We start from the raw sequence: 72,089 nt of genomic DNA, 5'->3' as shown, positions 1-72,089 counted from the left end.
GTGGGAGGTTAGATAGATACTGGTCACAATAGTTATGTACTGCGCTTGCAAGTTGCTAGTTCTACTGTGACACAACTTTCTGCTGAATCATTTTGTGTTAATCTTAAAGAGCATTGGTTACAGACTATGTCTTTCTTTCTTCAAATAGATGCTCCTTCCAAACCAACACGGAAGGAGCTGGCTAAAAGGGCCCGGCAACGGAGGCTGGAGGCCACTGTTGCCGAATATTGGCGGCTGGTGGCCCAGGAGGAGGAGGACACGCAGAGTACGTCAACAACATCCATGGCGACACCTGCATCCTCCTCTGCGCTCCCTGGGTCAGCCAGTCAGCGCAGCAGGTCTCCAGCGGTACGGAGCCGGGGTACCGCAGCCACCCGCCACCGCCGAGCAGCAAAGAAATCAGCTGCCCCCCACAGTAGTTGCAAAAAAAGGATGCACCGCCTTTCCCAGACGGTTTCCTACCTCGAGCAGGAGCTCCTCAACACCAAAACCCTGCTCGAGACCCTCCACAAGGAGCATGCCGACCTGGCCCGAAAAGTCAACAGCAGCCAGCAGTAGGAGGAGACTGTCCCTTGCGCCTTTTTTAAAGACTTCTGGGGGGTTGGAATTGGGAGTTGGGTTTTCTACTTTTTTGGACTTAGTTTTCAGGGACATTCGTTGGGGTTCGGGAGGGGGGGTGGGTTGGGTCTTGCGGGAGATTATTTATGTTAGGAATATATAAAAATACTTTAAACTTTATCTTAGCATACGTGTTTTTTACTGCTTTTGAGGCTGGTGGGTGGGGGTTTAACAGTCCAGAAACTTAAGTGGCATCTTGATTCAAGTTGTGTAAGTACTAATGTCCCAAATGTTTTCAAAACTAAGTGCCTCTCCCAGAGTAAGTGAATTCAATAGTCCTAGGAACGTCAGTCTCTCGTCTCTCCTAATACTCCATTATACTACCTCCCCCCAAATGCTTATCTTACCTGTAATTTGTGTTTGGAAATAGGGCTAGGCACAGGGCTGGCTGCAAGCAAAATGGCGATTTAGGTTGGCAATCCTGGGCGGATGAAATGTCATCCTTGCGGTGGTACTTGTGGTGTTACACAGTGGCAGTTGCAGCATCTGAAAAAAAAAAAATGAAACCTTGTTTGTCCTTACCGTAGCATTAGAATGGTACGATAGAGAATAAAGCAGGTGACAGTACACTAGAACAGTGCCACAATGTAGCCTAACAAATGGTAAAGTATTGAAAGTATAACTAGCACTTGCTTTAAATTTCTTTGACATTGGCTACTACTACAAGAAATAGTACTGAAGGTGAAGGACACAGCAGCGTAATAATTTGCCACGTCTAGGAGGAGGATGTTCTTGATGACCAATCAAGTTGATGGCGCACATGAAAATCTGCTTTCATTTGCCAATAGTGACTGAGTGTCAAGCTGAGTAAGAATAGAATATATCCTCGGATTCCTTCACCAGCCTGTTGCTATGGCCTTATCCTCCCCAGCAAGTGTGTGGAATTATTGCTGTCATTTAGTCACACATCAATCAAAACCACACAGCCCGGGGGAAGAGGGTTAGGGTTTGGAAAATGGATGGGAATGGGGGTTTTTGGGAAAGTTTTGTTGAGAGAAGAAAAAAAAAGCACAGCATGGACAAACAATAGTTGAAGATAAAGAAATCTTTGGGTACAAAGCTAACCATAAATCTTTTAAGTGAAATAAAGGAAGTGCATGCACTACTGCATGCATGGTTACTGAAAAGTAAGTAGTACTTTAGACAACCGTGAATGAAAGAATGTGACAGTACAGAGCTGTAGTAATAATTATGCGTTTTCACTTGCCTATCTCTGCACTCAGAGAAACACTTTGTACATTAAATTAGGTTTGAAAAATAGCGGAAGTAAAACCTATACAATGGCTGTAGGGATGAATTTAGAAGCAGAGATCAAAGAAATGCAGAGTCACACCCATAGAAGTTCACAGCAATAACATTACTTAAAAGATAATTAGAAAAGAACGGATACTGTATCTGTATGTGGTTGTAGTTGTCCTGTTGAATTTGGGAAGTTGTAAGATGCATCCAACCATTCCTCTTATTAGTGTGACTCCTCCATTCCATCTGATGCTCCGTCCATCAATGTTGGTGACCAGAAGACACCCTATCCACTGCCTGCCTGGCGGATGCTGAATTGCGGCTCGCTAATTTGAAGCCTGACTTCATCCTTTTCCCATTGCACAGGGTGAAACGCGGCCTGTAATTATTGATGGAAAAACAGGAAGTGATATTAGAACACCACTGACAAATAAATATAAGGTATGTACGCTGTGTAGTGCAAAAGGTCACACTTTGAGTTTCCTAATAGACAGTACAATATTTTTGAAAGTGCGTACTCTGTCTGAGTCTCCTTTTGAAGGATAAATAAGTATGGCCGAATTAATTTAGCGGATCTTCCCCTCAAGCTAGGTGTACTGTAAACTGTGTTTTAGAACAAAATTAGACCTTCCCAGCAGTGCTCCCAGACCCTTACTAAACCCAGTCGCAAAAATGTAGAAGACCCCCAATCAGATCTCAAAAAACGAGGCCTAGTAGAAAATGGTGACAAAACGTACTTTGAAAGTAAAGTAGGCCCAAATCCCCCCTTACCCACCGTGGATTGTATTCAAACCACTTGCAAGCAAGCAAAAGTATCCATATCCAGCATCGCTCCAAGACTCGCAAACCCCCCCACAAACAGCCCCCCGCCCAAACACATGCAATACAATACTGCTAACCCTAACGAGCCCTAAGTTAAGAATAGTTGCAAACGCTTTCTTTAACTAGGCCAAATCCCCCCTTTCCCACCATGGATTTTCTTCAAACCACTTGCAAACAAAATTACACATTCCCACGAGTGCTCTAAGACCCCAGAACTCAGTTGCGAAAATCTAGAACACCCCGAAACACATGCAATCCTGCTGCTAGTGCTAACCCTAACGAGCCCTCAGTTAATGTGCCAAAACGCTTTTCAACATGGATTTTCTCCAAACCACTTTTATCCGGTATTAGACCTTCCCAGCAATGCCCCAAGACCTGCCAACCCACCCACAAAAAAGCAGAACACCCCCATACAGGCAAAAAGCAAAAATGAGAAATCTCATACTTAGAATATTTTCGGCCTTCTTTCAATTCTGTCCAAACGCGCTGTGCAGATAGGCCCTAACTCCCCATTTCCACAATGGATTTCCTGAAAAACAAATGCAATCCACATTAGACTGTGCCAGCAGTGCTCCCAGACCCCAAAACCCACCCACAACATCCTAAAAGCCCGCCAAACAGCACTCCAAAGACAGGCAAGCGATCAAAAGCGCAAAATCTTTTTCTGCTCCAAATTTGTCCAAACCACTTTTATCCGGTATTAGACCTTCCCAGCAATGGCCCCAGAGCCGCCAACCCAGGCGAAAACAAGTAGAAGACCCCCAAACAGCCAAAAAGCAAAACTACAAAAATGGGGACTTTGAAATTTTCAGGCAAATTTCCAATATCACTCCGCGCGCGCTCTGCAGCTAGGCCCTAACTCCCCTTTGCAGCATGGATTTGCTTCAAACCTCTTGCAATCAAAAGTATCCATACCCAGCAGTGCTCCCAGACCCCAACACCCACCCCCAAACACCAGGAACCCCCCCAAACAGGCCCCCGAAAACATGATAGTGAGCAAAAAGGCAAACACTTTTTCAACTGATTTTCTCCAAACCACTTTTATCCGGTATTAGACCTTCCCAGCTATGCCCCAAGATCCGCCAACCCCCCTCAGAAAAGCACAACACCCCCAAACAGGCAAAAAGCAAAAATGGAAAATTTCATACTTACAATATTTTTCGGCCTTCTTTCAATTCTGTCCAAATGCTCTGTGCAGCTAGGTCATAACTCCACTTTTCCACCATGGATGTCCTGGAAAACAAATGCAATCAACATTAGACTATGCCAGCAGTGCTCCCAGACCCAAAACCCATCCCCAAACACCAGGAACCCACCCAAACAGGCCCCAGAAAAGATGATAGTGAGCAAAAAGGCAAAAACTTTTTCAACTCTGATTTTCTCCAAAACACTTTTATCCGGTATTAGACCTTCCCAGCAATGGCCCCAGAGCCGTCCGACCAGGCGGAAACAAGTAGAAGACCCCCAAACAGCCAAAAAGCAAAACTACAAAAATGGGGACTTAGTAATTTTCAGGCAAATTTCCAACATCACTCCACGCGCGCTCTGCAGCTAGGCCCTAACTCCCCTTTGCCACCATAGATTTTCTTCAAACCACTTGCAATCAAAAGTATCCAAACCCAGTGTTGCTCCAAGACCCCAAAACCCACCCACAAACACCAGGAAGCCCCCCAAACAGGCCCCCGAAAACACTAAAGTGAGCGAAATGTCAGAAAATGCGAAAACTTTTACCTCATGGATTTTCTCCAAACCACTTTTATCCGGTATTAGACCTTCCCAGCAATGGCCCCAGAGCCGCCAACCCAGGCGGAAACAAGTAGAAGACCCCCAAACAGCCAAAAAGCAAAACTACAAAAATGGGGACTTTGAAATTCTATGGCAGGACCGGAGGCTTCGGATTATGCCTTACTTCCTTCGCTTTATTGCCAACACAGCAGCAAGAAAAAACCACAAACTACTACATTTCCAATGAACATAAGGGAAAGAAAAAGAGACATAATGGCAGTCCTTTGTCGCTCTCCGCACTCCGGCAACTCCCATCATGCTCCGCAGCTGCTCCCTCCTCCTCTTTCTTCGCTGCTCAGCAGCAAGTTAAGCAGTGTTTTTTGCTTCTCTCTGATTTCTGGAACTGTGTGGGTAGCGTTTTGGGTTCTAAGGCAAGCGCTGACCTTTTTTCAATTTTCAGAGTCCCTTGATGATTGCGGGACGCTTTTAGCGCTCCTCACGCGATCTGGCCCTAGTGCGTTGTGCGGTGTGTGCTTTCCACCGCTAGGGGGCGAGTCCCGTCGTGCCTTGTGAGTGCCCGTGGGACGTTTTGTGAGCGTTCAATGTGAGCTCCAGTGCCCCTGCCCCCCGGCTTGACACCCTGCGGGGTTGTAATTTAGGTTTTTCCCCTGTTTGAACGCCCGGGAAGGGTTGTATTGTTCTGTATGGTGAACACCCTACGGGGTCGTAATTCGCGCCAGCGTGCTGGTGCGGGGAACGCTTAGCCGGGTGGGCGCCCTGTGATCTAGAGGGCTGTAGCGTTCCCTGGGCTCTGTCCCGTAAATTGTGCGCCTTGGTGCCACCCTCATTGTCTGGGCTCCCTCCCAGATTACATTGGGCGCCCGTTAGGGCCCGACTTTATTGGCTCTACTGCTGATCCGCCTTTGCCAGAACTAGATTTGATTATGGAAGGAGATCAAGAGCAGTATATGGAGGGTGACCCCCTCAGCTACGTACCGTGGGACGACGATTTCTATCAGGCCGTAGATGACTCCATTTATTGGGCGGTGGACCGGGCCATGGTGCCCTTGGAGCAACTTCTCACGGCGCGCCTGGATGAAGCCTATTTTAAGTTGGCGGCTCTGATTCCCGCTCCGGGCCCAGTCCCAGACCGCGCGTCCTCTCCCACTCCTCCCCCCCCCAAGAAGCCCTGCACAGAGGGGGTCGACGCAGAAGCTTTCGCCCGCATCAAGAACGCTTTCAAAGCGCTCGAAGAGTCCCAACCCGACCCCAAGCCCCCCGAGTTTCCTCACCCCCTGACTCCACGCACTATGTCCCCAGTTCCTAGGGACGATGACGACTCGCCGGATATGGATGAGGAGGCTTGTTCATCGAGGTCCTGGCTCCCGTCACAGTCCGCTTCCTCGGAGGGACCTTCGGATATGTTGGACCCAGACGACATCGTCCATCCTCGGTCCTCGGACTGGGTCCCGGGTGACAAGGTGGCCAAATACATGGCCGGTCGCTTGCGCAAGCCTGTGGAGAAAGACACGCGCAACCGCCTGCGAGCGGAATGCCCGAGGCCTACCCTGGAGGGCAAGGTGGCTTTGACGACGGACATCGATCCGAAAATGGCGACGGTCCGAACGAAGTTCGTGCGAGATCCCCGCAAGGGGGTCGACACATCCTGGCGCACTTGCCAGGACAAGTTGCTGGACGCGGTGGGCCCTCTGACTCAAATACTGGACATGGCAGGGGAGGCAAAGGTCACAGGCGACCACATTTCCCCGGAGGTCCTGTCCAACTGGGCCCAACGGGCCATCGTCTTCCTGGGGAATGCAAATTGTGCCCTCTCAACGGAGAGGAGGAGGTCCCTGCTAATCAAGATCGACCCTAAGTTGGGTGACCTCGCTTCGTCAGAGGCTGGACCTGTGGCTCAAGGGGGTCTGTTCGGGGACCCTTTCATTAAGGAGCTCGGAAAGTTAGTCGCAACCTTCACCTCGTTGGACCGGGCGCAGTCCAATATTAAGAAAGTGTTTGCCCCTCAGGTTTTTGAGGGGGCCGGACGTGGCAGGGGCCGCTCGTTCGGCTGCGGCAACCCCTCTGATCGGGGTCAAGGCTCCGGCCGCGGGCGCGCCCAAGACAATGCCCGTTTTAACAACTTCTACCCCACCCGGGGCCAGCAGTTTCGAGGCCGTGGAGGAGGCCAGAGGAGACAGCAACAGAGTGTTGGTATAGGTGAGTGTACTGCCTTCAGCGGGTTTGCGGGTTGGGGGGGCGCTTGGTGCAGTCTCTCCCTGCATGGGCATCCCTGACCAGCAACGCTTGGGTGCTGCAGACGGTCCAGGGCTTCCAGTTGGAGTTTCATGGCCGTCCTCATCAGCCTCAGCGTCCCATTGTCTTTTCGCAGCACGATGCAGAGTTAGTGCGCAACGAGGTGTCCGCCCTCCTCCAAAAAGGGGCGATTTGTTGCACGCGAGAGCACCCAGGGGGTTTTCTCAGCAATCTGTTTTTGGTCGACAAGGTCGATGGGGGCCGTCGCCCAGTCATCAACTTGAAGGAATTCAACGAATGGCTGGTCTACCGCCATTTTAAGATGGAGGGAATCCACCTTCTGAGGGACGTTTTGCGACCATCAGATTGGATGGTCAGGCTCGACTTGAAAGACGCCTATTTGACGGTGCCCGTTTTTCCTCCTCACCGTCATTTCCTTCAGTTCGCATGGGCAAGTCAGGTTTACGAGTTTACCACGCTACCTTTCGGGCTCTCCTCGGCGCCGTGGTGCTTCACAAAAGTGTTGCACCCGGTCGTCGAGGCCTGGCGAGCTCGGGGTATTCGGATGATCGTTTACCTGGATGACATGCTCTTCATGGACCAGTGTCCAGAGCACCTCTCGTCCCAGCTTCAGATGTCGGTCAACCTTCTCCAGAGTCTGGGTTTCGTTATCAACGAGAAGAAGTCGCTTCTTGTTCCCACCCAGTGCGCCACCTTCTTGGGGTTCACGGTCAATTCAGTGGACGCCACACTGAGCCTTCCCGCTCGGAAGATGGCGAGGATCAGGCACGAGTTGCGTCAGACGCTGGCGAAGTCTCACACCTCGCTGCGCCATTTGGCGCGGGTGGTGGGTCTCCTCTCCTCGTCGATTCAAGCCATCTTCCCAGGTCCCCTTCATTATCGGGCTATGCAACGCCTGAAGGTGTATCACCTCCGGAGGGGGGGTGACCTTCTCACAAATGATTCCGTTGTTGGAGGAAGTGCGGGACGAGATGCAGTGGTGGCTTATGCACATGGAGGCCTGGAATGGCCGTGCGATCTTCGGCTCCGCTCCGGACATCGATATCGAGTCTGACGCCAGTCGCTCTGGCTGGGGTGCAAGGTGTGGAGATTTTTCCACAGGGGGAGCCTGGTCGGCGCTCGAGCAGTCGTTGCATATTAACTGTTTGGAGTTACTAGCAGGCTCTTTTGCGGTCCAGTGCTGGACGAAGGACAGAGTTCAGTCTTGTGTCCTACTTCGGATGGACGACATATCGGCGGTCCGTTATATCAACCACCTGGGAGGCACCAGGTCCAAAGTCCTAGCGGTCCTTGCCAAAGATTTTTGGAACTTTTGCCTGGACCGTCAGGTGTCGGTCACGGCGGAATACTTGCCGGGTCGACAGAACGAAGTGGCCAATTGGAACTCCCGGCACCTGCTAGACGCCAGGGTGTGGAAGTTGGATCCTCTGGTGTTCTCTTGGCTGGCGGATAGGTGGGCCCCTTTTTGATGGACTGGACTACCAGCTTCCAAGGTACTTCAGTTGGCGACCGGACCCTCTGGCAGAGGCGACGGATGCTTTCCTTCAGGATTGGTCGAAGGAGCAGGGGTATGCGTTTCCCCCGTTTTCAATGATAACGCGTGTAACAGCGTTGCTCCGCCGTCAGTTGGCGGAGGTGGTTCTGATCACCCCTTGGTGGAGGTCTCAAGTGTGGTTTCCAGTTCTTCTGGAACTTTCGTGGGATTCTCCAATCCTACTCCCCCACTCTCCACATGTTCTGCTCAGTCCGGAGGGGCTTCCCCACAGGTTAGTACAGGAGGGGTCTCTGCGTCTGATGGCTTGGCGGATCTCCGGCGTCGCTGGACGCTCCCGGGACTTTCGGGAACAGCAGAAGACTTACTCTCCAAAGCATGGGCCGATAGCACGACCAGGCGATACCGGTCTGCTTGGCATCGATGGTGCCGCTGGTGTATGCGACGGGTCTTGATCCCGTGGGGGCAGATGTAGTGCAAGTGTTGAACTTCTTGGCGGGATTAGCGGAGGACGGCTTGGCCTACCGGTCAGTGAATACTTTCCGTTCAGCTATCTCGGCCGGTCATGACCTGGTTCAGGGTTCCCCAGTTGGAGAACATCCCTTGGTGTGTCGGCTTTTGAGAGGAATTTGCCTCTCATTCCCTCCGGAACCACGTTATTCCGTGATCTGGGACGTGAACAGGGTTCTGAACCTGTTTTTATCCTGGCAGCCGAATCGGTTTTTGTCTTGTAAAGAACTCACGGCTAAACTGGCTATGCTGCTGTGTTTGGTGTCTTGCAGGCGAGTCTCTGATGTGCTTGAAGGGGATGATGAGTGTGTTAGGCATTCCATCTTAGTGTCCTTAGGCTCAATCCTTTATTGTTTAAATGTAATCAATGGAGTCCTTGTTTTATAGAAAAGTTGCTTTATTAGTGTGGATAAAAGCGTGAACAGCCGACACGTGTTTCGCCCCTGTGGCGAATTGCGCCAGGGCTTTTTCAAGGCTATTTACAAAGTTATCAGTTCTGTAAATTTCTTCATTTTGTACACATTAAATTTCAACATTTGATCCGGTTGGTAAATTTGATAGGGTTGAATCCCTGGCGTGCTCCTGAGAGTCTCCCGTTTCTCCTACCGCTTTCACGGAGTCTCTGATGTGCGAGCATTAGACATCACGGCTAGAGTTTTCTCCCCTGACGGGGTGTCTTTTACTGTCAGCAGGCGGACCAAAGCCCTTTCGAGAGTGATCTCGTACCCGGCCTTTCAGGACTCCCCTAAACTGTGTGTGGGGCAGTGCCTCCGTGCTTATGAGAGCTCGACTGAAGATACTCGCCCTCCGGGCGAGAGACAATTACTTATTGCCCTACGTAAACCGTACAAGGCAGTTTCTTCCCCGACTTTCGCCAGGTGGGTGCGTTGGGTGATGCAGGAGGCGGGGATTGATACCAAACAGTTTGGTGCCCATTCAGCGAGAGGGGCGATGGCCTGTAAATCGTTTGCCCTTGGGGCTCGATTGGAGGATCTGATGAGGGCGGCCGATTGGTCCTCAGATTCCACTTTCAAGAGGTTTTATTTTAAGCCAGTGTTGGATGTTGCCCGGTTGGTGGTCGACAAGCTTTGAACTGGCATAATCCGAAGCCTCTGGTCCTGCCATAGAATGAGAATTTGCCTAGCCTTGGTGCTGGTAAGTTTCAATTCTATTAAGGACTCGGAGGCGAGGATTATCCCCCCCAGTGACTTCAGGGAAGTGGACCCTCCCCGTACGGAATGTAAGTAATGCATTTTAAAGTTATTTTCCGTTATACTGCTTGTACCTGCAAATCTCTTTGCATGTATTTTACACTTGTTAGTGGCTGCTCGATGTCTGACACTGCGTATTTTGCAGGGAATGACGGTAATAAACAAGATTCGTGAGTTGGATGGAGCATGAGCTTCGCGCGAAGAAAGAGGAGGAGGGAGCAGCTGCGGAGCATGATGGGAGTTGCCGGAGTGCGGAGAGCGACAAAGGACTGCCATTATGTCTATTTTTTTTTCCCTTATGTTCATGGGAAATGTAGTTGTTTGTGGTTTTTTCTTGCTGCTGTGTTGGCAATAAAGCGAAGGAAGTAAGGCATAATCCTCGCCTCCAAGTCCTTAATAGAATTGGAACTTACCAGCACCAAGGCTAGGCAAATTCTCATTTTCAGGCAAATTTCCAAAATCACTCCACTCGCGCTCTGCAGCTAGGCCCTAACTCCCCTTTGCCAGCATGGATTTGCTTCAAACCTCTTGCAATCAAAAGTATCCATACCCAGCAGTGCTCCCAGACCCCAAAACCCACCCCCAAACACCAGGAACCCCCCCAAACAGGCCCCCGAAAACATGATAGTGAGCAAAAAACTTTTTCAACTCTGATTTTCTCCAAACCACTTTTATCCGGTATTAGACCTTCCCAGCAATGCCCCAAGACCCGCCAACCCACCCGCAAAAAAGCACAACACCCCCAAACAGGCAAAAAGCAAAAATGGTTAATCTCATACTTTCAATATTTTTCGGCCTTCTTTCAATTCTGTCCAAACGCGCTGTGCAGCTAGGTCATAACTCCACTTTTCCACCATGGATGACCTGGAAAACAAATGCAATCAACATTAGACTGTGCCAGCAGTGCTTCCAGACCCCAAAACTCACCTCAAACACTGGGAACCCCCCAAACAGGCCCCCGAAAAGATGATAGTGAGCAAAAAGACAAACACTTTTTCAACTCTGATTTTCTCCAAAACACTTTTATCCGGTATTAGACCTTCCCAGCAATGGCCCCAGAGCCGCCAACCCAGGCGGAAACAAGTAGAAGACCCCGAAACAGCCAAAAAGCAAAACTACAAAAATGGGGACTTAGTCATTTTCAGGCAAATTTCCAACATCACTCCACGCACGCTCTGCAGCTAGACCCTAACTCCCCTTTGCCACCATGGATTTTCTTCAACCCACTTGCAATCAAAAGTATCCATACCCAGCGTTGCTGCAAGACCCCAAAACCCACCCACAAACACCAGGAAGCCCCCAAACAGCACATCAAAGACAAGCAAGTCAGCAAAAACGCGAAAAAAATGTCACCTCCGATTTTGTCCAAACCACTTTGATCCGGTATTAGACATTCCCAGCAATGGCCCCAGACCCCTGCAGCCACCCGCAAAAAAGCAGAACACCCCCAAACTGGCAAAAAGCAAAAATGGGCCTACTACCTGGAATTCTGTCCAAACGCGCTGTGCAGCTAGGCCCTAACTCCCCTTTTCCACCATGGATTTCCTGAAAAACAAATGCAATCCACATTAGACCATGCCAGCAGTGCTCCCAGACCACAAAACCCACCCACAACAACCTAAAAGCGCACCAAACAGCACCCCAAAGACAGGCAAGTGATCAAAAGCGCAAAATCTTTTTCTGCTCCGATTTCCTCCAAACCACTTTCATCCGGTATTAGACCTTCCCAACAATGGCCCCAGACCCGTCAACTCACCAGCAAAGAAGTAGAACACCCCCAGAAGTGTAGAGTCTTTCCTCATTGGCCGTAATCCAGCCATCTGCTTTGAGGGAAATAGGAGTCTGGAGGAGGAGGATAGAGGAGCATGTTCTTGTGAACTTGTGAACCTGAGGAATGGAGACTGCGGCACCTTCAAATCAATAAGCAAATAAGTGAAGACAGTTCTGCTGATGGGCTTGTTTTTGTGATTAGGTGATTAAAGTTTTTTATATAGATTTTGCAAAACAAAGAAAGACAGACACACAGGAATAAAAGTGAATAAGAACGAAAAAGAAAAATAGTGATTCATTGGCTCATTTTCAGGGCTCGGTGTCAGGGAAGAAGAGTTCGTCCTCATACTCTGCGAATTCAGGCGGGTGTAGGTCACCTAACAGAGAAAAACTCCCCTCATCTAAGTTGGTGTCCTCCTCGTTTTCTTCCTGCGTGTATTCTCGTATTTTGTAATCTGGTGGTGTGAGGTGCTGATTCATCTTGATCATTGTTAACCTCTCCACATTTCTGGGCGAGAGGCGGGTCCTTTTGCAAGTTACAATGCCACCAGCAGCACTGAAAACACGTTCAGAAGACACACTTGCGAGTGGGCAAGACAAGTAATTTATAGCCAGGTTGGAGATCTCTGGCCACAATTCTTTTTTCCCATGCCAATACGCCAATGGGTCATCATGAACATAGACCTCTGTTGAGTCATTCAGATAGTCCTGCACCATCGACTCAAGGTTCTCCACGGTTCCTCCACTTTGCTTACTTTTTGCTGGGACCTTTTGAGAAGCAAACCCAAGCTGAGTTAGCCAATCCACAATGTTACTGTTGTGTCTGGTGCAGATGATCCGGTTGCTGGTGTCTTTAATGGCTGAGAGGGAAAATCATTCACTTCTGCCACAGCCACAGGTGCAGAAGTGGATTCTTTTGACTCCGGATGGCCTGCTGATGCTGATGTACTGCCTTTTCTTTCAATTTCCTGCCGTTCTCTTTCAAACTGAGTGGCTGACACAGCTAGCCAACGTTTGTACTTTGTAACTTCTGCGTCATCAAAAGGAAAGAATACTCTGCCTGCCAGTGCTTTTTTGTACCCTGGATCCAGAATAGTAGCACAAATGTAATGCTGTTCTGTGTGGATCTTTTGAAGAAGTTCATCGCAAAGTAGGCGCTCTAATAATTTCTCCGCCAAATCAAAAGCTTCTTGCTTTTTTTCATCTTTTTGAAACGTAGAAGACACCACCTTCAGTTGGTGCTCTAGCATGCGCAACAATGGGATAGCTTTTCCCAAATTACAGTCCTCCCTGCTGACTGCACGCGTGAAGACCTCAAAAGGACGAAGCATGTCTGTCAGGCTTTGAACTAGCTTCCATTGCTCTGCCTGTATCCTCATGTCCTTCATAGCTGCACCCTGTGTAAAGAAATACTGATCGACTACCGCATACTGCTCATACAGACGCTCAAGCATGTAGAAGGTTGAGTTCCAACGTGTTGCCACCTCCTGGATGAGTGCTTTCTTTGGCAGTTTACGTTGATGTAGCAAGCCCGTCAGATGCTTCCGGGCCTTAAAAGAATGGTTGAAATGTGTGCACATTCTTCGGCAGGTGATCAGTAACTCGCACACTGGACTTTCTTCACTCAAGAATTTTTTAACAACCAGGTTTACACAGTGCGCCAAACACGGCACTCTGAAATAGTTACCCATATCCATGGCCTTAACTACATTGGCGCCATTATCCGTGGAAACATAACCAATCATGCGTTTTCTTGGGGACAGCCATTGAAAGACCTTTGTGTTAAACTCCTGCAAAAGGTTTTCTCCAGTACGACTTTTCTCCATGCCAAACATGGCTAGTGTTGCATGTTTCCGAGCAGCTTTAAAAACGTTGTCCGGGTCAACACCTGCCCTTAGCTTTGCTGTAACCCCTGAAAAAGAGACCCAGTATGCAGTGATGCACATGTAATCAGTGGCTGCGCAACTGGTCCACATGTCTGTTGTCAGATGTATAGTGTGAACAGCACTCTTCTGCAAAGCTGCCCCAATAACCCCCAGCACATCTACATGTAGTGCTGGAACCGCAACTCTGGCAAAATAGAACCGGCTAGGAACCTTCCATTTAGGGCAGAGTGTTGCCACTAATTCAAGAAAACCAACCCCTTGCACAAAAGAAAAAGGGAGAAGGTCCAGAGCTAGCATTTTAGCCAGCTTAGTGTTATACAGACGCGTCATTGGGTGGTTGCGTTCAAATGGTGCATCTGAAAACAACATGCTTCTAATGGTGGGCTGGACCATTTTACGGGATGATGATGATGATGACTTCTTCGACCCAGTTACGCTCGGTGATGATGAACTTTTTCGCATTGGTGTCTCACTCTCTCCCACACTCTTAGTGTGGCTCATATATCTTGCAGGGGGTGTGCTGCTGACAGGGGTACTGGGTGTAAGTGAAGAAATGTTTGACGCTTCTTCCTCCTCGTCATCATCAGATGAAACATCAATGGATACAGTTTCTTGACTTGCAATTCGGGCTTCCTTGATCTCCTTTAGGTGTGCATGCCATTTGACAGTGTGTTGTCTTTCAAGATGACCTCTCTGGCCTCCGGTACCATAGTTGGTACCAAGCTTACCACGACTAACTTCAAGCTTACAAATGGTACAAATGGCTATGTTTTCCCTTGTTGTGCTAACACTAAAGAAGTCCCAAACTGCGGACTTCAAATTTCTGTGGGGGGCGGAGGAGGCGATACTGGTCATGTTAATGCCAGATGAAGTGGAGGATGTGTGTTGCCGAACTTTACTACGTTGTGCACTTGCAGCACCACTAATTGAGGAAATGGAGGTCGAGGTGGCTGGAGGTCCCTTCTGGCGAGAAAATATGGAAGTGGTAGGTGGTGGTGTACTAGTTAACTGCAATGGTGGTGGTCCCATTGCCTCGTCAACATCATCATGCTCAGCAGGTTTTCGGGCTAGGGTCAAAATGTCTGTTTGCTGCATGCCCGCTGGGGCTGCAGTGACGTTTATGATGACTGCGTCGTCGTCATGAGAGTCTTCATCAGCAGTAGTATACGCCACTTCTTGTTCAGCGTCATCATCACACTCCATAAGTACGCTTAGCTACCTTTGTCAGATCATGGTGTGCCTCACTCTCAGACGGCTGTGGTGGTTCCCAATTTAGATCCATATCATCAGAAGGAAGGGGGCTTGAAGAAGATGTAGACACCATCCTTGATCTTTTCTTTGCTAGGGATCTGGAAGACAATGAATGATCAGGAGGAGTGACTTCCTCAAATGATACCTCGGCTTGAATGTCGATTTCCTGATGTGCCCCTACCTCGGGAGGAGCAACTATTGTGGGCACTTGTGCCGCTCCATGCACCTCTGCTTGCACATCTCCTTGCGCTGCCTCTCCTTCCACATGTACTTGGGCTTGTACTTGCACATGTGGTTGTTGTTGCGGCTGTGGTTGTTGAACACTCGTCAGATGAGTTACAACAACCTGTGTTGATTGAGGGATGCTGCTACTTTCTTGCGATGAGCCAACATCCCTGGTCGATGGTGATTGAACAACTATACTGGCTGCCTCTAAAGCACTCAAGGGCTTGGACTTAAGCTGGCAAGGTGGTGGTGGCACTGAGCCCAATGGAGCGGGGGTGCTGCTCCCAGCTTGGTTCCCAGCAGATCCTGCTGCTGCAGGCGTACTTTTTTTTTTATTCCCCAAAAATGTGGCAGGCGGCAGACCAGTCTCCTTGGTAAGTGGCGCCACTTGCTTCTTCTGCTACTTACTGGCAACTTTCTTGCTAGAGGAGCTACGGGGAACTTTTTTGGGGGCCATCTTCTTCAGATGTCAGAACAGCAGGCCGCAGTTGCACTAGTTGCAGAGTTGTCTTGTCTGTGGCCGCACACGTGACGTCGCGTGACGTTATGCTGCACACACCGCTGCAGGACTTCTTCCTGCAACTGGTGGTTCTCTTGTGCACGTAAAAGCAACGGAAGACAGAGGAACAGCAGTTATACACCCCAAAAAGTCGAAAAACACTCAAAAATCCGCACAATCCCATGCCATCCATGCCCTCCATGATGTTTACATTAAAGAGACCCCACAGAAAGACTCAGTCCATGCACCACTCACTACCCTTGGGCAAAAGGCCCCAACAGCAGCCAAAAAAATAAAAAAACACACAAAAAACAGCACAATCCCATGCCATCAATGCCCTCAATGATGTTTAAATTCAAGACACCCCACAGAAAGACTAGACCCATGCACCACTCACTACCCCTGGACATAATGGATGAAAGCTAGGCAAAATGGGTGCAGGCCTGAGAACACTGCCTGCCTTCAAAATGGCCCCTTGCCCCCCAGCACATGGCCAGGGCCTGCCTGTACCAGCACTCAAAATGGCCCCCACCCACATGGCCAGTCCCCATCAACACCCCAAAAAATCGAAAAACACACAAAAATCACCACAATCCCATGCCATCCATGCCCTCCATGATGTTTACGTTAAAGAGACCCCACAGAAAGACTCAGTCCATGCACCACTCACTACCCCTGGGCAAAAGGCCTGAAAAGCAGCCAAAACATCGAAAAACACACTAAAATCAGCACAATCCCATGCCATCCATGCCCTCAATGATGTTTAAATTCAAGACACCCCACAGAAAGATTAGGCCCATGCACCACTCACTACCCCTGGGCATAATGGATGAAAGCTAGGCAAAATGGGTGCCGGCCTGAGAACACTGCCTGCATTCAAAATGGCCCCTTGCCCCCCAGCACATGGCCAGGGCCTGCCTGTACCAGCACTCAAAATGGCCCCCACCCACATGGCCAGTCCCCATCACCACCCCGAAAAAAATCGAAAAACACACAAAAATCAGCACAATCCCATGCCATCCATGCCCTCCATGATGTTTACATTAAAGAGACCCCACAGAAAGACTCAGTCCATCCACCACTGAGTACCCCTGGGCAAAAGGCCCCAACAACAGCCCAAAAATCGAAAATTCCAAAATTGTAGTTGCAGCAACTGTAATGCCCCAAACAAACTTACTTGTGAAATTTCTAATCCAAAAGTGATCCAAAGAAAGTCAAAAAGGCCTCAAATCCAAATATCCAGCAGCATCCACAAAAAGTAATCCTTCCAGGTCAAGATCCAAATGAAAGTGACCAGCACATGAAGAAAGCACTGGGAGGAGCCTGCTGGACAGGAACAGGAAGTTGGAGACTGTGGGGCACTTCCTTGCTCCCCCCCCCCCCCCAAAAATGGACTCCTTGCAAACAAAAGTGCAGCCAAATGTCAACCTGAGGAGTTATTTTGATAAAAATCATCATTTTCAGAAGGTTTATGCTGCTTGCTGGATTTCTTGTGCAGAATGGCAAATTTTGCAATTTCGCGAGTGCGAGACTGTTGCTGCCCGCCGCATCTACGTGTTCGCAATTGCGAGCTCTCGCGATGCGTGCTGTGCAAGGTGGCAAGCCGCGATGACGTAATCGCGGTCGCCAAACTCCCGTGGGATCCCGCAGCAAGATCCAAAATGGCATAGCACACGCAAAATATGGAGAAAAACAACTCTGCAAACCCTGAATGACAGTAAGTGAACGCCGCGCGCCGCAATATTGTATCACCAAGCAAAAAAATCCGTTGCGTGCGAATTTGCTAATTTTTGGCAAAGAAATCTGTGATTCTTAGATGTTGGGGTCATCATCAGTTCTTCATCCAGTGGAAAGGTTAACCATCTGGTGAATGCTCTTGGGAAGATGCTTCTTATATTCTTGTTCTTATGCTGTTTTATCATTTTTATCAGAGGCACCCTGATACAACCAGTGTTTCATGAGGGAGGCCTATAGGTAAATCCATGCTTGAAGCTTACATGCGGTGGGGAGCATGAAGAAGATGGTGCACTTATTACACAATCAGTCAACTATTGCATCTCTGGACTCCAAGCTTGAATGGCTTCCTTCCTCTCCTGGCTCAGACCACGCCAGTGCATTCATGTTTGTAATCATACAGATGAGTGTTTGTCAAATTGAATGAATCAACTGCAAGAAAGTGTGGTAGATGGGTTGCAGAATCCTACATCAGAGGATAGAGCTCAAATCTGTGTTTTGTCTTCACATGCCAAGAGTTAGAACAAAGGGGATGGTCCTTACATTAATTATTTTCCTGTCATGTCAGTTTCTGTTTGAATCTTAAATTTAATGAGGCATTAACAAGTGATGAATTCACCGCAACACATGAACGAATGAATGTTGGATTTATATATTTGTTATTGCAGTCAGGTCTCATTTGCTTCTATTTTTTTGTCCATGAATTTTGTTCCTTGGAATCAAATTCACCCTTGCATTTTCTTTTGAAAAGACCTTGTGTGACTCTTTTCTGATGGAAGGGACAGTATGGAACCTTGCTTTCTTCTTCTACAAAAAAGTAATCTTCAATCTAGAGCTACAGGATTGCCAAAGAGGTTAATAGCCCATGTTGCTTTTCCATCCTTGATGAAACCCTATAAAAGAGACAGTTGCCACCTTTCACATATACTATTGAAGCACCATGGCACATTGGATATTGAGAGAAGTTGCCCTTCCTTGAGAAATTAAGAAAGAAACTTGCCAATCCTAGTGTCCAGTCCTTGACACAGAGGCAGATGCTGACTGGAACTTTTCCTAGGCTAGAAATAATCTAAACCACCTCTGGATCCATGTTGGGCATCCTCTGTTTTCATTCAGGGGCACAGACATGTGTCCCACAGAAACGAATCCAGTGCTGTGTGGAATTTTTTGAAGGCTAAGAAAAAACCCACATTTGGTCTGGCTACTTGCATAGTGTGTGTATGTGTGTGTGTGTGTGCATGTGCCCCAGAAAGGAGTAAAACACTGTTTGAATTTTAAGCTAAACAAATTCCAAATACTGTCTGGCTCCGTGCTGGGCCATAGACATTCAACTCATTCTTCCCACAATGCCTTCACTCAACCAAGAAGTACAGATTGGCAGGGAAGAGACTAAGAATAATTCTAGCCCCTCACCATCCCAACCCTACATCCCTGCCTCATGAGTCATTTCTTCTGCTGAATGGATGGGAGGGGTGATAGAAAGGAGGAAGATAGGAGCTGGTCTTCACATGCACTCTTGTCCACCATTTCTCTCACACAAACAGAAAAAAGTTGATTGTGCCAAGGCCATAAGTATGGAGGAGCTAGAGGCAGTAAGAGCCCCTCCTTGAGACCTGACCTGGTGGCCAATCCTTTGCTGGACCTGAGAAGGTCTAGGGAATCCCTCTCAGGTCCATCCGATATGTGTGTGACGTACTACTGACGTCAGGTGCACATTAAGGATGTGGCCCAGAGCATCAAACTGCCTCATTTGGGAGCCCATAAGGGATAAGGTCTTGGTAAGCTCCTTAGCATCACTCCCAGTAGCAGGAGTCGCTCTACAATCATAACAGATGAGTATAGCCAATAGAAGAATTTGCGAGATACCTGTAGTTTTTCGCAGCTATGCAAGCATAACTGACCATACTCTTGACTTCTGGAAGCTGCAAGAAATCAATGTACTTTCAAACATTTTTAGATCTGCAACAAACTGCTTATTGCCCTTTTATGATATATTTGTAAGTGATAGTGTGACCATGGGCAAACAATTAGAACATTAAAGCATAGATGCATAAATGTTAAGATGAGCATGTACGCCAATGAAAAATACTAAAATTTAAAGGATAAATGTCTCATTTTTTCCACTAGAAGCATGTCACAGACCTACACTAATCACTAACATAGCCACCAACAGTTATTCCCTCCTATACCTTGAATCTAATCTTTTTTCCCCTTACATTACATTGTGCCTCTGCCATTATCTTTTGGGGGTAAAGAAACCACCATCTATGCCACCCTTCTTTTGAAACGTCTTCTTATACCATTCCTTCTACATCACTTACAGCTTCTAGTACTCTAGCTCTAACCCAGCCTAGTCCTAGCATAATCTTCTTAAAGACAATCCTTGTCTTAGCTCTAGCTTAACGCTTAACGCTTACCCATACCCCAACTCTAATTCTTACTCCAACTATAATCATGTATCACCTTCCTTTATATCATCTCTTACTCTAATCTTAACTCATGCCTCTTTGTTAGAGAACCAACATGGGCCTTGCACTTCACAATTATGTTTTTACTGCAGAGGGTAATACAGTGCCTTTTTCATTCCCAAACTTAGAGAGCTATGAAAACTTGTGGGATGATAGCTGGCCATTGCAAAGCAGCTATGCCTCAAACTATGAAAGCAAATACCATGTCCTACTACTGGCTAATGGAAGGAGGCAAAACCATATATCAGCACTGCACACAAGCCATCAGCAACTGACAGCCATTGTTAATGCTGCAGCCAACACAGCAGTAGCACCCCAGCACGTCATAAATCATATAGCTTTGTACGACCCCTGCATTAGGAATCATTGATAATATTTATATGTCAAATTGGACAAAGACTGGAGAGACTGAAACAACATCTCTAAGCAAAAAGCTGGCTTTCATTTGTAAATACTTTTTGTTGGGGGGAAAGGTTGGGCTCATGATTGATATTCTTGTAGAAGGAATTGTTGCATTTTGACATGGGGTGAATGTGTTCAGTAGCACATTTTATTCTTTTGCATTTTATTGTATCGATTGCAAAGCACTTTCCTAACTCTTATGAGTGGGCCCCGGACTGCTTCTTTTTCCCCCCAGACATTTACCCAGTGGGCTGGAGCTATTGGAGAATGTGTTTGTTAAGGCACAGGGCCGCTGCAGGTGTTCCTGCCACTTCCTCCAGCTTTACATTGGACACAGTGGGTGCTTTAGATGAGGGAGAGGGAAAAGAGAGAGGAGAGGGAAAAGGAGAGAGTGAAATAAGAGGAGCAAGGGAGCGGGGCTGGTTTGAACATTTTGAACATTTTTGCCAGGGTTGCTTTTTGTTATCAGTCCAGCCCTGCTGATCAGGCTCTGCAGACAATTAAGTAGCTACTCAGATGTATTGTAGTCTGTGTATGCTGAGGCATGCATAAGTTATCTCGCTCATAGGAAATTTGTTGCTGCACTTAAGCATGACGGGAAGAAGAGAGAGAGAGAGAGAGAGAAAGAGAGAGAGAGAGAGAAAGTGTCCTGAGAGCTTATATTCACTGTGCTTGCATTACAATAACTACCATTTTCTGATTGCTCATGATAGAGCGCTTACAGCACTCTAAATTGGATGGGTGCACTATATTCATGGTTTAAGCGCACTCACATGTATTTTATCGTTTGCAGTGTTTCATGTTTATCAAGATGCATTTATGCAAAGTTTCTTTAATTTTGGAAAAGGTGATGGACAGAGTTTCTGAATGATGCAGAATACTCCTACCCAGTCAAGAGATCAGGGCTTGATCCATCACCGTTTTTTAGCTCACTGCACCATCCCAGCTCAGAACCTGGCTATATGCAAATTAGTCTGTTCCTGTCCCAGTGCATGATGGGAACAGGGCAAACCAAACTACCAAGCCAATTCTTCTACTGGGAAGGAAACAAGCTACCGGGGACCGGTTTCTGGCATTTCAGCCGTCTTCGACCCGGCTTGCTTGAATCCTGATGGTGCAATGAGCTAGGGACTCACGTCTGAGTATACCCTCCCACACTTAGTGTGGATAAAATCAATTTTGGAAAAGGTGATGGACAGAGTTTCTGAATGATGCAGAATACTCCTACCCAGTCAAGAGATCAGGGCTTGATCCATCACCGTTTTTTAGCTCACTGCACCATCCCAGCTCAGAACCTGGCTATATGCAAATTAGTCTGTTCCTGTCCCAGTGCATGATGGGAACAGGGCAAACCAAACTACCAAGCCAATTCTTATACTGGGAAGGAGACAAGCTACCGGGGACCGGTTTCTGGCATTTCAGCCGTCTTCGGCCCGGCTTGCTTGAATCCTGATGGTGCAATGAGCTAGGGACTCACGTCTGAGTATACCCTCCCCCACTTAGTGTGGATAAAATCAATTTTGGAAAAGGTGATGGACAGAGTTTCTGAATGATGCAGAATACTCCTACCCAGTCAAGAGATCAGGGCTTGATCCATCACCGTTTTTTAGCTCACTGCACCATCCCAGCTCAGAACCCGGCTATATGCAAATTAGTCTGTTCCTGTCCCAGTGCATGATGGGAACAGGGCAAACCAAACTACCAAGCCAATTCTTATACTGGGAAGGAGACAAGCTACCGGGGACCGGTTTCTGGCATTTCAGCCGTCTTCGGCCCGGCTTGCTTGAATCCTGATGGTGCAATGAGCTAGGGACTCACGTCTGAGTATACCCTCCCACACTTAGTGTGGATAAAATCAATTTTGGAAAAGGTGATGGACAGAGTTTCTGAATGATGCAGAATACTCCTACCCAGTCAAGAGATCAGGGCTTGATCCATCACTGTTTTTTAGCTCACTGCACCATCCCAGCTCAGAACCTGGCTATATGCAAATTAGTCTGTTCCTGTCCCAGTGCATGATGGGAACAGGGCAAACCAAACTACCAAGCCAATTCTTATACTGGGAAGGAGACAAGCTACCGGGGACCAGTTTCTGGCATTTCAGCCGTCTTCGGCCCGGCTTGCTTGAATCCTGATGGTGCAATGAGCTAGGGACTCACGTCTGAGTATACCCTCCCACACTTAGTGTGGATAAAATCAATTTTGGAAAAGGTGATGGACAGAGTTTCTGAATGATGCAGAATACTCCTACCCAGTCAAGAGATCAGGGCTTGATCCATCACCGTTTTTTAGCTCACTGCACCATCCCAGCTCAGAACCTGGCTATATGCAAATTAGTCTGTTCCTGTCCCAGTGCATGATGGGAACAGGGCAAACCAAACTACCAAGCCAATTCTTATACTGGGAAGGAGACAAGCTACCGGGGACCGGTTTCTGGCATTTCAGCCGTCTTCGGCCCGGCTTGCTTGAATCCTGATGGTGCAATGAGCTAGGGACTCACGTCTGAGTATACCCTCCCACACTTAGTGTGGATAAAATCAATTTTGGAAAAGGTGATGGACAGAGTTTCTGAATGATGCAGAATACTCCTACCCAGTCAAGAGATCCGGGCTTGATCCATCACCTGATCTCTTGACTGGGTAGGAGTATTCTGCATCATTCAGAAACTCTGTCCATCACCTTTTCCAAAATTGATTTTATCCACACTGTGTGGGAGGGTATACTCAGACGTGAGTCCCTAGCTCATTGCACCATCAGGATTCAAGCAAGCCGGGCCGACGACGGCTGAAAAGCCAGAAACCGGTCCCCGGTAGCTTGTCTCCTTCCCAGTATAAGAACTGGCTTGTGTAGTTTGGTTTGCCCTGTTCCCATCATGCACTGGGACAGGAACAGACTAATTTGCATATAGCCAGGTTCTGAAGCGGGGATGGTGCAGTGAGCTAAAAAACGGTGATGGATCAAGCCCTGATCTCTTGACTGGGTAGGAGTATTCTGCATCATTCAGAAACTCTGTCCATCACCTTTTCCAAAATGGATTTTATCCACACTAAGTGTGGGAGGGTATACTCAGACGTGAGTCCCTAGCTCATTGCACCATCAGGATTCAAGCAAGCCGGGCCGACGACGGCTGAAATGCCAGAAACCGGTCCCCGGTAGCTTGTCTCCTTCCCAGTATAAGAATTGGCTTGTTTAGTTTGGTTTGCCCTGTTCCCATCATGCACTGGGACAGGAACAGACTAATTTGCATATAGCCAGGTTCTGAAGCTGGGATGGTGCAGTGAGCTAAAAAACGGTGATGGATCAAGCCCTGATCTCTTGACTGGGTAGGAGTATTCTGCATCATTCAGAAACTCTGTCCATCACCTTTTCCAAAATTGATTTTATCCACACTAAGTGTGGGAGGGTATACTCAGACGTGAGTCCCTAGCTCATTGCACCATCAGGATTCAAGCAAGCCGGGCCGACGACGGCTGAAATGCCAGAAACCGGTCCCCGGTAGCTTGTCTCCTTCCCAGTATAAGAATTGGCTTGTGTAGTTTGGTTTGCCCTGTTCCCATCATGCACTGGGACAGGAACAGACTAATTTGCATATAGCCAGGTTCTGAAGCTGGGATGGTGCAGTGAGCTAAAAAACGGTGATGGATCAAGCCCTGATCTCTTGACTGGGTAGGAGTATTCTGCATCATTCAGAAACTCTGTCCATCACCTTTTCCAAAATTGCAAAGTTCCTTTAGCAATAAAATGCAGTGTGCACATTTAAGTAGGCCTTTGTATGTATTAAAGAAATGTATAATTCCTGTATGTATAATATGCAGGATGAAATATTATTAGTGCAAAAGTAATTTGTGTTTAGTTTAAGTTGCCTGAATTGTAGGCCCAAACTGCAGGTTGTTTTGAGTTTAGTTTCTCCTTGGTTGCTCAAGAATTATAATTAAATGAATGCTTTTTGTGTTCGAAGACAGTATGTTCTCATCCTACTGCAGGTTCAGAAATTCGACCAAGTTATTCTTAGATCTAAGGAGATACCCAGAATATCTTTAAAGAAGGCTGGAAGGCAAAAGGGAGGACACGTGTAGCCTATCTGAGAACCAAGGCTACTGGAAGAAAAGAATAATTAAATAATGCTTCTGTGGAAATGTACTGAAGGATGTTCAAATGGAAAAGTTTACCATGTGACGTACTGTGGGTTGAACATTATCTTTTTATAATGCGCAGGGACAGATTTGGGAAACTTCTGCTTATTTTGGAGGAGAAGGAGCATCTTAGAGGTAGCTCCATAGCTTTATGCTATCAGACCCATATGACGTGAGTACTTCTTAGGAAGTCAACACGTGCTGACACCTTTGGGATAGATATCGGGAAATAGGTACGATTTCCATTTAGAGCAGAGTAGGGAAAGATACGTTCAACTTTCCTTCAAATGAAAAGAGAATTGGACTCAGCTTCTATCCTTTGTTGCATTTTGATTTTGGAGTTCATCATATTATGCCTCTTATGCCGAATGAATTATATTTGAAGATTCGGCTCTGTATTAATTTTTATGTATCTATATACTCTGATATTGAGGTGGGTTTATATTCAATTATTTTTGGCCTTATAATAAATCCACATAATTGAAATTCGGAGTCTGTGATCCTTTGAAGCATGACTAAAGTGAAAGTATAATCTTGAATTGTTTTACTCCCCTCCACCACTTTTAGCAGGCTATAAAAAGACCATCTATTTTGAATTTAGTAGGGATTGCAAGGAGTAACATTTTGCGTAATCACTCAATAATAAAAATACTTTTAAAGTACATTGTGGGTTTGTGGCCTGGTTTAAAGCTTCAAAGTGTGTAGTGTGAATCTCTAGTATTCCATGGATGGAATAGGGATGGTAGGGAGCAAAGCAATCCAGGCTGCTAAAATAAGACCATCCAAGTGCAAATATATGAGCTTATCGAAGATTAGGTTGGTATAATTTAAGTTGTTATTTACTATGAACTGCTGCGATCTAATATCCAGTTCTAAGAATACTCTAAAATTGTTGATCTCCCTTGGAAGACCCAGCTTACCACCACCAGGTACAGAGTATAGACTAGAGACCAATTCTGGGATAGGAGGCGACCACATGAAAACATTATGGTGTTCACCCAACAGTAGAGATGTGGGAGCCCCAGGAATGGAAATTACAAGTTAAACTGAAATAAGTTGCCATAGTCAGTAGTCCTGTGGAAAATAATTAATGTATATTTAGAAAGATAAGAAGGGGGTGGTGGAACGAGGAAACTAATGATACAAGATGAATGTTCATTCTTTCTTTTGATAATTGTACTAACAGGGCCCTGAAGAGGCCCAAAAAGGGAAGAGCCACACCTTTTACCGTGGATACCACCTGAAGGAGATATCATGTAGGTTAGAGTAGTGAAAGATTGTAAGAGAGAAAGGCGATTGCTTCTAGGTCACAGGTGACTGATGCTACAGACTGAGTCTAGGTGTTCTGTTAAGCAAATATAGGTTTTTCAAGTTAGCAGCCTGCGATAAGGTTCCTTTCAACAATGTGAATCAGCAAAAATGTGATTCAATTACATAAAAGAAGACAAAGTCAGTGGCAAATTCAAATGAGAAAAGCACAGACTGCCTAGCATACCTCTGATGATTTCCAACTACTCAGTGTCCCATGCTCAGGATATTTCAGCTGGGGACGGCGTAGGCGACTTTGCTTTTTGTCCTCCACTTGAGTAGATTTACTTTTTCTTATACCACATTTACCTCCCCAACTAAGAGATCAGTTCATGGTGGAAATAGATTACCCCTCATTGGGGGTTGGGGGAAATTTTGGAAAAGTGTGAGAGAGTGACAGGGATGATCGCTGCCCACATGGGGTAGGCATATATGTCATGAATGGAAAGTGACTGTTAAAACAATAGAAATATTATCTTAAATAGTCATCCGTGTTTATTTCTTTAATTACTGCAGACTCCTAAGTGCAGAGTGTTAACAACCTGAAACTGCAAACTAGGTATGAAAAGGGTATGGCGATATATATTTAGGACAATTACTGGCTCCCAACATGTTGCATTCTCTCATTAGCTCTCAGAAGTTCAAGCAATCGCCTAAATGTAAGTTGAAGTCGCCAAGAAAATGTGTTTGGATGAAGATTATTGTTCAATAAGCAGTTCAATGTTCTGTTCGACAAAGTTTTCGTTGCGAATTGGAGGGTAACAGATAATATGGAATTTGATGAAAATTACTTCCAATTTTAATTCACAGTGTAACCCAATTGGTTACACAATATGGACCCGGAATCAGTAAACATGGTTAAGAAGTTTATTACAAATTGAGAATCAAGTTAAGATATATGACTATTAACACCATGCTCTAAAGACACAGAATAACAATGGGAAAGCCCAACCGTCGGAAGAAATTGAGGTGGACTAATATTAGGCAAAAAAGAAGTTGTGTCACAGCAATTCAAAAGATTAGCAGTAACATTTGATGCTCAGAGAATCAGGGAAAACATGGCGGCCAGCTCGTGTGCAGTTCGCGGGAGCCCGGAACCCGGAGGAAATAATGTTTGTAGTTTAGGGGAATATTTGGAATAGAAAAAGGGGAGAAAGCAGGAAGGTGATGTGCGATGTGCGATAATCGAATTTATTGAATATTTCCCTCAGAGCCCTTTCTTTGCAGCAGTACTTGGATCGGCAGCATAGTCTGCTCATTAGCGATGTTAACGCTAGTGTACAGGACCCAGGAGCCGGGAGCCCGGAAAGAAGGAGATGTGCAGTTCGGGACAGTGCACGGAGTAGATACAATAATAACTGGGGGAAAAGTTGTAACCAAGTCAGAATTAGCCCTGGATTGCCGCCTCCCGAATTTCCTTCCCGGGAAGGGGAGTTGGAGACGGGCAGAGCACCACTAGTCCCTCGAAGCTCTTCCATTGGATACACGCTGAAGGAACAGAAGCTGCAGAAAAGGCTGCCAGCACTTTCCATGTATCGGTGCTTACTTTAAAGCAGAATAAGCTCTTGAACAAGGTTGGGGTTTTGGATTATATTTCACCTTGTGCTTCCTTTGAACCCTCTCGGCCCCCTCTCCCTGTTTTGAATCTTATGGGCACCAATCCACGTAGAGGTAGGAGAAAGGGGTTGGAGAGTGTCAAGAAGGGCCCAGAACTGTCCAGGTACACTCTGAGAAGTGCTCAGGTGGCCAATCTCGGGTTATAGCAGCGGTGGCAACCCCAAGTAAAGCTGGCTCTATAATTAAGGCAGCAGGGGAGCAGGCGACAAGTGTTACCCAAAAGTCTGCTAGAACAATAAAAGAGTGTGTGGTCAAGGAGACAGTGGCACGTAATAAACCAGTTAAAAATAGATCAGTTTCCGAACTCAAAATTAAGGTCACTCCCTCACTTAGGACTTACTTTAAAATTCTACCAAAGACCATCAACCTGAGTAATAGCCTTCCGACAGTCAGTGCTAAGATGGATGCAAGGATTGATCAGTGTCCAATCGAGAGCAGCGATAAGCTGTTGTCTTCTGCTTCCACCTCTAAACAGACCCCAAGTATGGGGGATTGGGCAAATATTGTCTCTCCAAACCATTATCAGGTCCTGGCCACAATAGCTGCTCCCATCTTAGTTCTCGTATGCTCAGCTGAAGATCCTTTAGGCCCTCTAAGTCATGTGGAAGATGATATAATTAATGATGCGACTAGTAAGGTGCTGGGCTCCCCCCCTGAAAACATTTGCTAAAGAAGATACGTCTATTGCCAGTCTTCTCACAACTCTCACGACGGAAATAAAAAATCATTTCGAAATCTCTGAGTGTAATCAGAAAGACATTAGAGGTGTCTGTGATAATTTGGAGAAGAAATTTGATGATTTAATCTCAAGAACTGCGATTCTTGAAGGGGAAGTAAAAACTCTCAAAGAACCACTAGAGGGTAACGCAGCGGAATTAGAGGTCCTAAAGAGGAGGGATAGAGAACAACAGGAGAGGCTAGAAAGGTTAGAGTACTAACAGAGGAGAAATAACTTGAAGTTTTCGAAAATACCAGAGGGCAAAGAAGGGGAGGACATTAATCCTTTAAAGTTCAATTTATTAAAAAAGAGCTACCCATTGAGGAGTCAGAGGAAGAGATTAGCAAGGACATCCAGAGGATACACACGGATCCTTATAGACCTAATTCAAACAGAGCCATATCTAGGAGAATCCATGGTAATTTTTTGACATTTTCCCTTATGGAGAAAATGTTATCGCGTGCCCTATCAAAAAAGGGGATGGAGATAAATAGAGTAAAGTTTGAAGTTAGATCAGATGTTCGACAGAAACCTCCAATAGGCAATGGGAGTTGGGCAAGAGAATTGACCCTCTCAGGAAGTTGTAGTTTGACAGTGATTAGATTAAGCATTAGCAGAAGACATCTCAGTTTTAGCTATTATCGTGACATTTGACGGACTCCATTTTGTATTTATGGCAGCCATTTTGTTTGCTACATGCTGCCACGTGTCACCCATGTGCTTTTGTCCTATCTTCCTGTTAACTGCGCTTGAAATCTGCCCGGCAACAAGCTATATTTAGCATCCCCCACTTTCGTGCATGCCCAGTAGGGTCTGCAGCTGTTACTGATTAGTACCAGACAGGAATGTGCGGTTAGCTCCTCCCACTTATCGATTGTGCTTTTCTATATTACCTTATATGTACATAAAACTTGCTTCTGTGTTTGTACCGCCTTGTTTGGACCATGCTCTTTTTTAGTTCGTGGTGCTACTTCTTGCAATACCGAAGGGTACTATCTAAACCGTAGCACCACCTCATGAGGTATAAGAAACGCTATATTTTCTATTCCAGTTTCTGTGCCAACTTTTTCCTATATGGTCTGAGGACTTTGTGCAGAGAAGGGTGAACCCCTTGCACTGGTGGGCCTTGCTGAGGCTTGCTACTACAAGGAAGCTTGGTGCATTGGTGCAATAAAAATTTCCAGCGATGCTAAAGGTGATGCTCAACAATAAGATGCCCTCCTTCTGTTTTGTTGAAGAAGTGGATAGGTTTATCGAGGGTTTACAGTCAGGGTCCCTATAAAGAGAATACCAAGAATCAGTCTGTATATAAGCTCTAAAGAATGCTCTAAAGATTGATTGTTTGAGCAGGTCTTCTTTCCACCTGTTTTTCTTTCCTTTTTTTTCTCTTTTAGTTATAGTGTAGTTTAAGGTAACTCTGGGCGAGGGGCACCCATAGGGCTTCCTAGTGTGATATGTCAGGGACGGGTTTTCCTGGGAGGTGGGAGGGTTTGTTGTTGTTTGTTGTTGGGCACAGGGTGGGGAGCATGAAGGGAAGAAAACTAAAAATATCCTCATTTGCCATATTGATGTTTTAATTTTTAGTCATTGCTTGATTCATAATGGAGTTTGTAAATTATGTCCAAGAAAGTAGCTAATGAAATGAGAATACTCTCTTGGAATGTGAATGGTCTACGGGTCAGAGCTAGACGAGAGAGAATATTGCAATACCTGAGAGATTGCCGGGCACAAATTATTATTTTGCAGGAGACCCACTTGACAGAGGCTGAGAGCCAAGAGTTTTTTAAAGTTAAAAAATGGATCTCTTGTGCACTTGCAACAAAGCAGTTGGCGGTAACCAAGGGTGTTGCAATTTTGATAAAAAAGGAATGGATATTACTGTAGAAGGCATTGTTTCAACTATCTTGGGTAGGCGTTTGGTAGAGAAGCTAAAGATCTACAGCCATAAATACACTCTAGTGGGCTATTACGGCCCAAATCAAGATGACACAGGTTCCCTTAATGCATTATATGCCGAGTTATTACATTTTCCCGATCCAATTATTATGGCGGGGGATTTTAATGCTGTGATCGACCATACGTTGGATAGGTCATCAAACAGTAGAGCAGCAGTCAACCCAAAAATGTCGGCATTGGTACATCACCTGATTAGGCAATTGGGCCTATGTGATATTTGGCGGCAGAGAGCTGGCCCTTATATAAGTTTTACATTTCATAATAAGAAATATAGGCACCACTCCAGGATCGATTACTTCCTAATTGATAACAGGCTAAGGGACTCGGTATTAGATATCCAACATATACGTGCACACCTTTCTGATCACTCAGCTGTAGTACTTTGTATAGATTTGGGCCAGGCAAGGCCTCAAACCAGATGGACATTAGATCTTTCCCTTTTGCTGGACCCACAGTCTCTCGACATATTGAAACATGAGACAGTAGAGTTCTTTGAAAATAATGTGGGCTCTTCTTCGTTTGAAATAGTTTGGGACTCTTACAAGGCATATCTCACAGGTAGACTAGGTACCCTTGCAGCAGCTAGGAGAAGACTATATCTCCAGAAGATTTTAAACTTAGAGGAGTGAATCTGACTGCTCGAGAATGTTTTGACTGCTTTAAATAACCAGGAACTACAGGATACCAGGCTGACTGAAATCGAGCTATTAAAGGCAACTTTGTCAGCCACTATTCAAGAAAAGGTCAGGGAAAGATGGGAAAAAAGTCACTTGGCACACTTTGAATATGGGGAGGGATCTAGTAAGTTGTTAGCCTGGAAAGTTAGGAGCGATCAAGACAAAAACATAATTAAGGAGATTAGATGTGAACAAACGGGGGTTTTACTCTCGGATGACCAGGCTATTAAATCAGCCTTTCACAAATATTATGCAGAAGTTTATCAGGAGGACTTAACTGTTACTTCAGAAGAGGCTGCTAGTTGGTTGACTCAAGACTTCTTTGAACAATTATCAGCAGAGAAGAGTCAGTGTTTGAATGAAGAAATTAGCATATGAGAATTACAGAAAGTTTTAAGTAGGGGCAAGAAAGGAAAGGCCCGGGGCCTGATGGTCTTCCTCATGAGGTCTATGGGGCCCTGGCTGAAATATTGACAACAATTCTGCTACATATGTTTAATGAAATGTTTATGACTAGAATGGGTTTTCCAGACTCATGGAAACAGGCTACCATCACTTTAATTTTGAAACCTGGTAAATCCCAAAAAACTGTGATTCATATAGACCAATATCACTTTTAAACTGTGATTATAAGTTATTTGCAGAAATCATAGCAGAAAGGCTTAATGGGGTTATTCCTTTAACTGCGCATGAGGATCAAAGGGGTTTTATTTGCAGTAGAATGCTTAAAGAATTGACATTTAACCTCATTGGGGTGATAGACCTGGCCACCACCTATGAGATCCTTTTGGGAGTCATGGCACTTGATGCCGTTAAAAAGTTCGAAGGGGTTAATTGTTTTTTTTTAAAAGTGGTAGTTATTTCTCTCAACCTTGGTTCGAATATATATATTTTTTTTCTTTCACCTCAGCCGAGGTGGAGCACGGTTTTATATCAACACAAGTCAGGATTAACCTTGGTCCAAATATATGTAGAATTTTGGAGGGCATTTATGCTGCACCGATTGCTAGAGTTTTAGTTAATGGGACCCTGACAGATCAGGTTCAGATTTTAAGGGGAACAAGACAGGGCTGTCCTCTGTCTCCTCTTTTATTTGATATATATATCGAGCCATTAGCTAGAAGACTCAGGGCTTCTTCAGAAATTCTAGCATTCCAATATAATGGATGTAGTAAAAAGATTGGACTATATGCACATGATATCTTGGTCTTCACTAGGGATCTTCAGAGTGCACTTGGCTCCGTTTTAACAATGACCACTGATTTTGGTAAAATCTCAGGGTACAAGATTAATAAGCAAAAAACTGAGGTTATGGCTTGGAATTTAGCTGCGGATGGAATAAGATGCACTAAGGACATGAGATATTTAGGGGTTAAGATTACCCAGGACATTGCTAGCCTCACGGAAGAAAATTTTGAGATAGTCAAGAAAGAAGAGATTACCCTGTTGAAGAACTGGGCGCATCTTCCTCTGACTCTTTTCGGTCGGATTTACCTCATAAAAATGGTAATTTTACCGAAGTTTACTTTTCTTTTTGAGGCCATTCCTCTCCTTTTTTGTAAAGTTTGCTTTTTAAAACTTCAGAGTCAGATTTGCCTCTTTATCTGGGCCTTCAAGGGGCTAAAAATGTCTTGGAAGAAGTTGAGGAGGCTGGAAAAAGAAGGCCTAGCGCTACCCGGTCTGCTTTTATATTCCTGGTCTTTTTTGTTAAAAAATGGAAGAATGCTTTTTGTTACACCCTCAAACTCAGGTGGGTAGACTTTTTGAGGTCCAGTTGAGAAGCCATAATCTGATGGAAGGAGGTTTTATGTTTAAGTATGCAGACCCAAAATTCTTTAAGAAAGTTAGATTTAAGATTTTACGAGGTATGGCTGAGACATGGTATAGAGCGAGGAGAACTGTGAAATTGCCAGACTTCCGTCATTTTGGTCCCATCAGGGATTCTCCGGGTTTCCCCGAATGGGCTAAAGATGCGCTGGCTGCACCATTGAGGGAAGCGGGTATACTGGTCTGGAATCATCTTTTAGACGTAGACCAGTTGATCTCTTGGGAGTATTGTAACCAGAAATTGGATCAAAGAATATCAAGATTTAAATACCTCCAACTTCTAAGATGGTTTCAGGCATCTACCACAAAAGGAGAAATTGACTTCTAGCCGGTCTCCAATTAGGGAGATCGCTCTGTGGAACTGGTGCATGATGGAAATGGAGGATGGGAACTTCAGCCTCCCAGGAGATCTATGGGGCAGATGCTTGCCGACAGCTATGCTTGAAGACCAATGGCAAATATTTATGCGTACTTTATATAAAATAGTAAAACCTGCATACCTGAGAAGGAACTATCTTTTCACCGTTCACAGGGCCCATTGGTCTCCCCAGAAGTTATCGAAGTTTGGGAGAGACGGAGATGTGGCATGTAATGTAATGTGTCTTGTAAAGCGCACTGCTGCCCTGAGGCGCCGTGGCGCTGTAGACCGCTGGGGAACCCGTCCTGGCTATCCCTGTGAGATGGTCCCTACTGGGTATCTCCAAGGTGAAACCAGGCATCCCCGGCGAATGTGGGTGGCCGTTGTAGAGATGTGACAAGCTAATGCCCAGAGTTGCCGAGTGTGATCCCTGGTTAGAGTAGGCACCGAGGCGAGAATTATCGAGTCAGCTGACCCTGGTCCACGACCCTGCCGCGTCGGGAATTGAACCCTGGTCCCGGGCCGTTCTCTGCTTCCGGGTCTGCCGCCTCTAACCAGTGAGCCACACCACTCCACTCCAAACTGTGGCAGTATGAAGGAAGACGATCTCCATATGTTTTTACTCTGTCCAAAGATCCAGTCCTTTTGGTCGGCCGTAAGTAAAGCGATATCTGATTCGTTGAAGATTCAAGTCAAGGTAAGTGCCTTATTAGTTATGTTTGGGCTGTTGGACTCTCAAATTGTAAGCAATAAGAACCATGCAAATTTTATATTTTATATGATTTTACTGGTCCGCAGAGAGATTTGTAAATGTGGGTATCTCAGACCCCACCAAGGTATGAAGACTGGATATTAACTGTAAAGAAGGTGGCAAACTTAGATATGTCAATCAAGGGTCATCGTAGGCAGGAATTTTGGGCACCCCTCTTGAGTTGATCGACGTATTTCCATTTAATTTATTAGATCAAGCCCTTCTCCGCACCGGCTGATAGCACCTCTTTCCACTGTGGCAGGTTTTCCTGCATTTGGTATTGGTGTGTACTGGGTCATGGATGGTGTGAGTTACTATTCCAGGGCGCCGCCATGCGACTCCACCTCTGGTTACTCATGTCACCATATGAGATTATGGACATTTTGGCTGGTAAAAAAAACGAAATGGTGTGATAGTGGCAAATAAGGAGAAAGAAAAATCAGTGGCGTCTGCTCTAATCTAAAAGTGGTGGGGCAACGCGAACACGGGGATGGGAAGGGGGAAATGATAAATTAAATCACTTACATATCACTGCAGTCACTGCCTCAGGGCCTATCCACTACTATTTACCAGCATGAGAGCAATGCCGTGATTGGCCTGAGTGGGCTGACTTGATGCCCGCTAAGGCACAGGGAGTCTGTGCCTGTTCTCTACCTGGCTGTGCAACACAGCTCGGGTTCGAGAGATATAATTGTGCATGCCGGTTTGGCAGCCCTAAAATGGCTGCCCAAACCGACATGCCCACTTACAGTGCCTACCACTTCTCCTTCCTTCTGCTGACATGTTGCTCCATCAAGGTGACCCTGCCCTCGCTGTCAGGTTCGGCTGATAATAGTATGTATTTGTGCTTACTGGTCAGTAAGAAAAATAAAATGATAATAAAATCGTTTTATTATCATTTTCTTTTTCAGTAGGATAATGCTCCTACAGAGGAGCAGCCACTACAGAGAAGAGTCTCAGCTTTTCAAATCTATACATGGGTAAATTTAAATCACCTAAAGTAATGTCCAAACTAACAGGATGGTTCTAGAGCTCTAAAGGATCTCAAAAATCAAGAAAGTTCATAAAGGAAAATAGAACAGAGCAGGAAATTAAGCAGGAAGGTGTCATCATTTCAGAAGCTCCGTCAAGAGGCTTCTTGGGTCAGGGAATACGTTTTAGCCTAAACCCCACTCAGCAAAGAATCAACGGATATCCCACCCACCCGGGGCTGGACTGGGAACCAAAACCAGCCCTGCGGGGGCGGGAGGTTGGGGTGCCGCCGAGCTCTTTGACAGTGCCGGTTTTCTGGCGATTTTGTTACAGGGACGATTTTGCAAAAACGGCCCTGTAACAAAAACGGCCCCCAGGGGCCCAAAACCGGCCCCCACCCATGCGGCGCCCCGGGGGATTGCCCGGTGCCCGCTATGGCCTGTCCGGGCCTGAATCCACCAAAATATAAATCCCATAATATCCTATGGGATTTATATTTCAGTGGACAGGATATTTTTTACCGTTGTGACGGAGTAACCCATGTGCCAAAATCTAAACAGGCCTTAAGTTATAACACACAAGAGTCTCCTGGGTAAAACACCCCTTTGCGCACGCATCAGGGGCCTATTGTCTTTCTCCATTTTTCACGTTGAAGACTGCAAAATTTGCAAGGTATCCCACACTGGACATGGGAACGACATTGTCTTCTCAGTCCCACCGGCCAGGTTGTAACATTGCTGAATATGCCTTTCAGCTAATTCTCTTGCTCTCCATGTTCTGTCATCAAGGTCTTCTTCTCAGGCTCTCTCTCTATCACAAATACGATAATGTATCTATTCTTCAACTAACAATGCACATGAATACCTGTAAGAAATTTCATTTTAGCAGAAAATGGAAAACATTATTTTATGCAGCAAGTTAATCAATAGTACTAAAGACAAATTAGGGGCATATTCTCAAGGACTTATCGCCGATTTAGCTGTACTTTATCGCAGCCAAAGTGGCGATAAATTTATCGTCCTATTTACAAGCTGGTGCTAACACCCGATATCAACTGTTTTCCTGTGAAAGCAGCCGCAAAATACATCGCCACAGATGACACCGGCAACTAACGCTAATGATATGCAGAGTAGGCGTTCCTGTGCAAATAGCAACGACAACACCACTTTGCAACATTCTCAACGACCAGCCAGATCGGTTTTAAGATCCCAAACATCGACACAGATGACACCGGCAACTAACGCTGATGATATACAGAGTAAGCATTCCTGTGCAAAAAGCAACGACAACACCACTTTGCAACATTCTCAACGACCAGCCAGATCGGCGATAAGATCCCAAAACAGACGATAAGGCGCGTTAGCAGCAGGGATTTAACACCTGCACTTACCTGGTGTAAAGTTGGACGACAACCTGCACCATAAAAGGGGGCCCAGCCCAGAACCACACCTGAAGAACAACTGATGCCATGGAGCTACTGATCATGCAGCTCGGACACCCAAGAGGGCCAAACCACCCACCGCCACCACCCCAAGGACCCCCCCTCCTCTCTGTGCCCTACCCCCGGACAAAGATATTTGACATCCACTTTACGAACTCATGGACAAAATAATTTGCCTGATGTCGCACAATTAACATTTATGTGTGGTTAGAAAAAGGAGAATCATTCATTCATCTTTGAATTTCCAAACAAATGATTTTATTCAATTTAAACTCAAAACAACTATTTGGAAGAGTCATGGCGGGTCTTCTCTGGACAATCTGTAAGCCACAGCCTGCAAGACAAAATTCATGATAAGAAGGAGTGTCATGCGCTCATCAAAGGAGAGAGAGAGAGAGAGAGGGAAAGAAAGAAAGAAAGGGAGAGAGAGAGAGTGAAAGGAAGAGAGAAAGAGAGAGAGAGGGAGAAAGAGTGAGTAAGAGAGAGCGAGAGAAAGAGAGAGAAAGAGAGAGAGAGAAAGAGAGAGAAAGAGAGAGAGAAAGACTAAGAGAGAGAGAAAGAGAGAAAAAGAGAGAAAGAGAGAGAAAGAGAGGGAAAGAGAGAGAAGGAGAGGGAGAGAGAGGGAAAGGAAGTGGGGGAGAAAGAGAGAGAAAGATAGAGAAAGAGAGAGAGAAAGAAAGAGAGAGAGAGAAAAAAAGAAAGAGAAAGATAGAGAGAGAGAAAGAGAGGGTGAGAGAGAGTTAAAGGAAGAGAGGGAAAGAGAAAGAAAGAGAGAGGAAGCGAGAGAGAGAAAGAGAGAGAGCGAGAGAGTAAGAGAGAGAGAGAAAGAGAGAGAAAGAGAGGGAGCGAGAGAGACAGTGGAAGGAAGAGAGGGAGAGAGAGTGCTGACACTGCAGACCCAGGCCTCACTGCTCACCCGCTGCCACCGTTGTGTCTCCAACCACGTGCCGGAATAAACTGCAGTCCCCCAGGTCCCTAATCTACAACAGAGTCCAGATTTATGAATGGCAGAGTTCATATAATTACACACGCCATCATCGCTTATCCGCCCCTGCGCACACAGGCTGCTGCACCCCAGCCCCTCCTGCCGCCCAACGGTGATTGCCGGCCACTGCGCACCCAGGCCTCACTGCACACCTTCCGCCACTGGCATGTCTCCAAGAGGGCCCACCACGTGCCGGTGCAAGCTCCAAGCCCGTGGCCCGTGACCTTGGCAGCCTCCACATCATGCAGCCTCGCACCGTGAGCCACCAGGTCACACACAAGATTCTCGGTCTTGATTTTGCAATGGCAGAGATCATATCAGTGCACACGGCATCATCGCAGGCTGCACACCTGCTCAGCTCTTTAGGTGCCACTAACTCTGTGAACCGCGAGGCAACGCCACGTGGCGGTAGGCCCGCACTGCCCGCTGGCTTAGGCCTACACTGCGGTCCAGCAGGGCTCACACAAATCCTTACCAGTCCGGACCGTCAGGATGGTGCATCATCGCAGGCTGCACACCAGCTCAGCACTTAAGGTGCCCCTACCTCAGTGCACCAAAAGTCACTGTCTTGTTTTGGAAGGCCCGTGCCAGCTGCAGTGTATCAGGTGTCACCAACTCTGTTCAACACAAGTCATGGACCCTATATGATTGAGTATTGTGGTGCGGATGCCATCATGTCACCTCCGGCAGTGAGGAATGTGATGTGGTAGGGTTCTAGGCCCTCATGCATAAATAATAACCACACTGATACATCCAGATAGAGAGTGGAAATGGCTTTGAGCACATGCGCCCGGCCCTTTTTATTGACAGGGTCACATATCCTGTGACACGTGTGCTGGATGGGTGTGGTGTGGCTGTAAACCAGCCGTGAGGGAGTGGCTGTGGCATGCTGACAACTGGACCTGTGATCAGCAGATTGCTACAGGGAAGACCTGGGACATGTAGCATTGTCATACCCCCCTGTAAGCGTAAGCTGAGTGGGCTGAGTAGGGGTGTGAACAATGACCCCGGAGCTCTGGGCGTGGTTCCGTCCAGGGCTGGACAAGAAAGTAACTAATGCATGTGTCTCTGTTGTAGTGTGGGCACCACCCGGACCGAAATTGGTAATGTTGCACCCTGTGACTCAAGTCCCACAACATGAACAACATGGACGTAAGGGGGAATCACTCACCCTACATTCATCCATACTTCCACACTTGAATGATCATAGACATGACACATCTGTGTGAAAATGAATGTTTAATGCACATTCAGTGGAGTGTTGTAGCTGGAGCGGTATAGGGCCATGCAAACCCCATTTTACATTGTTGGCCCGTTGAGGGCCAGCCAGAGTCCTTTAGGGAATGACAAGTTCATCAGAATAGGAAGAGTTCAGTACGCAGTCTCATTGCTGTCATTAGTAACCAAACAGAATATGGCAGTCCATGTCGAGGTCCAAGGTGAGTGTCGCAGAGTGTATCGGGGGACAGTGGAAGGTGATGATGCAGAGAGCAGAACCAAGCAGAAACAGGCCATATGGCGGAGATAAATGCTACTGATTCCTTGTTACCAGTAAGGTAGATTCATCCACATCTTCGTCCTCTGCTGTTTCTTGTGCCTCACATGTGGGTGGTGGTGTTCTTTCTACAGCACTGTGTGGCAGTGACACCTCAGGGGCCGGAGGTGGAATGTCTGTCGCACTGTGTGGCACTGACACTTCAGGGGGGATGTGGATGGAGTGGAAGCAGAAGCATCCATCCACGCCAGGCCTTGTGGCAGCAGTGCCATGAGGAGGGTCTGCAGGGCAGTGAAGAACCCAGATAACTCTTGCTGGTGTGCAGTCGTGGCAGCCACTCTTTCTGCCTGCGTCCGCTCAATGTTCTCCATGATCCTCCGCACGTGTTCTAACTCCCGGGTCACATCGCTGGAGCCACTCTGACTAGACAGTTGTTCTTGTCTCTGAGTCAGGACTCCAGCGATGTCAGCCATGGATCATTGGTGAGCATGGAGCGGACTGTGGGTGTCCGTTAGGGACTGTGAGTGGTCCCTGATGGGACTTAGACACCCACTGCGCCAGGACGCTCCTTGGCTGGAGTATCTGTGCGCATAATAAATTAATATAACATAACATAACATAACATAACATAACATAACATCTAGTTTGGCTGCCATGCAGTCGAACCCCACCCGCACCAGTTCAGCCATCTTCTCCTGGCACCCCAACATATGGTGTTGAAAGGCCATGTGTTGTTCGTGGGGGTCCTTGGAGGCAGCTGTGGTGGTGGGTGCTACCTGCTGTGTGGTCTGTGCAGGGAGCTCCTGGAGCTGTCAATGTACTCATAGAGGGTGTCGGTTTCGAAGGTGTGGAGGTCCTCTTCGTCATCAGTGAAGAGAGGTTTGGTCTGCTCTGCAGGAGGTGTTTGTTTTCCCTCTGCAATGTGAAGGGGAGATGCAGTTTAACATTGTGTTCACATGTATGTTGACGCCTTGTACATGTTTACATACAGACTGCATGACATGGTACATTGTGACTGTTTGGGAGGAGCTGCCTATTTGATGCCGGACAGTGGACATTTCGACAACATCACAGATGTGTGTTTGTACTTGTACATTATCAACTCACATTTTCCTGCTATGCCAAATGTGATTGGCCAGTTTCTGCATACAAGCGGCACCAGTTGTGTCCGTTGTTCTGTTGTGAACCTATTGCGGTTTGTACCATGTTGTTGTCAATGTTGATAAGCTCTGCATGTTACGTGTGTGTGCTGCATTTTGAGAGAGTCACCCCTGCAGCTCTGATTTTGCTGCCCCTTATCCCTTTCATGTGGTGTGCCTTTGACTTCTGTGCTTATACAGTGCTGAGATGTTGCAGACATGGGTACATTGGTCTCTTGGTGGGAGTTGGGAGTCTGGGGCATGGTTTGTCCGCAGATGTGTTGTTGACGTCAGCGGTTGTTTGTGCATGTGGATGTGTCAAAGTGTGACCTGCTCCTTTACGGATGTGGTCCACACTCAGGCACCTCAGTGTCGTGGCGTACAATATTTCATGATGTATTGACTGCAGCAATGCTAATCATCATACAGTGTCACTTGCATTATCAGTGTTGCTCACAGACACGCCGCTTTGCTGGATTTAACATATGTGCATGGGTTGGTTGTAAGATTGGTGGTGTGTGGGAAGGGCCCCTCTGGGCACATAGCCGACGGGGGCCGACTGGCTGTTTCTAGGTGTGCTGCAGTGTGCCAAGGGGATCAGAGACATGATCCAGAGTCATTGTGGGTGTGTACTGTTCTATACTTAACTGTGCATGTGTGTCATTGTGCTCATCTCCCCCGTCCCCCCAGTCTCTGGTCATTACTCTCCCTGTTGCTGTTGTGTCAGGTCATGTGGAGCAGTGTCCGGTCCCCCAACTCCTGCCAACGTCTCCACACTGATGACTGTGGACACCATTTCCTCCATCTCATCCAGCTCCCCCTGTGGAGCTGGACTCCCACCTCCAGTCTGCATTGCTGCCTTCTGGTTGTTGGCGAGTTTCTGATTGGTTTTGTGCTTCACATCATTCCAGCATCTCTTGACCTCTTCCATTGTCTTCCTCAGCACTCCGACTGCATTCACCTTGTCCACAATGGACTGCCATATTCAATTTTTTGTTGCCAATGACACAGTGGAGGTGAAGAACAGTAGTTCATGGTGTTCTCAGGATCCTATTTTCCTGCGAACTGAACCACGTCTTCCTCTTCTTCTTGTCCTTGCCCTTCCCTGACCCCAAGGTCCCAGGCTGGTCCTCCATGGGGCTTGTGGGGTTCTGGTTGTCCTCTGTACTTGCTCCGGCTACCTCCATTGTGCTTCGCAGTTGTTTTGCTTTTGTTTGATTTTTTTTCTACTTTTATAGTGATTTTTCCCACCTGACGTGTGTGAATTGCCGGCCTGGGGAAGATTATCGCTGATTTTTTTATCGTGGTTGGGCCCATCGCAACTTTTTTCAAGTTGGAGTTTAGATTTTAATCGTCGTCCCGGGTGACTTTATCGCAGACATTTGACGCGTTATCTGGAAAATATTGTGAATAGGACGTTAACACAGATATATTTTCCTGCGATAGACGGTGATATGAAACATTGCGTTAACCGATTTTGGAGATGATTATCGCACATTCTTGAGAATATCCCCCTTAAAGTATTAACTCAATGGTGCACATTTAATAAATGTGTGCCCATGAATATGATTAGTCAGTACATAAAGATTCATCTTACATATAGCATACAGTAACATCTTAAAGGTATAAATGTAAGTGTGTCTAAGAACTACATTGCAAGGCAATATATGAAACGTTAGTGCACACATTACATAAAGGTTTGTCATTTCTAGGGTAATCATCTTCAACATTTAGGAGGATGGTTTCTATTCAGTTATCTAAGCAGTGAATGCCAATTAATGAAGTAAGGCCCATATAATGTAAGGCAAACTTGTTTTTGTTCTTGCACAGTTGCTGCATTAGACGCTCCCCAGAGTAGCTGGGTGCTTAAAAAATCTTCTCACCAGGTCTAGCTTTAGGGCCGCTGTCCTGTGGAGGGGGGCGCTGTGTTTAGTTATTACATGATTGGAGAGATGAGGGGCATTTTTTGCTTGTAGTAGTGAGAGAATCCGAGGAGGCGGTCATGGGGTGTGGGGGTGCTAAAAATGATTGTTGCACCGGGTGCCACTAACGTTAAAGCCGGCCCTGCTACTCACTCATTTATTCCGTTCATATTTACAGATGTAACCATAAGCTTCAGAAGAAGCAGCTTTAAGGGGACCTCAGTCATTAGTGAAATTCGCAGCGTGATTAAACCCGACTAGCAAAATGTACGTCAAAAATGTGCACTAAGGGCCGTATTCCACATTATCATTGTTTGCGCCCGGTGCACCTTTCAAAAGGCCTGCACTTTTTAAAGGGGATTAGAGACCCCCTTGCAGGCGGGTGCAGTCAGTGACTGCATCAGCCTGCAAGGGGATGTCTGGGCGGTCCATGGGACCCCCTTTACCCCCTGCAGAGGGCTTCTCTCAGGGGACGCACTAAGAGTGCATCACCTTTTAAATGGCGCACTGTCAGTGTGCCTCCTGAGCTTTTTTCGACTCTGCGCCAGCGTCTGTAATATGGCGCAAGGAAATCCCCTCATTTGCATAGAACACTCCCCTATGCAAATGCCCAGTGCACCCCCTGGGCACCTTCTGCAATACGGCCCCAGTTCGCTGCTGAAACAAGGAGTGTGTGGAATTCAGCTGGTTTGCAATTTGCACCCAATTTAGAGTTTGACACCTAAACAGCTTTCAAACTGCCTGAAGTCACTCATCCAAGGGCATGCCAACCACAATTGAGAGCTCGTTGCCTCACCAATTTGTAGCAGATTTAACCTATTGCAAGTCGTGAGTGCACTCTCCTGGTGCAATTTGCACACAATTTATAATTCCATGTTAGGCCTAAACTCGAATAATCGCCGAAAATGACGTGGTTATCTTGACATGGTGAGCAGGGTTTAAACCTGAATTGCCCTGTGAACAATTATATAGGATTTAGAGAAGTGATGTATACTGACTCTTGAATGAAGAAAACACTGATAAAAGTTTAAATAATGCTAGAAAGGATAAAATGCTGTTTGATTTCAACAGGATTGGAACCTGTGACATTGAAGATGCACCCTCCTATTGCGGATCGATCCATCAAATGCTTACAAGTAACAGGGAATGACAATCTCTGGAAATATCTGTGACCTTGACAGCGTGAATGCCGGAGCGAACTGTAGTTTTCATGGTCAATGGGAAAATGTGCTTTTCTGTCTCCACAGTTTAAAGCCATCCGAAGCGCTGAGACCACTCAGCTTTGTCAGACCTGTTAGCAATGTGCCTTTTGTGACGATGCCATGAGTATTCTTCTCAAGCAGGCCTTAGGCTCGCCTTTTCCAATCGATCATGCTTATATCTGAATAGTTTGAACTGATTACCATATCATTCATGGAAATGGGTTAAACTTCCCGTGACCCTGCCTTATTTGCTCCCTATACAATCTTCACTTCTGGGTCACTTGAAATGCAATATGCCTTTTTTACAAGGCATTCCCAAAGAGAAACCTAGAAGCGTATTATGCGGATTTCAGGTTCGCCCTCTGGTTATTAAACCTCTCAGTGAAAGAGCTTAAAAGAAGGATGATGCTCACAACTAGGGGTTAGTGTGCCAGGCGTGTAACGTGAAAAGGAAACAGCCATTGAAGTATAAGAAGTACAATAGTTCGTGTTTCACACTGTCCCAAACACACAGTATTTTCGGAAACGCAGAAACAGAAAAACAGTTATGTTGATTCAATTCTACTTATCAAGCATTGGTTCAGAAAATGAACAACCGAATCGTGATTGGGGCAATGCTACTCACTGCGTTTATTTAATTGATTTGTGAGTCTAATTGTTATGCTCTTTTGAGTGCAGTTGTATTAGTAAATGTTAAAAGTTTTGGCAATAGGAAATAACCCATGTTGTGGCTCTGGGAGGGATGTTCTCAAGAACGTGTGATAATAACCGTAAAATTAGCTTAATGCAACTCTTCACATCGCAGTCTATTGCGGGAAAATAACGCTGTGTTAACGTTGTATTCTCAGCACGGTGGCACCATGAGATAGGCCCACGATATAGAGTCATATGTTCGCGATAAAGTCAACGCGACGGCGCAAAAATGCAAAACACAAACGCCCAAAAAGTTGCGATGAGGCCAATCGCAATACAAAAATCAGCGAAAACCAGCGATAGTCCTGCAATTCCCACGCATCAAGCTGGAAAAGGCACCATAAAAGCAGAACAAAAACAAAGGGAAACAAAAATAAATTGCGTAGCACCATGGATGCACCCGGACCGAGTGCAGAGGTCAACACAAACCCCACAAGCCCCACAGACCACCAGCAAGGAACCTCGGGGTCGGGGAAGGCCAAGGAGAATAGGAAGAGGAAGACGGGGTGCAGTCCGAAGGAAAACCGGATTAGCGTCACGGAGGCGACAGAACACCACCATCAACTGAACTTCAATTTGACAAGCGTGAATGCAGTCGGAGTGTCGAGGAGGTCAATGGAGGAGGCCAAGAGGCACAGGCATGATATGAAAAGCCAAACCTAGCACAAACCCGCTGCCAACAGGAAGGTGGGTGACCTGCGCCACAGGAGGAGCTGGAGGAAATGGATGCCACAGTCATCAGTGCGGAGATGGTGCGCGGAGTCAGGAGTCCGGATACAGCCCGGTAGGACCTGACAGAACATCAGCAGGGTGAGTAACGACCAGGGACTGAGAGGACGGGTGGTGATGGGCACACTTGTACACATGCACAACAATGTGTTGCACACTGCACACCCACAATGACCCAGGATCATGTTCCTTATCCCGTGGCACACTGCAGCACACATCCAAACACCAAGTAGGCCTCTGTCCACCATGTGCCCAGAGGGGTCCCACCCCACACATCAACAATCCCACTACCAACACATGCACACATGCGAAACCCTGCACTGATGCATTTTTGTGAGCCACACTGACAATGCAACTGACACTATATGAAGATCAGCATGGCTGCAGTACAATCATCATGACATTGTGCACGCCACAACACTGTGGTGGCTGAGTGTGGACCACATCCGGAAAGGAGCAGGCACCCTCTGACACATCTACGTGCACAAATAACCCCTGACGTCAACAACACATCTGCAGACAAACAATGCACAAGAGTACAATACCCGTCCAAGAGCACAAATGACCCAAGTCGCCAACATCTCAACACCGTAAAAGCACAAAAGTCAAAGGCACACCACCTCAGAGGGATAAGGGGCAGCAAAATCAAAGCTGCAGGGGCGACTCCCTCCCAATGCTACACACACAGATAGCAATAAAAGCACATCCACATTGAGGACAATGTGGAACAAAGTGCAACACTTACACTGCAGAACAGAGGACACACCTGGGTCCACTCATGCTTAGAAACAGGCCAATCACATCTAACATAGCAGGAAACTGTGGGATGAAAATGTACATGTCCAACCTCACATCCGTCATGTAGTCCAAAAGTACACTGTCACGCATCAAATATTCAGCACCTCCCAAACAGTCACAATGTACATTGTCATTCAGTCTGCTGTAAACTAGAACAATGAGCCAACATACATGTCAACACAGTGTCAAAATGCATCTCCTCTTCACATTGCAGAGGGACAAACAACACCTCCAGCAGGGCAGACCAGACAACTCATCAGTGATGCTGGAGAGGATCTCTACACCTTCGACACTGACACCCTACAACAGCTCATGGACATCTTAGGCAACCCACCTCCAGGAGCAGGGCAGCCCAGCTACATAGAGGAGAGTCCAGCCCCTGCACAGACCACACAGCAGGAAGCACCTGCCTCCACGGATGGCTCCCAACACTTTACCGAGGCACACATCGCATTCCAATGCCAGGTGTCAGAATGCCTAAAGGAGGTGGCCGAACAGGTGCGAGTGGGGTCCGACCTGATGGAAGCCGAGCTAGATCACATACATGAGTGTCCAAGTCCCATCAGGGACCACCTACACACCACAATGGAGACCCACACTGCGATAGAGACACATGAATGTGCACATTTCCTGTACTGAACCACGCCCAGAGCCCCGTAATTATCAATCACACACCCACGCTGGACCTGCGTTCGATGGCCCAGTCCACTCCTCTTACATATTGAGTGGGTGACGAAAAAGCTACATGTCCAAAGGTCTTGCCCGCTGCCTGCGGTGACATGGTTTGTGTCCGCTGTACACAGCACAATGTAATGTTGATGGGCCAGGAGCCCTCATGTATACAGTATGACCACACAGACACACTCAGATAGTATGTGGAACTGGGACGGGCATCTGCGCCCGGCACCTTTATTGGCAGGGTCACATTTACAGTGACGCCTGTGCTGGATGTGAGTGGGGTGAGTGTAATCCAGCACTCACTGAGTGGTTGGTGCTGGCAACAACTTGAACAGTAATCACTATTAAAAAAGAAACAGACACCAGCATTACATAAACAACTGCAAAGCATCATGGTGGTCGCCGGAGCAAGAACAGAGCTCACCCAATATGCAAACAGATTTGTCCGTGAGTTGCAGTGCACTGAGGTTGGGGCACTAGAGCTAAGCATGATCATGTGAATACATTTTCAAGGATTGGGTCCCTTCAGGAGATTCCTGAAGCAGCTGCAGTGGGGTGTGTTACACCTGCATCATAGTCCTCATCATCGTCCTAGGTCTCCCACACTGCCTGATGTGACATTGCTGCGTGAGCTCTCCACAGCACAAAACTCAATCAGAAAAGGTCTGTGAGTTGTGGTGCACTGAGTTAGTGGCACCTGAAGAGCTGAGCAGGGTATCAGGCAGATGATGGCATCCACGACAGGTGAGAGCAACCCTGATAGTCTGCTGGTACGACTGTTTCTACTCTGGCAGTTGTCGTTTGGAGGTGGTCCTGGCTGTGGGGGCGTGTGCCTCCTGTGGCGATGTGACATCCGAGCCGGCCAGGATTCGATTTGATGTGTGAGCCCTGGTGGACCGCAGTTGAGTCTGGAGGCAGCGGACAGCACAGGGCCACAGACACATGGCGACCCAGAGGCCATCCAAAATCCAATCAGACAGGGTCCCTGACTGGAGTTGCACAGAGCTAGTGGCCCCGGATGCACTGCGGCTGGCACAGGCACACCGCCACCGGACAGTGACTTGCGTTTTTACTGAGATTGGGCCTCGCGAACTGAGCCGGTCCTCATTGATGTCGAAAGTGAATGTCATGGAGGGTGGACAGTGGAAGGGTCCTCCAGGGCATGATGCAGAGGGCAGAAGCCATCCGGAAGTGGCAAATGGAGAAGTGGAAATCTACAGCCTTCTTATTACCACCAAGTCGGTATCAGCTACATGATGATGAATACAACCCCCAGTCCATAGACTCATATGCCACCAAAGTTCAACCAGAGAGTGTTCATGAATGTCGGGGCACAGACTTAGTGGCACCGGAGCTGAGAGGGGATACAGTCTGTGATCAGGCCGGTGCAATGATATAAACACTGCCATAAATAAATCAAGACTCAGTTCCAAATGTGTGACCTACTCGTCCGCAGTATAGGCCGGAGGCAGTGGTCGTTGGCTCGCAATGTACAGAGTTAGTGACACCAGAGCAGAGTTCAATCACCTCCGTAATGATGATCCTTTTTTCCTCCTGACTCAAACGCTTCTTCCTCTTGCACTTCTCCTTGCGTGCAATGATATGAACTCTGCCATTGTGAAATCAAGACTCAGTTCCAAATGTGTGACCTACTGGAGCACAGTGTGATCTGAGGGCAGTAGTCTGCGAGGGACCACAGATATGTGTGGTTGGAATGCTATACATAGACTTGGTGGCACCACATCGAAGGGAGTACAGTGATATCAAACGTTCCATGAACATATGAACTCACCCATCAGGATATCAAGACTCATTTCCAAATGTGTGGCCTACTTGACAGCAGTTTAGGCCGGAGGCAGCGGTCAGCATGGGACAACCGCTGTTCAGCCAGCTCCTCCTGGTTCTCTGACACACACGACGTTGAAATGGCATGTGGAGATGATTTGTGGTTGACGGAGGTGGAGGCACCAGAGCTGAGTGGGTGTGCAGCCTGCGACGATGCCGTGTCCTGCCTGGTACAGACTGTATTGGATTTGTGTGGGGCCTGCTGGACCCCAGCATAGGCCGAAGGCAGAAGTCTGCAAGGGCCGACAGACACATGTGGTTGGAATGCTATGCACAGAGTTGGTGGCACCACATCAAAGGGAGTATAGTGATGTAAACTCAGCCATAAAATATGAACTCTGCCGTAGTCTAATCAAGACTCCGTTCCAAATGTGTGACCTACGTGTCCGCTGTGTATGCCGGTGGAGTACGTCAATGAGAAAGGAGTGCTGCGGGCCTTGCTCGCGGTGGCTGTGATGGTCTGAGCAGGCTACCATGGTCGTGGGACTCGGGCTTGGAGATTACACCGGCATGTGGTGGGCCCTCTTTGACACACGCTGGTGTCTGCAGGTAAGCAGTGAGGCCTGGGTGCGCAGGGGCGGCAAGACCTTTTCGGGGACCAGTGGCCCCGGGTGCAGCAGGTGCACTTGCTCGCAGGCAACAGAGCTCATAGCGACAGCATCAGCCTCGTGGCGGGGTGAGAGGCGCGGCCCTGGCAGAGACGTTGTGCATACTGGAAGAGAACCACACCCAGAGCTACATGCTTTTTATTCACACCCCTATGCTGCCCTGGCGTACATCGGGCCAGCCCACTCCGCTCACGCTTACAGGGGGGGACGTAACAAGCTACATTTCCGCGATCTTCCCCACTGGCTGAGGTGACATGGTTGTGTCCACTGTCCACTAGACTCCCTACACCAGCTGTGTATGTCAAAATGGATATGTGTGTGGTCTGCATACTGCAGTCTGGCCATCACATCCACGCCACACTTGGCATTGTGTACATTCTCATTCATGGGTCACTTGCCTCCTTTTCACATGCCTGGTTCCCACCTCTACCCACAATCTGCTATTGTGTGGCTGAGGTGCCATGTCGTTGATGGCTTATGTACATGGCTGGCCCAGGTTCCCACAGTAAGTTGTGCTGCTGTGTCTGGTGGGTGGGCATGTTGGTTAGCATGTTGTATGTGAGTTTGTAACGTGTGCATTCCCAGAGTTGCGATTTGCATAATTGGGGAGTTGAGGTGTGTGGTGTGTTCATTTGGTACTTACCAATGAGCAGTGCATTTCCGTAGGTGCCATCCTGGAAGCACTGGTTGATGATCATGCACACTGCCTGGGTTGTGGCGACAACATTGGTGTAGAGTCCCGGATGATTCAATATTGTCTGCACATTGATGGAATGCGTGTGCTTTCTATTGCGGTAATTGTGTGCAGTGTCGGCAGGGGGCACAAGTAGGACATGTGTGCAGTCAATTGCCCCCAACACGTGTGGGAAGCCAGCTATGTCGTAGAAGCCTTGCTTGGCCTCCAGCTGTTCCTGAGCAGTGTGAGGGAACAGCTGGAGACCAAGCTGGAGACCAAGCATATAACGCCCTTGCAACTCTTTGCCTTTCTACCAGGGACTGTGGCATGGTGATAAACTGGTGCACTCTTCTGTTCATGCATCTGAGTACCTGATGCAAGCATCAAGACTGGCTTGCCTGTTCGATGCTAACGTCTTGTTAGAGGTGACCCTCTGGAAAAATCCAGCCTCATGAAATGGAGTGCAGCTACTATTTTGAAATAGGCAGGTATAGGTGGGAGAAGGCTGTAGATGACTCAAGTTCTTACTCCCAGTTTGCAACCATGTCAAGCATCACATCAGATGAAAAACTGCATCCAGCAGCATCCTTGGACACTCCAAAGATGTTGATCCTTTGCTGGTAACCCTTCCTCTCCTCTTTCTCAAATAATCAATCCTTAAACGTGAGGGGCAAACCAGCAAACAAGTTCACCGACAAACATATTTGGTGTGTGGGCTCATATCTTCTGTGGTCAGCCTGGTTGTATTTAGCTAATGTGGAAATGTGTTTCAGCTGGAGATGATTTGTGGAGCATAAACAAATAATGTTTTTTTCATTAGCAGGCATGCTGCAAGTGTTGTAAGCCATGTGATATAATTCAACAGCATTTCAAGGGTAAAAGCTTTAAAAATATTAAACTACTCTAATTCTAATATTTAATGGGATTAGATTTATGAAAAAACAAGATTTAAAACAATTAGGTTTGCTATTAAATTCAACAGGATCTGCTTTCACACATATCAAAAGATTGGATGATGAAAAGAAATGAACAAAATTACATTTCACAGAATTTCATACTAATTAGCAGGCATGCACAAGACATTAATTACTCTGGGGTTATCGGAGTAACTTCGGTAATTTCGCAATAATCTTGAAATTCACTTTAGCAAACTATCGCGAAAATTTGAAAAATCTCTGCGAACACGCGGAAATATCGCAAAGACGCAGAAGTTTTTCCCCCGCCTGTTCGCGATATTTTCAGCATGATCGCGTGTAAAAAATCTTGCCAACTTACTCATGCGGTCGCCTATGGGCGCGGCCATCTTGTTTTCACCTGTCCCGTCTGCTAATTTCCTTTTCTGGGTCAAGCAATGCATGCTCGCGCCCATTCATGATACGTATTTCCTGTTCGGGAACACTTTTACATGTTCGCAATGCTTTTTGTGTGCTCGGGGAGAAAATATCGTTCAAACTTGCCCACGAGATCGCAATGGGCACGGCCATCTTGTTTTTCACTCTATTGCATGGTTCTGGGGCCTGCTTTTCAATCCTCCCTCTATCTTTTCAATCCTTCGTTTCTAGACACTTTTTTAAAAATCTATTTTATTTATTATCTCTCCGACTATTTTCCTGCTTCTATATTTTTCATTTTGTTCTACTTTTTGTGTGTTTTTTAACTAGTTTTTCACTCTTTTTCTATTGCCTGCTTTTTCCATTTATTTTACTTATTTTTTAATTTTTACCTTTTCTTTTCCGCCCCCCCGTCTACCCCAGAACCATGGCAAAAGGCCACAGCCACAGGGCTCATCGCAGCCAGAGCCTCGACCGCCTTCCTTGCAGAAGGCGGCGCCTACAAAAAGTGCAGGCACGGGCCTTATTTGAGGAGGTGGAGTTGGCTGCACTCGTTTTCTTTGTGCAGCGCCACCTCCCCTTAACCCTGGCAGCAGGTGGCAGGCCTGGGTCCGGGCTCCGGGAGCGTCGGCAGAGGTGGGAGAAGGTGCGCCGAGCAGTGTTCCACTGCTTTGGGGTCCGGCGCACCCAGAACCAATTGACACACCGGTGGTCCGATATCCTGGACCGGCAGCAGGACCTGCTGTACCTGCTAGGAGTGGAGGTCCTGGGTCTTGGTGAGCAACTAATTATTACTACTTCGTGTCTGTTCTTCTGTTTTGTGTTATATATTGCAAATATCTTTCTTTTTCCAACCAGCTAGAATGCTGCTGCTTACATTACAGGTAAACTACGTTTAAAAGTCTTCTGTGATTGTTATGATGACACAGGTGCTCTTCTGCACTACTATTCGTACTTGTTTGCAACTTTGCGTTTGCGCTCGCTTAGAGTGATTATGTAAGAGTTTATTTTAGAGAATTTAAGTTACTTAATGCTATAGTGACTCTAGTCCTTACTTTGTTCTGTCACTAAGAGATGGGGCGGATTGATACTTAGGTTTAGTTCCTTTGTATGAGTTTGTAATTTTTTTGTGGTATGCGTGATGCCCCCTCTGTTACGTCACGTACTGCTATTACCCCAGTCTTCAGTAGAACCATTTCTAGTTTGTGCAATGAGTGGTAATAGGCTAAGCAGTAGCAGAACATCATTCAGCATCAATCATAACACACCCAACCTCTCAGTCGTGGAAGCAATGCATATGCACACCCTTCCTTTAGCTCGCTTACTCGTGTAAGTTCACACCAAATACCACCGAGGCTATGTAAGTTCAAAAGTTTTATTTTTATATTGAATTGACAAGCTAACTACGTTGTTTTATAATGCAGCACCAACAGGAAAATGGACAACATTAAAACAATAAACATTGTTACACTTACAGTTACTTACAACAACTAGAAATCCATATTAGAAAAAAAGGGAAATCATGATAACTGAACAGTGGTGGAAGCACCACCATCCCCTTGTTAGGAATATAGTTTATATAAAATTTGAAATGAAGATCTCTGAGCAAATCCTGGGGACCCCTCACCTTAGAAGAACCTAGTACTGGTAGTTGTTACATCATAAGCTCTGCAAAGCTCTGGTTCGTAGAATTGAATCTTCCGTCTGTAATGAGAAAAATGGTGCACGTTAGTATATAGCAAACCGCCTGCCATCCCTATAGAAAAGACCCCCCGCCATATTACAATGGCTTGGGGGTCCGCAGCGGATGGCAAGACTGTCCGACACTTTTACGCACGGTCGACATCGCCAGCCATATTACATTGTGCATTTTGGGATGCCTTTCCGTGGCGGCATTGCCGCAACGGAAAGGCGTGCAGAGTATGCTTGGGGGCCCGTTGCAGGCACATGGGGGTGCCTATGGATGGTACCCCCTGCCTTTGAAAGCACAACGTTGCAGGCAACGCACAGTGCCTGTCACGTTGTGCTTTTGAAAAGCACAACATGTGTTTTTAGCATTGCGGTGGGCGGTGCTTTCAGCTCCACCCGCCGCAATGTTAAAAATACGGAATGCTCCCGCCACTGTGGTGGGTGCATCCTAATTGCCCCCACGGGACCCCCGCCCTTATGGCAGGCGGTCCCTTTTAGCGTGAGGATGGTGGGCAGACTTCCTAATGATGCCCTAAGTAAGTAAGAGTTGTTGTGAACGTTTGAAGAGTCAAGACACCCTTTAATTGGCATTAGTAAAGGCATTAGGGGTGGGAGTATCGAGTAACCAATGGCCTCTTCTATCTGATTTCAACTCTGCTTTGAAAGTGTTTTGGAGAAGACTAATAGTCAGATTAGATCACCTGGTGTTGAATGACAGAGAGAAGGATACGTGTGATGCAAGCATGCAAATTAAATTGCAAAGGTGGCTGATAGGAATCTGATGCATGGTTGGTTGAATGCCTGAAAAAATCCTGCAAATGTTAAAGACCAAGCAAGTGGGAGGATATATACATACCACAAATGTTATGTACTGTGCTTTATAGTGCTACCATGCCACTATGTGTACTATAATGAACGTTTCTTACTGTTTTTCTAAGAGTAGATTTTACAATAGTCCTGTTTTTTTCTGTTTGATATACAGCTACTACTTCAAAACCAGATCGGAAGGAGTTGTCGGCCAAGGCACGGCGCCGGAAGCTGGAGGCGATACAAGTAGAATATCGATGGATGGTGGTCCTGGAGGAGGAGGTGGCAGAAGCTGAACACTCCTCCAATGCCCCGGGCCCCAGCCACTGCCCTCCAGCGGTATGACGCCATCGTCTGGCGGCCGCCCGCCGCTGCCCCCTTTCCAGCACTTGTGCCCCCCTACTGTGGCTGCATCTGCCGTGCTCTAAAGTGCCGCGTCGCCCCACTAGAGGAGGCAGTGCGTGTCCTCCAAAGACTATCCCGCCGAACCTAGGAGACCCTGTTTATTGCCCCTTTTTTATTTATTGTTTTGGTGGGTCAGAATGGGCGTTGGGGTTTTGGACATTTGTTTGGACTTCTTTATGGACAATTGGACATTGTTTGGGTTTAGGGAGAGGGGTGGGTCAGGTTTTGTGTTTTTTTTACATAGTTTATTTTTGTTAGGTTATTAAATCAATGTTTCTAATTTACATACAATGTTGCTAACGTTTTGTGGGTGGGGTTACTGTTTTACATCACATTGTTTCCTTGCTGGTGCCGGGCCCCCCATAGCCAATGTTTGATTTAAATGATTGGCTGACTTTGTAAGACACAAAAAGATAGATGCGGCACCCCTCACTGATTGAGTTGTCCTACTAGTACTGTCAGTCTCTCTCTTCTAGTCTATACATTCTTTAACTGGACTCAAAGGGGTGTGTAAATTGAAAACATGTCCATTATTAATTATCCCTCCCCCAAACTTCTCTTACCTTTGCTTGATGTTTAACTTAGGCACAGTGATGGATGCATGGTGATGATGGTTTCCTTTCCTAACATGCCATGGCTGTGATGGTGGTAGTAGTAGTAGATACCGGCAGGGCAGCAGTATTTGCAAAAAAAAGAAAATGAGACAGTCAGACAGTCGCCTGAGCGAGCCTGTTCGAGGAGTAGTAGAATTAAGTACAGTACAGAAACAATAATATGCAAAAATATTTTACAACAAAACAAAACGGTGGTGGGGATAGCCTACTAAACATAGTTATAATCTACAGTTGTGTTGACTCACTTGAGTAGGCCTACAGTACACTCAACACAAGCGTAACAGTTTGTGCTTTGTATGAGGATGACAACAAATCCTATCAATGCCGGAAATTAATGAGGATGCATATGTTCCTTTGGTAAATAAAAATCACCTCTAAAACATACTGCTCATGGGTCCATCACCTGTGGTTTTTGCATTTGTCACCCCGAGTGGGATGGGTATGCTCAGACGTGAGTCCCATGCACTCCACACCACTGGATTCAAGCAAGCCAGGCTGAAGACGGCTGGAATGCCAGAAACCGGTCCTCGGTAGCTTGTTTCCGGTCCAGGGAATGCATGGCTTGGCAGTTCGGGCTGGACTGTTCCCATGAGGCACAGGGTCAGACTGATTTGCATATGGCCATGTCCGAACTCAGGTGGTGTGGAGTGCAAATAAACGATGGATTTAGGCCCAGGTCTCTGTACTGGGGTGAATGTATGACATTGTTCTGCATTCTGTCCATCAACTGTGGTTTTTACATGGGTGGGCAAGCAGAAGAAGATCCTAGCTCTGCCTTAAAATTAAAGTACTTTTGCTTTCGCCACATCTGCCCCAGCACGAGTGTGATAAATTATTGGTGTACAGTTAATTTAGTCATACCTCAATAAGTCACACAGCCTGGGGAAAGAGGGTTAGGGTTCGTTGAATGGATTAGAAGGGGGGTTTGGGGAAAGGTTTGAAAATTAAAAACAGTTTGCATGGACAAACAACAAAACACAGTCTCTGTAGAGTACCCTATCCATGTCAATATGTTGTGGGAGAAAAAGGAAATGCATGCATGATGATGATTGATAAGGAGACCCGGATTACATACAGTTCTTGTTCAGTTGTTCCTGGCTTACTTTTACAGATAGCAAATACAATTTTTAAATATTAGTAGGGATGAATCATAAACAGAGAGCAAATCTAATGATAATAATAACAACAAGAAGAACACACTGTTGTAAAGATTGTAGACAAAAAAATGAATCAAATTATTTAAAAGATAATGAAAGTTGATTCTGTTACTGTGTTATCCTGGTCAAAAATGTAGACTTGCATCTCGGCATTCATCTTGGTCCTCTCGTCCATCAATCTTGGGTGTCGCCAGTCACCACTGCCTGCAAGGCAATGTAGATTTATTGGTAAGCTAAGTGTGCATTGTAATGTTTTCCCAAGTATAGTGCAAGGCCACCTGTAATTGTAGATGGAAAAACAGAAGGGATATTGATAAACAAAGTTGAAAGAAATGCACAAGTTATGGTGTAGTGCAACAAGAACACTTTCCGAGGCGGCATGTATGCATCATCTCTACTCTAGTCTGTTTCCAGCATTGACCTACAACAACAACAGGATAGAGCAGGCACACAGTGAAGGCACGTCGCTTAGCACATCCTCTGTTTAGAGTACTTTCTTTTAAAGAGTTGGACAAAGCACATATCCAGCAACATAGCATTTTACAATTTAAGTCAGTAAATCAATGCTCCGCAGTCATCCCACCCCTACACTCGACTCCACTTCTACACAGACATTTAGGTCTGCTGTGGTTGTTGTTGACGTGTTTACCTTTTATGCCACTCATGAAACGTCCTCCTGACTTGTTATTATTCCATCAATCATCTCCAATACTTGTACTGACTGACTGTGAAGATCGGCCTGCAGTAGAGGTACGATTTTGTTACTTATTACACAACAAGAGTAGAAATATTATTGACTTGAGTCAATCTTTAGTGTGTACAGTAAGACTACTAATACACTTTGACTTCACTTCATGTACAACAAGCAAGCAACAAAAACACAAACATCAATCGCTCAGAGTCAGGTGTCCAATGCATGACATTCATTTTCATTACCTGTTCCTTCTCATCTTAAGTTAACGGGCCGTCTTTTTCGCCATCATCATCATGGACGGTGCTGTTGTCATACTCAGTGTGTACATTGAGTCCCCTTCCTGTATTCAATCAAGAGCAATGTATCAAGCTGCAGTAGAAGTACAAATTTCTTATTAAAAATAGTTGCAAGAAGGGGAAAATTGCCTAGAGTTACGTTTAGTGTACTGTGAAAGAAAGATGATTACTGCACAATGAAATAACTTCATGCACAACAAACAACAACAAATTCACTCAGTCTGCATCCAATGCATGGCATCAATCATTACCTGTTCCATCTCATTTTCAGATAATGGGCAGGCTCTGAAAGGAGGATGGCTATAGTAGTCATCATGTTCCACTTCTTTTGGCGGGACTAGGAAAGATTTTATTTTCTCTTCTATTTTGCATCATCCAATCATCATCCTTCTTGAGGGCAATGGATTTAGGGAGATTAGCGCGGAGGAGCTGGATTCAGAGGACTGTACTGTGAAATGCAGACAACTGAAACTTGTTTATTGAAATAAGAAGAGTAGAAGACGGTGGTGATGGATTTGTTGATTTAAAGTTTGTAACCGGAAAGACAGACACACAAATAAAGGAAAATAAGGGAGGAAGACAGTAAGTGCAAGCCTAATTGTCAGGGAAGTATAGCTCGTCCTCAAACTCTGGGGGTTCAGCCAGTAGTAGGTAATCATGTAACACACTACTTCCGTCACCTGAGCCGCTGTCCTCATCTTCCTCCCTTGCTTCATGTATTGTGTAATTCAGTGGTATGAAGTGCTAATTCATTTTGATCATTGTTAACCTCTCCACGTTTTTGGGCGAGAGACTGGTCCTTCTCACTGTTACAATGGAACCAGCAGCACTGAAAACACGTTCGGAAGAGACACTTGCGACTGGGCAAGCCAGATAGCTAATCGCCAGCCTGCTGAGCAGTGGCCATTCAGCCCTTTTCCTATACCAATACTGCAATGGGTTTTGATCAATGTACACCTCTATTGGGTCATCCAGATACACCTGGACCATCTGCTCAATGTTCAGGGGTGCTGCTGCTAACTTTTTTTGGGCTCTTTTCTCTGTGTATCAGCACTGTGCTTAATACAAATGCCTAACTGTAAACACCAATTGTGTAACAATTCTACTGGGCCTAATGATCCAGTTATTATTGCTGTTGTCGATAGTGATGGTGAGTGTTGTGCGCCAAACGCACTGCTGTCAGCTTCCGAAGTTGCACTTGATGCCGCATGCCCTGCTGCAGTACTTCTTGTGGGTTGATCTAGCAGGCTTTTAATTAGCAGCCGTTCATTTTCCAACTTACTCGCTGCCTCAGCTATCCAAGTTTTGTAGCGGGCAACATCCATCTCTGAAAAAGGAATTAATGTCTTCAGTGCCAATTTTGCCCGTGGATCCAGAATTGTGGCAGAAATGTAATGTTCTTGTAACAAAATCTTATTTTGCACCCTTTTATTTTCAGGTAAGCGACGGGCTGAGCTCTCCACCAAGTCATAGGCTTCTTTTTTCCCTCTACACCTTTGTATGCTTCAGACACCTGCTTCAGCTGATCCTCTAGCATTTGCAATAATGTGATAGCTTGGCCCATTGTACAGTCCTCCTTGCTGACTTCACGTGTGAAGACCTCAAAAGGACGAAGCATGTCAGTCAGGCATTTAACTAGGCATCATTGGTCCATCTGAAGGGTCATGCCTTTCACAGTTTCATCCAGTCTTTGCATAACATATTCATTGGGTGGCCTGTACTGCTCAAACAGACGATCAAGCATGTAATACGTTGAGTTCCAACGTATTGCCACCTCCTGGATGAGTGCTTTGACTGGCATTTTATAGTCACGTTCAATGATCCTCAGCTGCTTCCGAGCTTTAAAAGAATGGCTGAAATGAGTGCATATTCTTCGGCAGGTGGTCAGTAAGTTGCTGACTATGGGTTCTTTTTTCAGAAAGTCTTGAACTATAATGTTTATGCAGTGTACCAAACACAGAACCCTGAAATAGGAACCAAGCTCCATGGCCTTAAGTACATTACTGATATTATTTGTGGCAAAAAAACCTATAATAAGCCCTCTTGGGCACAGCCATTCAAAAACCTTGCTGCAAAACTATTCCAAAATGTTTACAGCAATATGAGATTTCACCAATGGCGAACATGGCTACAGTTGCATGTTTCCGAGTAGCTTTAAAAATCTCAGCTGTGTCAACAGCACCTCCTTCAGATAGCTTATCTCTAACCCCCACAAAAGAGACCAAGTGTGCAGTGATGCACATGTAATCTGTGACTTGGCAACTTGTCCACATGTCTGTTGTCAGGTGGATATTGTGAACAGCACTCTGCTGCAAAGCTTGTCCATCCAATTCCAGCACACCCTGATGTAGTGCCGGAACAGCAATTCTTGCGAAATAGGACCGGCTGGGAACCTTCCATTTAGGGCAGATGGCTGACACAAATTCAAGGAAACCCACCCCTTCCACAAATGAAAAAGGGAGAAGGTCCAGTGCTAACATTTTAGCCAGCTTCGCATTGTACAACCGTGCCGTTGGGTGGTTGCGTTGGAACTGCCCCTCCAACCTAAGAATGCTCTTAATGGTGGCTGGATTACTTTCCTTTGTGGTGCTGCTGTTTTCAATAACCCATTTAGGCTCAACAATGCAGTTTGTCTCATTGCAGTACTCAGTCGCCTTGGTATCTCCGCCTGACTCTGAGTATGGCTCTTACTGCGGCGCCACTCAGATGTTACTGAGGAGGATGTGGGCGGTACCACTACACTACTGGGGACAGGACTAGAAATACCTCCCTCTTCTTCACTTTACACCGCAATAATATCGTCCCCTGATTCTTCATGCCCAATGGGTTGAGTTTTTTTACTTTATTTTAAATGAAGTAGGTGATTCTCCCACACGATAGTGTGGTGTTTTCTGAGATGACTTGCTTGGCCTCCGGTACCATATTTTGTACCAAGCTTACCCCGCCAAACACCTGTGCGACAAATTGAGTATATAGCAACGTTCTCCTCCTTGGTGCTAACAGAAAAGAAGTCCCAAACTGGGGAGGAGAACTTTCTGGCACTGCTGGATGTGCCACTTTCAATACCAGATGAACTGGAGGGTGTGCTTAGAATGTGACTCTGTGCAGCTACACTATGACTTTTACTACCACTACCTACTGAGATGGTTGAGCTGGATGTAGGTCCCTGTCGGGCCTTTGAAAATATGGCAGCTGGAGGTCGTGGTGGTGTAACCTGTGTTGGTGGTATCCCTGCTACATCCCGCTCAGTAGCAGCCTTTCTGGATAGAGTGAGAATGTTTGTCTCCATCCCCTTTGGATGTGCGCGATGACTGGCTCGTCTTCATCAACATCATCCCCCTCTTCTTCATCTACATCAATAACTCTAAGTTTTTCTGGAGCCTTCCTTTTCAGAAGCATTGCCTTGTGGCGTGCATCACTCTCAGACTGAGCTGGTGGCTGCCAAGTGGCATCACGATCATCAGAAGCGGGGCTTGAAGAAGAAGATGATGGACTAAGCCTCCTTTTCCTTGCTGGTGGTCTGGAAGACAATAGATCTTCCGAAACAGTGGTTTGCTCCACTTTGTCTGCAGGAAGCTCGATTTCCTGAAATGCCCCTACTTCAGGAGCAAAAATGAATATTGTGGGCTGTTCTTGCGGCTGCTGCTGTTCTTGTGGCTGCTGCTGTTCTTGTGGCTGCTGCTGTTCTTGCGGCTACTGCTGTTCTTGTAGCTGCTGCTGTTGTTGTTGCTGCGGCACACTTATCTGCTGAGTTTCCGCCTGCGTTGATTGTGTACTTTTTTGCGATAATTACATTTCAACATCGCTGCTCGTTAGTAGACTGGCTACCTCTGCGACACTCAAGGGCTTGGGCCTAGGATGGTGGGGTTGGACTGCTGGTGCGGAGGTGCTGCTCCCAGCTTGGTTCCCGGACAACGCTGCTGCAGGCGTAATTTGTTTGGTCCCAAAAAAAACATTGGCCGGCACACCAGTCGTGGTTAATGGCACTTCCTTTTTCTGTTCCATCATCTCACCGGCAACTTTCTTGGTCCAGGGCCTGGTACCTTTCTTTGGGGCCATCTTCTTCAGATGTCAGGCAGGACGCAGGTGCACAAGTTGTGGTCACACGTAGACATGATGTGCAGCAGGACTTCTGTCTGGCTGGCAGTACAACGGGTGATGATGATGACACCTCCTCCTCTGGCTTTTTGTGCACCTAAAAGCAAATAAGCCAGGAGAAGAACATCAGTTAAATATTGAATTTGTTGTTGTGGTTCAGTTACTACTGTACTAGTACAAACAAAAGATATAGTCTAGCCATTTCTGAGACTTTGTCAACAAGGGCTATGTTATACTACTGTGTACACACTACACTCTCAGGAAGAATAGGAAAGAGAATAAGAACCACCAAAAAAATGTAATGGAAGTGGGGTGGACCCTATTTGCCATTAAATATTTGAGCATCACACCATTCATGGAGCTGCTACTGGCAAAGGGGGTGGATGGATGGAAGCAGTAAGCCAATAGGAAAAGAAACCATGCAGGCCTATACGGCAAAAGCAGGACACTAATAACTCCCACCACAAAAAAAGGCCACCAGCCACATGGACACTCACAAATCATAAGCAACAAGCGGGGGGCCTGGAAGAAACACCAGGAGCTGACAAAAGGCCTATAAAAGGCAGGCAAAGGATGCATGCTAAAGCACACTTCTCTGCCTTTTTAATGCAATAAAATACAAAAACAAAATTTCACAGGCCCAAAAAAGGTCTGCAGGGTGCATGCATTGCAAACCAACACACACCAGACACACACAACAAAGGTATGTCTTTAAGACACCCAACATCAGAAAGCCCACCCCCAAAAACACATTTCCCAACTCAATCCAATGCCATCCATGCCCTAAATGATGTCTAAATTCAACAGACCATACAGAAACACTTGTTTAATAAAGCTGTGGCTACCTGCTTGGAGCCTACCAGATGAAAGCAGGCCTGTTGGCAAACAAGGCGAGATAAGCTTGCAGGCCTAGGCTTCAAAATGACCACCAGCCACATGGCCAGGCCCAACAACAGAAAGCCCACCCCCAAAAAAAACACATTTCCCAACGCAATCCAATACCATCCATGCCCTAAATTATGTCTAAATTCAACAGACCACACAGAAACACTTGTTTAATAAAGCTGTGGCTATATTCTTGGAGCCTACCAGATGAAAGCAGGCCTGTTGGCAGACAAGGCCAGACAAGCTTGCAGGCCTAGGCTTCTAAATGGCCACCAGCCGCAAGGCCAGGCCCAACAACAGAAAGCCCACCCCAAAAAACACATTTCCCAACTCAATCCAATTCCACCCATGCCCTAAATGATGCTTGAAAATGAAATACATTTAAAAAACACAAAAGGGGGGCGTGGCCAAGATGGCGGGGTGAGCGGACGCTTCCTCCCGCAGCTCCTCCGGCCCAACTAGGCTCGAGCCCTTTCCTTCAGCTTTTCTCCCCCCGCTGAAGCTCAGCGGACGAGAGGAGTGTGGCGAAGCACCGGGCGCACACATTGATGCCGCTTTGACCCTAATCGCTTCAGTGGAAGCGCCTCAAAAGACCGATCGAAGATCGAGGGACGACGGAGCATCTAGGAGGCGGAGTGTATCGGAGTGCTGTCCATGCGCCTCGGCTGGGCCTAGTGCTGAAAGTTGGCGATCTGACCGGCGGCAGTCCCGGAGCTCGGCGGTGTCGAGGGAGAGCTGCGGACCGGAGGATCCGCTACGCTACGCGGAGGACTTTGGCTGCGCGACTTGGCGCTTGGACTTGAGGTGGTGGCACCCTGCCCACTGGGGGACACGATCCCGGGATTGGAGAGCGATCGGCCTGGAATCGGAGAAGGTTCCCCGGGCCTTTCTGAGTGACAGTGTGGCCTTGGCTGCGTTACTTTTCCGGTTGCCTGCTTCTGGGGTGCCCTGGTATTGTCGCCGGGCACGGGTGATCTACTTGGCCCCACCCAGCCGCCATTTTGTCCCCGAGGAGTCGGTGTTGTTGGCCTTCCCCGGAGCCTCTCGACGGCGGATTTCTGCGCCCTCCGCCCCTGCACGGCTCTTTCCCTGTGGTGTGTGATGGACGAGGCCCCCCAGCTCAGATTCCAGCTACCGTCTCGGCTGGGCGCCCACGGCTGGTAGCGCACGGACTGGCCCGCCATTTTGTCGTCTGTGACGCAGTCCCCCGGACCCGACAGGAGCTTCCCACATCGAGTGCCCGCTGGTGGCTGAGCATTCCCCGGAGCGGCGGGCCTGTACCCACTTCGCGGTTAGAGCCCTAGGGATGACTGGAAGAGGGGGCTCGAGAAGGGAGGACCGTACCCTGCCGGACATGCTCGGCAGGGCCCAGCAGCTACGGGACAGGACACAGCCGTCGCCGGGGTCTTCCAGGGCCTCGGCGGACGCGTCTGGAGGAGAACCCCCTGTCACGAGATCCTTCATGGAGGAGCTGTTCACTTCCCTCAAAGAAGACTTCCAGACGTTGAAGCGGGAAGTGGCTAGCGAGGTCCGGGAGGTCCGCAGAGAGGTGGAGGGCCTTGGTGAACGGGTTGAGACGGTGGAGACGGCATCTCAACGCCGAGACGATGAGATTGTCCACTTACAACAGGACGTTCTCCGCCTCCGGGAGCAGTGCGTTGAGCTCCAGGCTCACTCCGAGGACCTTGAGAACAGGTCCAGGAGGAACAACATTCGAGTGCGGGGCATGCCATCTGCAGACGAAGGGACTGATTTGGTGGGCTATCTGCAGGACCTGTTCCGGGAGATCCTGGGGGAGGCAGCAGACTTTCCTATTCGCATCGATAGGGCCCATGGAGTTGGCCGACAACGCCAGTCATCGGCGCCCCCGCCGGACATCTTAGCTTTTTTGCCCGACTTCCCGCTGAAGGAGCGCATCATGTCTGAAGCCCGCAGGAAACAGCCGCTAACTTTCCGGGAACGGCCTGTTGCGCTTTACCAGGACCTGTCCGCCATCACACTGCAGAAACGCAGGTCTTTCAGGATTGCTACCGACTTCTTGCGTGACCAGGAGACACCATACTCCTGGGGGCACCCCTTTCGCTTAATCTTTCGCTGGAACGGAGTGCTGCATCAACTACGCTCCTTGCAAGACATTTGCGATGTCCTGGGACTCACGGCTACGGAGGAGGATGGAGCTACACCGTCGTGGAGGCGATCAGAGAGACGGGGCCGGCGGAGATCAGCGAGGAGAAGATCTACAGCGAGCGCTGGGCGTCCTGACTCCCCTACTATCAGGGCGGACATGGCCGGTGCCCTGAGGGCGGCAGCCGAGAACTTGGCCGACTCCAACGGCGTGGCCTTGACGGCCTAGACTCACTCCGGGGGGAGATGGACATAGCTTCTTCGATGCCAGGTTTGGGGCTGGGGGGGGATGGGAGGGGGCGGGCTGAGGTGAGTGGCTGGACATCCACTTTTCTACTTTCTACGGACTTGCCCGTTTTGGGGCTTGACTGAGACAATGGGTTGTTTGAGTTTTCATTTGGCTAGTTGCCATGGGTGTGTTTTGGGTGGGGTTGAGTGTTGTTCTGAAGTTGGGGGAGTCCCGTCCGATGCTGTCCTTGTCCGCGCTTGGCCTGCTCTGGCCTGTCCCGCGCTGCCGTCCCGCGCCCCCCGCCCTCTGGTTCCTTGCCCGCAGCATAGCGTTCCTGGTCCCTGGGAGACATGTCGTCCCTGAAGGTGGTGACCCTTAATGTTAAGGGACTGAATAATCCTGTTAAGCGCAGGGCAATTTTGTCCCTGCTTGAGGGGACGCAGGCTGACATTTGCCTTTTGCAGGAGACCCACTTGTTGTCCCGCGACTGCCATAGATTGCGTTCTGCTAAGTTCCCTACCCAGTTCTTTTCTTCTGCAGCGACCAAGACCGCGGGGGTGGCCATCCTCATAGCGAGCTCCTTTAGGGGGGAGGTGCTGTATAAATATGCTGAGCAGAAGGGGAGGCTTCTGGCCTATCGCCTCCGTTTGGGAGGCATAGCGTTTACGGTTGGCTCCGTTTATAGCCCGAATGACCATCAGGAACGTTTCTTGGACTCGGTACTGGTGGATGTCACTGCCTCTCCCGATCGCCATGTTGTTCTTGGGGGGGACCTTAATATCGTCTTTGATTCGGTACTGGATAGGTCAGCACAGCGGGTCCCGCAGACTGGAGAACTTTCCCAGGCTGTGAAGGCCCGAATTGCAGACATGGACTTACACGACCTCTGGCGCTCCATGCACCCCACAGACAGGGACTACTCCTACTTTTCGCATGCGCACCGAACCTATGCACGGTTGGATTATCTTCTGGTTAGTGGGCCGATGCGTGCCGCCGCTACGACGGCGGACATTGGGGTCCTATCACTGGCCGACCACGCGCCGGTTACAGGCGCGTTTGCTTGGCCGGCGGCCTCCCCCTCTCGGGGGATGTGGCGCCTTAGGGACACCCTTCTACACAAGAAGACGGTGGTGAAACGTATAGAAGAGCTCATACGGGATTATCAGACACACAATAGCAATGCCGACACTTCGCTAGCGACACAGTGGGCCGCATTGAAGGCGGTTCTTCGTGGAGAGTTCATTTCCATCTCCTCGGCGGAAAATAGAGAGCGGCAACGGAAGAGGGATGAGCTGACTGTACAGGTCCGGGAGCTTGAGCAGGTCCACCGCCGTACGGGGGCTCCGAGGGTTTGGAGGCAGCTGAAAGCGGCTAGGAAGCTCCTGTCGGCGTTGGACCTGGATAGAGCCGAATACGCCGCCCTGCGCTTGAAACATGCCTACTACACTGGGGGGGACAGGTGCGGCAAGCTCCTGGCGCATCGGCTTCGGGTCGCGCAACAGCGTAACGTCGTGAAGGAACTTGTGAGTACAGACGGAGTGGCGGTTTCCGGGGACGCGGAGGTGGCGGAAACTTTCTGCAGCTTCTACGAAACGCTGTACGCTGCGGAGCCCTCCTCGCCACGGGTCGCCGAGGACTATCTGGAGTCGGTGCCCCTTCCGGCACTGGACCCCGCTCAGGCGGAATACCTGGAGCGGGATATTCACGTCGAGGAGGTGATTTCCGCTATAGCTCGGCTAAAGCACGGGAAGGCTCCGGGCCCGGACGGCTACACGTCCTTGTTCTATAAGACCTTTAGCCCGATTGTGGCCCCTGTCTTAACTCGGCTGTTTAATTCCTTCGCCGACCCGGGAGCTATCCCACCGGATCTCTTGAGGGCGACGGTATTGGTGATCCCGAAACCCGGAAAAGACCGGGCTCTATGCGGCTCGTATAGGCCTATCTCGCTCTTGAATGTCGACCTCAAGCTATACACGGGGATTTTGGCGTCCAGGCTGGCCCTGCACCTCCCCGGTCTGGTTGAGGCGGACCAGGCTGGCTTTGTGCCCGGCAGGCAGACGGTCGACAACACCAAGAGGGTGACGCACGTTTTGGAGAAGGCCTCGCGGATCCCCGGGGAGCGGATGTTGCTGTCAGTTGATGCGGAGAAGGCCTTTGATAGGGTTCATTGGCCGTATCTTGAACTAGTTCTCAGGAAACTGGGAATCGGTGATAAATTCCGCACAATGGTCTTCAACTGCTATAAGTATCCCTCGGCGTCTGTGCGAGTCAACGGGTGTAGTTCCCGTGGTTTCGCTATCGAGCGCGGCACGAGGCAGGGCTGTCCCCTCTCTCCGCTCTTGTTCGCTCTCTACATGGAGCCGTTCGCCCAAAGGATCCGGCATAACCCGGATGCTATTGGGATTAGGATGGGCCAGTACATTCACACTGTCAGCCTCTATGCGGACGATGTCCTGCTGACCCTGAACGACCCCAGGAGGTCCTTACCAGCCTGCATCCAGGAGCTGGATGCCTTTGCACGGGTGGCCGGCTTTAAAATGAACATGAGCAAATCGGTGGCTCTAGATGTGTCTTTGGCTGCGGACACTAGGAGGGACCTTCAGCGACTATTCCCCATGCAGTGGTCTTCGTCCCTGGTACCATATCTAGGGATCCTACTGGCACCCACGTTGCCGGAGATGGTGGCAGCCAATTACACTTCTCTTAGTAAGAAGATTAGGGAGGAGCTTGGCCGCTGGAGTAAGGGCCTGCTGTCCTGGCTAGGACGGATCGCGGCGGTTAAGATGACGGTCTTGCCCCAGATATTATATCTTTTTCGTGCCCTCCCTCTCCAGCCTCCAGTGGGCTGGATTCGGCAAACGCAGGCCGACATCTCCCGCTTTGTTTGGCAAGGCCGCAAGCCGCGGATGAAGAGGGTCCTCTCCACGCTTGCCCCGGAAGCAGGAGGCCTCGGCATTCCGGACCTCCGTAAGTACTTTCAGGCGGCGCAGCTACGACACCTTGTAGAGTGGAGCAGATGGGAGTCCGACAAGCACTGGCTTTTTCAAGACCAGGCGGTGGCTGGCTGCACTCTGCAGGAGGTCCCATTCTTACGCCGTGCTCATCGTCCCCCCAACCTATACGCTTCTTTTGTCACACGGGTCCCCTTGAGGGTGTGGGATGCAGTTTGTGAGGCTCGGGGCCTTTCCTCCTTCCCCTCACCGTTTACACCCATAGTGGGTAATCCTGACTTCTCCCCAGGGATGGAGCCCGGCGCTTTCTCCCATTGGAGAACAGCGGGCTGCAGGGCGCTCTTCCAGGTCTACGGACCTGACGGTGTGGTTCCCTTTCAGCAGCTGCGGCAAGACTTCGGCCTGACGGAGTTGGATCGGCTGCGTTACATGCAGGTCCGTCATTGGGCCCTCCAGCCCCAGGTGCGGGACACCGCCGACCGTCAAATTACACCGTATGAGCAGTGGCTGGTGACCCGCACCTCCGATGCCAAATTGATCACTGATCTTTACAAGCATTTACAACCCCCGCCGTTCCACTATTATAACCCAGGGAGGGAACGATGGCACAGGGAACTGGGCAGAACACTTAGCCACAAGGAATGGGACCAGATCGCACACCGGGCACGACATTCTGCGTACCATACCGGCCTCACTGAGACGTTTACCAAGGTGTCCACGTACTGGTACTACACCCCAGAGAGATTGTGTGAGATGCATAGGCTTACTGACAGGGGGTGCTGGAGAGGTTGCGGGCAGGTGGGGACCCTCTCACATATTCTTTGGGATTGTCCCTTGCTGGCCGCTTATTGGAAGGAGGTTCTGGACGAGGTGGATAAACACTTTGAAATCGAGCTCCCGCGCTTCCCGGCGTATGTTTTGCTGGGCCTCCCTAATGATTTGATGTATCCACTGAAATCTCGCAGGGGTAGGCAGATCGCCATCGCATTGGGGTCTGCGGTCCAGAATATCCTTATCCATTGGCGCACCACCACTGTCCCCTCCATTACGGGTTGGCTACATAGACTCTGGCATGTGTTGGGGATGGAGAAACTGTCGCTCACGGTGGCGGGGGAGATTGACCAATTTGATGAGCTGTGGCAGCCCTTCCTCACGTTGCTGACCACCGAGTTCAGGGAGCTCACCTGCCCGAGGTACCTCAGACTTCTGAGGCTGACGCCGCCGGTGACTCCGGCAGAGTAGGATAACGTGGGGGCGGGTTCCGGGGGGGGCGGGGGTGCGGCTTAGGGGCGGGCAGTATTGGTAGTGGGCCATTGGACGGAAGGTTGGGGGGAGTTGGGGAGTTGTTTCCTTTTTTTGGGGGCAGGGGTTCCGGGAGGGGCTGGGTTGTGACTTTTTGGGTTATTCTCTTTGCTTCCTCTGTTTCGACTTGGGGGCTGGATATGCTCAGAACGGGGATACAGGTTGCTTTTTGTCCTCTCATCTGCCAATGCTCTTCCTCTGGACTACGAACTGCTTCTTAACTACGCTCCTGATATTGCACTTCTTTTTTCTAATGTATCGTATGTAACCCTGACCTCCTGTTCCCCTTCCCCGTATTCTTTGTCTTAATAAAAAATGCTTTAAACCTAAAAAACACAAAAGGAACAGTTGCTTCATCATGCACACACCCATGAGGGCATGACTAGCTCTGGGCCTACTGACTACTACTACCCTCAACATTAAAAAAAAAAGGAATGATAGTTACCAAAAATAAATTGTAGTTGCAACAACTGCAATGCCCCCAATCAAACAGACACAACAACCACTTACTTCAAAAATCCTCAAATCCAATGGCAATGATGGAGCAGACAAAAAGAGTGATCTTTCCAGCTCAAAATCCAAAGGCAGAATGAGGAGGAGATGGACAAAGCACTGGGAGGAGCCTGCTGGACAGGAACAGGAAGTTGGAGATTTTGTGGCACTTCCTCCCTCTCCCCCCATTTAAAAAAAGGACTCCTTGCACAAAAAACGACAGCCAAATGTCAATCTGAGGAGTTTTTCTTCATCCAAATCATCATTTGCAGAAGGTTTTATGCTGCTAGAGCTGATATTCTTCTCCAGATTGAAAATTATACATGTTCGGGTTCTCGAGCTTCACGTTACTTCCGCCGGATGTCGATGGTGCGTCCAAAATGACGTGTTCGCGTTCTCTCGCTCCCTGTCGCGTTGGATATGACGTGTTCGCGTCCTCACAGTGGAGAATGATGTGTTCGGGTTCTCTCGCCCCGCCCCCTCACGCACTGCTGCAGAAAAAATTAAATGTTAGTAACATTCCGTTATTGTCATTTTATTTTTTCCTTTCTTTGCTGCTCCTGGCAGTGGGCGATGCTCCTCCGCCTCAGTGGAGGAGCCTCCACTGGTCTTTGCCAAACCCGAGACACATCCTTAGCCCTCCCTTTTTTAACCGCCCTGTAACTCCACCCTAAAGCCCTCCATTATGTAGTATTACTCCACATTATCAAGCCACTCCTCCTGACACTTCTAGATTTACTACAAACACAAAAGCATACTTATAAGGAGATCGCACAATTCGGGGCAAAGACCTTAACACATAAAAGATGGGAAAGACTTCCACACAAAGGGATTGTGAATCTCATTTTGAGGTATCTGAAAAGTACTTTTGTGGTACTAATAAATGGAAACAGCATTTAGAATGTGGGCTGAGCCACGTGTGTAGTTTCAACGCAAGTGGCAAGCAGAAAAAAGCTTAACCACGGTGATGCCTTAATCACGCTAAGAGAGAGGAAGGCCCGGATGGGGCCTGGTATCTGGAGCTGGGTCCGATTATTTTTTGGGGGGAGGGGGGTAGTTTTTAAGGCTGAGAGATGGATTTAGGGCTCAGGGTAGGGGTTGGGGTAGTTTGTATGGCTAGGGGGTTGGGTTTTAGGGCTCAAAGTGGGGCAAGGAGCAGGTTTCAGGGCTGGGGGTCAGTTTTAAGGCACAGGGTGGGGGAGCTGGGGTCGGGATAGTCTTTGGGCAAGGGCCTGGTTTTAGACTTCAAAGCGAGGGGTTGGGGTAGTTTTTAGGGCCGGGCTTTAGGGCTCAGGGGGGTAAAGGGGAAGGGGCAGTATTCAGAACTTGAGCAGTTATAGGGCTCAGGGTGTGGGGGTCTGGGATCAAGGTAGTTTTTTGGGCAAGGGCCGGGGTTTAGGGCTCACGGTGGGGTGTCACTGTAGTTTTAAGGGCTGGGAAGGAGTGGATTGCAGGGATTGGGTATCAGGTTTTAGGGTGCAGAGTTGGGGGGCTTGGGTGTGCACTTTACCATGCATATCCCTTTACCAATCATGCCTTTACACCAAAATTAATTTTAAATGCATGCATGGTAAAGGCATGCATGGTAAAGACGCGGTTATGGTCCAGACCATGTTATTCAGGCATGCGTGGTTAAGACAAGCGTGGTTGTATCATACAACCACTAATAAACATACCTCAAAGTGCAGTTTGTGAATAGGCCTCCTTGTCTTTTGAAGATTAACATAGCAGGCACATTGATATACATTGTTAGTAATCTGGAGAGGGATTCCCATAAGGTTGCAATTGAAAAAGGCATGAGAAGCAAAACTTCACAGCATATAGTTTTTTTTCAATTGGAAGAGGTGCATGGTAAAAAAAATGTTTTGAATGAATTGAACTAAATCAACTAGTCACTTAGGGAGGAGAAACCCAAAGTGCCTTTTCCTTCTGATAAAAAACACATTCTAATTAAACAATATTGGATTTAAACAGACCTCCCAAGATAAAAGAAAGGTTTGGAGCGCTGTGTTGCCAGAGGTAATGTGCCCTGCTCCATACCTTGCAGATACTTGGATATGTGCACTCACCAGCTCCCAGCAAGCATGTGTTCCTAGAGGAAGAAAGGTTTGAATTCCCTCTGTCCATGTTTTGGAGTCTAGCACAACAACAAATAAGGTTGGCTGATGATCGAGAGGACTGTCTTAGTGGGGAAGGCCCATTGAACTGTGGTGTGGAAGTTTAGGAGGCTCATGTTGTGTCTCACTGATCAGATCTTTAAGCACAGGGTGATGTCAGCTGAATAAATCTTCATCTGTGGCAGCCATAATTTGTAGAAGGTGAGTGTGTGCGGCTTTGGTGACAGATGGAAGCATGCTCGAAGATCGTCTGTACGGAATCCTGATTGCCAATACTATGGGCCTAATTATGATGTCAGTCAGAAGCTTCCGACAGCAGGTCAGAGGCTTTCCGACGACATGGTAGGTTAAAAGTCTGACAGCTGTATTATGATGATGGAGGTTGTTATGGTATGTTATTTCAATTTGTATCACGCACAGATACTTGTAAGTGTCCTGGCGCGGAGTAGAGTAAGGCAACCATCAGAGAGTTAGGGAAAAAGATAGGTTTTCAAGTTCTTCTTGAAGATCAGCGGGTCCTGGGTATACCAAAGGGTGAGAGGGAGAGCGTTCCAGGCAACAGCAGTTTTTCGCGCCAAGGAGCTGCTTCCAAAATCTGACGCTGGAAGCGGGGGACCAGAGTAAGGTGGTGGGACAGAGAGCGCAGGTGACTCGCTGGGGTGTACAAGGTGAAGCGTTTCTGTAAGTAGATGGGACCAAGCCCATGACGAGCACGATGGCCCATGACCAAGGATTTGAATTTAACCCATTCAACCACTGGGAGCCAGTGCAGAGAGCGCTGGTAAGGTCTCATGCTAGTCCTGGCCGGAATTTCCAGAAGGAGTGTGGCGGCCGCATATTGGACCACCTGGAGTTTTTTCAACATTTAGCCTGGAACACTCATATAGAGGGCATTAGCGTAGTCCAATCAAGACAAAATAAGGGCGCAAATGACGGACACCTTCGCCTTCCTAGGCAGGAGCGGGAGGCATTTTCTCAAAGATGTCAAAAGACCAAAACAAGACCCGCAAGTTTCTTGATCTGTGTGGGGAAGGAAAGATGTTCCTCAAACCACACCCCTTGGTTCTTGGCCGGCTTCCCTGTAGAAGTGGGGCTGGGGAACTCAGGGCCCGAAAGTCTCTCTAAAGTTCGATGGAAACTTTCCATAGAGAAGAATCTCTGATTTATCTTTGTTGCACTTGAGTTGTGCTGCGGCTTGCCAATGAAAAATAGAGGACAGCCAGTGTTGAGCGGGGAGACCGAGTCCACATTCTTATCCCAAGTGAAAAGGAATTGGTTGTCATCAGCATAGACCATGACTTTAGCCCCAAGATCTTCTGCTAGGTGCTCCAGAGGTGTGACATAGATGTTAAAAAGAAGGAGGCTAAGGGAGGACCCCTGCGGAACTCCTGTGGTCACTACCTGAGCAGAAGAAGAGGACGGTGGGAGCCATAACTGTTGAACCCGTCCTTCCAGGAAGGATCTGAGCCATCCCCACACCGCACCCGACACCACAATCTCTGTTAACCACGATAGAAGGAGGGAGTGGGGGACAGTGTTGAACGCCGCCGACAAGTCAAGAAAAAACAACGCTGCTTTCCCGGCGGCGGCCAGGCACTCTCTAATTGAGGACGGCATTTCCGCCATCGGGATTATGATGTTGGTTTCCGCTGCACGCCCCGCCCCGTTATAGGGACGGGAAGACCCCTATGATGAAGCATGACACTAATGGACTTTTTAGTGTGTGAGGGGTATTTTAAAAAGCACATAGTGCTCTTGTCTTTCTAGACCTAAGAGAGAGCCTAGTATCTCACTAGACCCCATAAGAATCAAAACACCTAAAAATTATCACCTCTTCACATTGATAGAATCTCATTGTTTAAATGATACTGCTAGGAGGGTGATTCTATCAGCACCCCTACGCTTCCCCTCTTGTTTTGGGAGTGCTTTCAGAATCATCTGAAAGCGCATGTTTTGCTTTTAAACTTGATGCATTTCTGTTCTACATGGAGCACAGCTGTGGGGCTGAGTGTTTGCCTTGTCCTGGAACCGGTTTCAAGGTAACAGCCCTCTTCAGCCAGGCTAGCTTGTGTCCAGAGGCAAAGTGAGCAAGGGACCCACATCTGGGCATACCCTGCCAATTTAGGGCAAACAAAGCTAACACAAGGAGATGAGGGATGAAGCGCTGAAACTTTTCATACACTCACCCCTAGTCACATACCTGGGTTGAATCCATCATCATTCTTTAGCTCACTTTGCCACCTC

This window comes from Lissotriton vulgaris, chromosome 6 (assembly GCF_964263255.1).
Source record: "Lissotriton vulgaris chromosome 6, aLisVul1.2, whole genome shotgun sequence".
In the NCBI taxonomy this organism is placed as follows: domain Eukaryota; kingdom Metazoa; phylum Chordata; class Amphibia; order Caudata; family Salamandridae; genus Lissotriton; species Lissotriton vulgaris.
This window is presented reverse-complemented; position numbering follows the sequence as displayed.